This window comes from Lissotriton vulgaris, chromosome 7 (genome assembly GCF_964263255.1).
Source record: "Lissotriton vulgaris chromosome 7, aLisVul1.2, whole genome shotgun sequence".
Classification (NCBI taxonomy): domain Eukaryota; kingdom Metazoa; phylum Chordata; class Amphibia; order Caudata; family Salamandridae; genus Lissotriton; species Lissotriton vulgaris.
In genome coordinates, this window is record NC_141695.1 from 1127123432 (window position 1) to 1127195520 (window position 72089).

At 43.9% G+C, this 72089-nt stretch overlaps 1 protein-coding gene across 1 annotated transcript; it reads right to left on the reverse strand.

The window, feature by feature from the left end:
* Positions 1-18686: 18686 nt before the first annotated feature.
* Positions 18687-56517, reverse strand: MSX2 (msh homeobox 2). Its single transcript, XM_086931571.1, has 2 exons — positions 56048-56517; positions 18687-21712 (listed from the first exon to the last, which is right to left on the reverse strand). The coding sequence occupies exons 1-2, from the start codon at positions 56355-56357 to the stop codon at positions 21291-21293; spliced, it is 732 nt and encodes a 243-aa protein (XP_086787697.1). The 5' UTR covers positions 56358-56517; the 3' UTR covers positions 18687-21290.
* Between the last annotated feature and the right edge of the window lie 15572 nt (positions 56518-72089).

Consider the following 72089-nt stretch of genomic DNA (forward strand, 5'->3'; position numbering starts at 1 on the left):
AACTTAGATCAGCTACTGCTAATCTAATGACCATACCCAAGTTTCGACAGACCACCAAGGGTGGCAAATCCCTAGCAGTCTTAGGCGCCACGGCCTGGAATGCCCTTCCAGCTAAACTTAGAGCATCACCATCAGAAAAAATCTATAAAAAACTTCTAAAAACATGGATTTACAGATTATCTGATGCAAAATGTAAGACTCTAATCTAAGGACATCTAAAGCTCAGCTACCATCCCCAAATATTTCATCTTTGCAGTGAAATCAGCAGCGCCAAGATGCTCCATGGAGTGTATGTGCGCTATACAAAAACCAAAAAACATCAAACATCACGCACACTACTCCGCTTAGCGATTCCCAAGAGCAGCCTAGCGGCCGCGTTCTGCATCACCTGAAGACTATTCATAAAATATCCAGGGATGCCAATATACAGGGCATTAGCATAATTCAATCGAGACAGGACTAATGTCCGAATGACTGTCTCTTTGGCAGACCTAGGAAGAAGTGGGAGAAAACTCCTAAGTGTTTTAAGGAGGCCAAAACAGCTGCCTGATATTTTTTTCACCTGAACAGAAAAGGAGAGGTTGTCCTCAAACCACACTCCTTGATTTTTAGCGGATATCCCATTAGAAAATGGAAAGGGAAATCCAGGAGGCCAGATCATATTTCTGAAATCACGGGAAAAGTAGCCGTAGAGGAGGATCTCAGACTTGTCTTCTTTACACTTGAGTTGTGCCCTCGCAAGCCACCCAACAACCGAAGACAAGCACTTCTGTAAAGGCAATACTGAATCCTAGTCTTTTCCCCACGTGAAGAGGAGCTGGGTGTCATTAGTATATGCTATCACCTTAGCCCCCAACTCCTTGGCCAAAAAAACTAAAGGAGTAACATAGATATAAAAAGAAGGGGGCTTAGGGAAGACCCCTCTGGGACACCTATGGTTACCACCTGCGGAATAGAGACAGTCGGTGGCAGCCAGACCTGTTGTGCCCGCCCTTCCAGGTTGCACAAGCCAAAGCTAGCTTCCAAGAAAAGTAAGTAAGGAAATGGTCTGACCATGAAACTGGCAGAGGGTCCTCAGCCATGATGCTGAAATTAGAACATATAGGGTCAGGGATATGATCGCCCTGATTAGTCGGGCGAGTGACCCATTGCGACAGTTGGGCGAGCTGAAGGATACCCCCCAGCACAAGGGCGCCTTTCGAAGCCGCCTGGTCAAGGTGGATATTCAAATCCCCCCAAATCAGATATGGTGAAAAGCGAAGGGCCCTAGTGGTCAGAGCATCACCCCAAGACTGCAGGAAAGACCGAGCAGAGCCCGGAGGGCGATAGATCAGTGAGTCTCCTCACAAGAAATGGGGAGAGAACCTGATACTAAAGTCCAAAGCCTCCTAACACCCCAGGCATGAATATCGCCCCTGATAAGGTCCCATTTATCTCTAAATATGATCGCCACTACCCCAACCCTCCCCTCCAGGCGATCAGCCCTGGCAATTTTATATCCTGTGGGGATGGCCAGGGTAAAAAACGGGTCGGATGTTTAATCCAACCACATATCTGTGATATACAAGAGGTCGACCTGAAGGTCAGAGAGGAGTTCAAACACATTGCAGGTATGTTTTTTTAGAGAGCGCACATTAATCAATGTCGCTAAGATAGATTGCAGCTTATAGGGCTTGGGCAGAGAGCGTGGGGGTTGCAGGATGAGAGAGGTACTGGGCGTAGGCTAAACCCGCAGGCAGCACAGGTATTATCCTGGGCCGCCCGCAAGTCAAACTGGGAATGAGTGTGGCCAGTTGAGTGGCGAAGAGCCTCAAGTGCCTTCCTGGAATAGGACACACTCCCCCGGGCGTCGGTAAGCCAACGGGCCAAGTAACTGGCCATGGCTGCTTCCGGGACGCTGACGGGAGCAGATGGGTTTGCCTTAGGCGCGCCAGCGGCGCATCCGCGCAGCGTGCATATTTATAAGCCAGCAGCTGAAAAAAAGCTAGAGAGCGCACTGCATGAAAATAGTGTCTCTCAATGGCTGACTGGCAATGCAGGAAGTGAGCACAGCCACCCGAGAGAAAGATCAGTGCTCAATTCCCCACACACAATTGTTTTAAAAGTTTAAACATTCAGTTTCAATTAACAGCACAAAGATCACATCAATAGTTAAAATAGCGAACAGCTAGGAAATGTGCAAAGTCATCAGTACTAGTTTGAGTGCTACCGTAACAATGGGAGAACCCCTCAAGGCACGCGCGTCCACGCAGCGTGCATATTTATAAGCCGGCAGCCAGAAAAAGCTAGAGCGCGCACTGGTGAAAATGGCGTCTCTCAATGGCTGACCGGCAAAGCAGGAACATAAAATCGGGCTTTTTCCATAGAAGGCAGGCACTATTCTAGTGAACTCACAGCTCTGGGATGCTTCCGAGTCGCCATGCGCTATACAAAAACTCTTCTATTCTATTCTGGTTGTTGTCGAGTTTCTGCTTTGTTTTGCGCTTCACATCATTCCAGCACCTCTTGACCTCTTACATTGTCCTCCTCAGCACTCCGACTGCATTCACCTTGTCCACGATGAACTGCCATATTCCATTTTTTGTTGCCAATGACACAGTGGATGTGGCGAACAGTAGTTGATGGTGTTCTATCACCTCCGTTATCAGGATGCTCTTTTCCTGCTGACTGAACTGGGTCTTCCTCTTCTTCTTGTCCTTGCCCTTTCCTGACCCCAAGGTCCTAGGCTGGTCCCCCGGAGGGCTTGTGGAGTTCTGGTTGTCCTCTGTACTTGCTCCGGCTACCTCCATTGTTGTTTTGCTCTTGTTTGGGTTTTTTTCTGACTTTTATAGTGATTTTTCCCACCTGAGGTGTCTGAATCGCAGGCCTGGCGCAGCTTATTGCGGCTTTTTCTATCGCCGTTGGGCCCATTGCAACTTTTTTCACGCTGGGGTTTAGATTTTTCTCGCCGTCCCGGTGACTTTATCGCAGACATTTGACGCATTATCGGTATACTATCGCATGTTACTGCTGTGTTGTGAATAGGACGTTAACACAGAGTTATTTTCGATTGGCTGCGATATGATCACCAATTTTGGCGATGATTATCGCACATTCTTGTGAATATCCCCTCAGTGTGCTCAATCTGAACATTTCTAAAAGCAGCCATGATGAAGAAGGATATGATAGATACGGGCATGTATTTCTTAAGCAAAAATTAAAACAAACATGCTTAAAGTGCTCAGAGCTGTTGTGTGCATTGCTGCTGCTGGTATCACCTGATCTGGGGAAGATATGCTGTAGTACAGATGAGAAACCCTGAGCTTAAAGCGTTTGATGATGTGTTGTATTATTATTTTTTGGGTTTTATATTGCATGAGCTTGTCCCAAGGGTTTTAGAGCACTTTTGCATGAGCATCACATTACATTACAAAACGTCAAATTATTAAGTCTTGCCTGGTAAAGTGCATGTGCTGTTGTTTGCAAGATATTTTGTTAGCTTACCGTAGAGCCTGTCCACTGCTTACCATTGGTTTGCTTAATTGTCACTCTCATTTCCTTGCTTCTCTTTGGTCAGTTGTGTGTGTGTGTTGTGTAACAAAAGGGGGTTTTGGCAAGAGCACAGTAAGGCTGTGCCAGATACTCAATGAACAAAGAAGTTGCCAGTACTGTGCAATAATTTGTGCTTTTGACACGGTGTTGAGCAGAAATTTACTCAACCCAAAGACCACTGATTTAGTCTGAAAATTTTGTAAGAAGAGTGCGTTTATTTCATTTTATATTTATGTTTGCTTTTTCTTTTTACTTGCTTATAAAACAAAGTGTACCAATCAATTTGAACAAACAGTTAATTTGGATGACTGTTGACAAAGAACTCATCTAATGGTCAACATGTAAAGCATATTTGTTTTAACAGATTAATTCAATCCACAAAAACAGAAACCAAAGACAATAAGGTATCAATACCAAAAACATTGATTCAACAATACAACATGAAAAATGACGCTTTTAGACAACAATCAGACAATGGACAACATATAATAGTGATACAGTTAAGAACCTGTATTTTTAAATTCAAACCATTTGAACTGAGGCCTATTGCAGAAACTCTCTTTGGTCAGAGCATACCGGCTTCACTTCCTCTTCGTGTGCTTTTCTGTCCCCTGGATCATGTCCCAATAGTTGTTTCCTTCTACAGCTCGCCCTTTGAAGCAAATTGTTTCTTTTGGTTGAAGCACCCCATAAAAGTGTCATGTGTGAGCAGTCCCTCTCCGTCATGTGCTTCTACTCCTGTTTCAGTCTGTGTTGTTGCTTGACCCTCTGACCCTCCCATCCTTCTCTGTGTTGTCTCTTGATCCCAGCAGTCCCTCTACTTGTTATTGCTCTAAATCTCTTTAAACCTGCTCCATGTTCTTGTTTGCCTCCTCCTACCCTTCTGTTTTGTTGCTTCCCCCCTCCCAACACACACTGTCCCGTCGGCCCACACGTCCCTGTTGCTTGCTTCCCTCCCTCCGCATCATGAATTGTTGGTTACACACTCTTGACCCATCCTGCATTGTTGCAACCCCCCTCTTATCTCATCCTGCATTGTTTCTTGCTCCCTTCTGCCACATCCCACATTGCTGCGTGCCCCTCCCAACCTCCGCTCAATAAAAGAATGCATTGGCGAAAACAAGAGTTCTCGCCTACCCAAACCATTGACATTCTCAATGTTTCGAGCCATACTGCACTGCAGCACAGAGGCTGTGCAGCATTGGTGAAAGTTTTTAAAAAGTTGTATGAGGTGGGTCATCATAACACTTTTTAATTGCTGGTGGAAGGTTGAGGAGGTAGGTATCTATGCCCTCTGTGTTGCACACCTTCCGTCCGAGATGACTCCCATCACACCTTTCCGCCTGCAATTTTTTTTAAAAAGCTATGAGGCTGCCTGCTCTGACTGCATTGTAGCACTTTATAACAATCAATCAATCAATCAATCAGTGACACTTATAAAGCGCGCTACATACCCGTGGGGTCTCAAGGCGCTGCTACATACCCGTGGGGTCTCAAGGCGCTGCTACATACCCGTGGGGTCTCAAGGCGCTGGCCAGCAAAATTGAAATGGGACAAAGGCAGGGAAATTGAAAGCATGTTACGTTTCATAGATTGTAACCATCTCTAAAGATTTTTTTCATGCAAATGACTGAAAGTCCATATGGCGAGCTATAATTCGATTTGATTTGATTTTACCAATTGCGATGAGGCTAGGGAAAGTTAGCCAGAGGAAAGTAGGATAGGGAGGACAGATGTAAAGGCTAAGCATAGCTGGGCCAAACCGAGAGAGGGAGAGGCTTCCAGAAATCAATACACAAAAAAGCATGCGAGTGGTGCGCATGCACCAACGGCAAAAGTGAAAGCAGTTGCAGCGTCACGTCTGGCGAGTGGTGTGCGCGCACCTTGACGAGAGAGGAAAGCCAGATGGCGCCTCTGCTCGTATCTGTGCACATACACGCACGCTCCATACAAGCAGTGGCATAGCAAATAGGTCTCGCTTTTGGGACCGTATAAGTATTTAGTTATGCAGCACAATATCCTTGGTGCAACAACATCAACCGTTGCATGGCTATACACTTATAATGTCCCCAAGGCAAGACTTATTGGCTATGCCAATGTTTGTTTTTTGTTTACCTTCAGCAAAGCGTGTGTCAAGATGGCGAACATTTTCTCCGAGCTCCATGCAATGACTTACATGCCACGCTGTAAGTATACAAACAAGAGAATCCTCATTTACCAGTGAACACAAAGCAAATGTGGCCACTCCATGAGCACATCCACAGCTCCAAAAGATAAGAGACATGCCCACAAGCAGCAACATTCCTGCCCGGCCATAAAAGGTGTGAAAAAACAAGCTCATCAAACAGAAAAGCCCAAAGGTAAAAGGTCCAGAGAAAAACGCAAAGTGCAGGGGTTTGGAACGAGCTACGGATGTTGTATACATTTGCAATATAAATGATGTCGATCCTTTCTCAGCACCTTTCAGACATGAACATTTCTAGCACACTTGCAAAATTGAACTGGGACAAAGGCAGTGAAATTGAAAGCATGTTGCGTTTCCTAGATTGTAACCATCTCTAAAGATTTTTTTCATGCAAATGCCTGAAATTGCACATGGGGAGCTATGATTCGATTTCACCAATTGCGATGAGGCTGGGGAAAGGGAGTCAGAGGAAAGTTGTATAGGGAGGACAGATGTAAAGGCTGAGCATAGCTGGAAGAAGGGACACAAATGGCATGGGATGCGCAGAAGGGAGCACACAGACAGATAAGTGGGGAGTGCACAGAGGCGGAGGAAAGCAGGTGCATATGCACAGATTCAGAGAGAAGCGAGGCAGGCATGGAGGAAGTGCAGTTAAAAAAAATAAAACAAGCACACAAGTGGTGCTTGCATGCTTGCGTATGTGCGCAAGCCAGCAAAATTGAAATGGGACAAAGGCAGGGAAATTGAAAGCATGTTACGTTTCATAGATTGTAACCATCTCTAAAGATTTTTTTCATGCAAATGACTGAAAGTCCATATGGCGAGCTATAATTCGATTTGATTTGATTTTACCAATTGCGATGAGGCTAGGGAAAGTTAGCCAGAGGAAAGTAGGATAGGGAGGACAGATGTAAAGGCTAAGCATAGCTGGGCCAAACCGAGAGAGGGAGAGGCTTCCAGAAATCAATACACAAAAAAGCATGCGAGTGGTGCGCATGCACCAACGGCAAAAGTGAAAGCAGTTGCAGCGTCACGTCTGGCGAGTGGTGTGCGCGCACCTTGACGAGAGAGGAAAGCCAGATGGCGCCTCTGCTCGTATCTGTGCACATACACGCACGCTCCATACCACCGAAAAAGGTGTGGTTGGACTTTTAAAAGCCTACTCACTAAATGTCTCGCCAGGGTAGCGCATGCGCTGGATCAGGCGGAACCTAAAAAAGAACTTTCCCGCAAAATGCACAGCAGCAACACTGCTGTGCAACATTGCTAAAAATATTGACAAACGCCAATAGTTTGTACAGGCAGGGCCTTTTCGCTTTGCGGCTGCTTAGGTTTTCTTTGAGGTAAGGGAAGAGTAAATGACAAACAGAACCACAAATCATTGACACAACAATGGAATTTAAACCTGCTTCTTCAGCTTCACAGTCTGCTGCTCTGGCCATCAGACTACATCTCTTCCTCACCTCTTGTATGGGAAACTAGAACTATACTGCAATTGAGAGACAGTGAACAGAAGGCAGCATAGGTGAGTATTATTGACTGGAAGTACACATCATTGGACACTGGGAGTGAGGGAGAGTGAGGGGGAGAAAATGGTAGAAAAAGAGAGAAAGGAGGGTACAGAGAACTAGGTATAGGGAGAAACTGAGACAGAAATAGAGAAAAGGTCTACATTTGGGGTGTGTGAAATACAGGAAATGTACTTTTGCATAATTAAGTAAAATGTTCACAAAATCACTCAAAAAGAAATAAAATGCAAATCCATCATTTCACGCAGAAAAAGTGCAAAAACGAAAGCACTGTAAACAACAGCTACTCGTGTTTTATTTTTCTCATGGGTTTGTGATACATTTTTGCCAGAAATGAAGCAGGTGTTGTAAAGTGTTTCTGCAAATAGCACATAATGCGCAAAATGGCATAATAGCATAATCTCAAGAAATGTAAATATCCACACAGCATGAAAGTTATGAAATCACGCATATTATGCCAGCATGATTCAAATTTCACACAGTCCTAGAATAAATAGAACATTAGCTAGACTGAGAGGCAACATAGAAATGATAAATAGATACCTAATAGACACCTAGAGATTTTTAACTTTACTGGTCAAGAGGGGTTACTAAAAGTACAGTTTAATTGATAAATATGAGAATTCATGTGTGTTGTATCTTCTTGTGAGATTTTTTTTAATGGTATCTGCATAGTGGATGATGTAACAAGACAAAAGAATGCGGAGCTTAGGATGGAAGTAAATTTTCAAACTCTGCAAAGTCATTTGTGGTAATTCTGCATCCCTGCCAGTATGTATAAAGATGCTTAATAAAAGCAGAGGTCATCGTACCTACCATAACCCATGGTGAGCTGCATATATTCATTGTTGATGATACTTGCAGGTGGTGAACCCACATGTGTGGTCTGTATCCTGTGTTTCTAGCTGCATTGGGAAAACAAAACAAAATTAAATGGAAGTTCTAGCAAGGTCACCAGTGAAGTCAGCATCTGAAGGCATCCTGGGTGTGAGGCAAGCTGCTTCTATGTGTTTTCCTTTTCCAGGGAATTGTTGTGGAGATTTTGTTTTCCGTCGAAGGGTGCCAACTTGGTTGGTGTGCTAGTCCTCACTGGTGGACATACTGGAGGCATCTCGCTAGGCTTACGTAAATAGACCATTGCAGAAATCATAGTAGGTGGCCATATTGGATGTACCTTATTTTGGTATAAAATGGATGTGATTGCTTAGTGCTACTTACATCGCCTATGGTAATAGAGCCCACTGCTGAAATTGATGCTTTCTAGACATCAATTGCGGCCATCTTGGAGGTATGTCCACTGCTGAAAATATTTTCTTTATTCTTTCTGCACATTTGCTCTTTTGGCATGCGGTGAAATTGAATATTTTTTGGTTTTTGTGCCAATCCTTCTATTTTACGATGATCTGCTCTACGATCAGATTAATGGTGATCCTAGTGGTACATGGTTGCGTAGGGAGTAGTTTCATTTTACAGTGGCGTGCACACCTTGCATATTATTATTAAGCTATATTTTAATTTCACAATGACATGCACACAGCACTGAAATTTTGACTTACAGTGACGTGCACACCTTGCATCTCATTGTTTTGAATATGTTTTACAATATGTTCTCTACATCAAACTTATAGACTCATAAGTGATATGAATACTATGTGTAAACTACTTTAGAATTATATTCATGACCATTGTATGCTATTTCTGATATGTAGCTTATGAGCATTGTTGTGTTTTGAATTTTAGAATTGAGCAGGATTACTATTCACAATGCAGTAGAGCATTGTGCCTCAATTTGCTCCAATGCCTGGTACTTCTGGTACTGAGTGGGAACAATGGAAAGAAGGGTTTGAAGCCTATGAATGCTATTGAGGCTGATGTGTTCACACAGAAGAAGTATTATGCATTTTTGAGGACTTGCCTTGATTCTGAAGGTAGAAAGATTAAACATTCACATCATCATTTTCCTATGGGGATGGTGACATTGAAGATGAGTATGTATTGGCTCTAAAAATGTTGGACATTAGATTTAAACCTCACAAGAATGTAATCCTCAAAAGGCACAAGTTGTACAGGCATCATCAACTGCCTGGTGAATCAAGGACATTTTTGGTGTGTGCTCCATTATGGTTAGCTTCTACTTGTGAGTATAAGACTTTTAAAGAGTAATTAATAAGAGACCAAATTGTCGAGCATACCAACAATAAGAAAAATCAGGAGACACTGTTGACTATACCTAATCTAACGCTAGACAAAGCTGTGGAAGTTGTGGCTGGAATTGAGAGTACAACATCTTACTTAGCAGAAATGTCTATTTCTTTGCAAGGGTAAACCTCTCAAGACACGGTGGCAAATATCAAGGGAAAAGTGAAAAATAAGTTGGAAGTTTCTAAGAATCTCAAATAATAAAGATGTGGAACAAAAATCACTTGGGAAACTCTACATCATGTCCTACAAGTGACAAAGTTTGCATGAAATGTAAAAAGAAAGGATACGTTGCCAAGGTGTGCAACTCTGGCAAAGGTCAAAAAGCCAAACTTGACAGTGCAATTAGTCAAAATGACATAGTGCAGGAAGTTTCTGATTCCAGTGATGAGATGAATATGGGTCCTTCGGATGTTGAGTGTGCGAAAGAATATGCTCTGCTAGTGGGTTGCATTTCTTTAAAACAACTGTGTTGTTTAGTGAGTATTGGAGATTTTTATTTGGATGTAATGGCTGATTCTGGCTCCCTTTTTACTTTGATTGGAATGAATGATTGGAAAAAATTCAAAAACACCAACTTCAGAAATTTGAATGTTAAGCGAGTTACATATGAGGGAAACCCTATTGAGGTTTTGGGTGAATTTGATACCCAGGTGGCTTTCAAAGGTAGTAGTACTCCAGCCTCTGTATATGTGGAGGCATATGGGTTATCATTATTGGGATGGTTTGAGCAAAGGAATCTTGGTATAAAATTGAATCTCAATCCTGAACAAGTACTCCTTAAGAAGGAATGTAAGGGGCTATGAGCTGTGCAGATATGGGAATGGGAGATGAGATTTCCCAAGGTGTTAACTGATGTGGTAGGCAAGTTCAAGGGTTTTAAGCACAGAATACAACTTAAATCTGGAATGAAACCTGTTGTACATAAGCGGAGGAGGGTTCCCTTAGCAGTATGACCAGATTTACTCAACGGTTTATGTATCCTATCAAAAGTTCTGAATGGTAGTCTCTTGTTGTGCTAGCCCGGAAAGCTAATGGGAGTCTAAGGATGTGTGTAGACCTCAGAGATATGAACTTAAATGTTTGGTGGACAGGCATAAAAGGGGCAAGAATTTTTCTACTTTGGATATGGCATTGGCATATCAGCAGATTGTGTTGGATGAGGATTACCATCAAGTAACATAATTTTTTGCTCCTGAAAGGACATTTTGTTATAAAATAATGTTTGGCCTTGCTTCGGCCTCTGTGGTTTGTCAGCATTTAATGGATATGATGTTCAGAGATGTAGAAGAAATTATTTGTTTTCAAGATGATTTGTTGATCTATGCTGAAGACAGAGTATCTCTGAAAGAAGTATGAAAGAAGGTTGGCATTTGTTTTAGCTGCATTTGAGGAGAACGGCATTACATTGAAGGTGGAGAAGTGCAAATTTGTAGTGGCTAGTGTTGAGTATCTGGTTGTCCTAAAGTGGAGTTGAAGTGAAGGATAACTTGAAATATTCCCAATTGGGCAGAAAAAGCTCATAATATGTGGAGCCTACTCAAAAAAGGGGGGAAAGTTGTCTGGAGTACTGGGTGCACAGTGAAATTTAATACAACAAAGAAATTGTATTGCTAAGATTATACCTCTCAGACCTTTTGACACTAGAAATCCTAGTGTAGTGGTCATGGATGCCAGTCAGCATGGCTAAGGGGTTGTTTTGTTAGAGGAGGAATGGTAGAGAGGATGTTGTGACATTTGCCAGTCAGAGTTTTAGAGGCAGTGAGTCTTCTTAGTCAGTGGTGGAGCATGAGCGTTTACTGTGTTGGTGGGGCATAAATAATGTCCGCATTATTTGTGGAAAAACAACAATTTATGGACAGAATGCAGAACAATGTCATACATTCACCCCAGTACAGAGATCTGGGCCTAAATCCATTGTTTTTTTTGCGCTCAACACCACCCCAGTTCAGACATGGCCATATGGTAATCAGCCTTGACCCTGTGCCTCATGGGAACAGTCCAGCCCGAACTGCCAAGCCATGTCTTTCCTGGACCGGAATCAAGCATCCTAGGACTGGTTTCTGGCTATCAGCCGTCTTCAGCCAGGATAGCTTGACTCCAGTGGTGTGCAGAGCATGGGACTCACGTCTGAGCATACCCATCCCACTCGGGTGACAAATGCAAAAACAACAATTGATGGACAGAATGCAGAACAATGTCATACATTCACCCCAGTACAGAGATCTGGGCCTAAGTCCATCGTTTTTTTGCACTCCACACCACCCCAGTGGAGTCAAGCTATCCTGGCTGAAGACGGCTGATAGCCAGAAACCAGTCCTAGGATGCTTGATTACGGTCCAGGAAAGACATGGCTTGGCAGTTCGGGCTGGACTGTTCCCATGAGGCACAGGGTCAAGGCTGATTTGCATAAAGGCCCCAGCAGTGGCGGCTAAAGGCCAGGCACATATCCAGTGTGAATTGAGCGGGGATCACCTCTCCTCTATGCCCCTGCAGGGTAGTCCCGGCATGGAGCTTGCCCAAATGTCGCTATTAGAAACGATTCACCAGGAAATCATCGCCCATAGGGAGGAAATGCGCCAGGACAATCGTAAATCTCAGGCGGCAATGAGGAAGATGCAGGGCGTGGTCAGGAAGCTTTCGAAGGCCTGTGCAAAAAATTATATTTTTCTTTGTGGAACATGAAATGTAAGTGTTTTAACAACATTTTAATGATTTTAATTAACCATCAAATAAATAATATACATAAACCATTGTTCATTATCCACTAAATTTGGAATACCAAGAAGCCAATGTTATTTTATCGGTATAGGGCACAGTCTGCCACTAAGATGTCATTGTATCTGGACACCGTCGGCCTCACTCTACTAATGTTGCCTTTAGAGCGCTCCCCAACATCATAATTGTGACCCAGAGTGCTGATATGGGTGAGTTGGTGGTGTGCTTAAGCAAGGATCTGCATTTGATACTCACCTCAGTGTCCTATAGCTTCCATTGAAGAGCTCTTTCGAATGCCTAATTGTAGAGCTGAGTGCTTCCAGCCAATTACATGGACTCAAAGGCCCATCACAAAGGCCCCGTTTCAAAGCTCTTGATGTCTCCTCCTGACATCAGGTGATCAGGACATAGCTTCTGCTGCCATCAAATTACCTACCTCTAGCCACTGAATAATTCTGTCTCCCCTCGACATTTAAAAAGCAACCCAGAGAACTGCTCTTAAAACAAGGATTTACGATGGACCTCAGAAGAGGCAGGAATAATATCCTGAGGGTTGCCGGCTATGCGGACAATCACACTTTTCTACGAACATGTGAGGGGTCCAAGAACATCACCTCACCTTAAGGTACCCTGAAATCAGTCTATAACATCGAAACATGTCTTTAATCTTGGGACTAGCTTTACTCATTTTTCAGGCTCGTAAGGCAAGTGGTCCCAGCATTTCTGTGCTATCACTACAGGAAGTGGCAGAGGACCTTAGTTCTAGAAGTCAATTAGCCTTGGGTAGCACAGACATCTCTCCTTCGCTCATCGGGTTCTCCACTTTCCCAAATTGTTACCCTGTGCTTCATGCTCTATTCACAGAGAGTTCTATCTATTCTGCAGCACTAGTGTTCTGGTGCTTCCTGTTACAGTCAAACGTGTACCTCTGTATGTATTCTCCAAGGGTGGCAGCTCCTTTTTGTGATCTCTGCAGCGGCGGCTCCTCCGCTAAGGCGGAGGAGTGTCACCCCACTGCCTTGAAGCAGTAAAAGAAAGGAAAGAATAAAATGATAACGTAATGTTATTATCATTTTGATTTGTCCTCCTGCTGTGGCAGCTTTGCATGATAGGGCGAGGCTGCAGAGCGGGGGAGTAGTGATACAATACTCCTAAGTGCGCAATGACTGTTTGGCCGGCCCTCTTGGGGAGGTCAAACAGTCATGCACACTTTCCCTGTCCTCCTTTCAGGCTGCATTACTGCCTGCATGGAGAACATGCCCAAGCCCCTAGTCCCTGCCTGAACGCCGAACCACGGCACTCAGACCTCACAATGCTGTGTTGCAGCATTGTTATTGGTCAGGGGAGGCTGGGAGCTTGCTTCTGGTTTCATATCCAATGCGAGGAGAGACGAAGGAGAGACACGATGCTAAGGTACTTTTTTTTCTTTCTTCTTTTAAATATCCCTATACTACCTCCCACTAACTTCCCACCACTCCCAATCCATGCATGCTGCTACTGGGTCCCTGCAGTCCATTGTGTGTCTCCTTTCCACAGGATTGCAGTACTGCTCTGGTGATGCCTCAGTGAAGTGACGTTAGGTGCTTCCAGTCTGGGGTATTCTGTTGAGAACTGGGGACATCAAGACGGTTCTCAAAGGATGGTAGTTTTGATTTGATAATCCCACAGTTAAGTAGACTCTGGTTCTTCCAGTCTGGATTAATGCACTGCCTGCTGCTAGCCGGGGTAACGTGCAACAGACGTGACTCAGGCCTTACAAGCACCCACCAACCTAAAATTGTCCTTTCAACTATTGCCTTCACAGGTGCAACCATCCACATCGAACTGCCAACCCTCAAACTCATTTTAGGCACCAGACATATTGAATTTTAGAGGATTGTTTCTCACCAACTAGACTGCCATCCCTGTTCCACATTTATGACAACAGTCTTCTTGCATCCCTCATCAGGTTGGCTTTTAGAAATTAGGCAGACAACCTTGTGCCTTCAAGACATCAGGCTTCCTCAGAGAATTTGTCAAATTCTAGTCTGTTGATTATGCCATTTAGACTTTTCCTCCCCACCCCAGATCCCATCTCTTCCTTTATGGTAGATCCAGCATTAGCCACAGCCTTCTCACATGAACCATTCTCCCATACTCAGGTCCTCTCTCAAGAACATACAGGGGCCCTTTTGCAGTCTGCCAATTGCTTACCATTGGTTGGCTTAGCTGCCACTCTTATTTGCTTGATTTCTTTTGAATGGTTTGACTTGTTTCCGCCTGCCCCTGTGATTGTCCATCCCATGGAGCATAGCCATGTTACCTTCTCTTTAATTGGCTGGCTTCTATACTTCCTATGCTCACTTTCTGGGAAATTCTTTTTTTGTTTAAGCATGAACGTGTAGGTCAGTGACCCTCCAGGCCTTTACCTGTTACTCCCTTGTCAACAGCAGCACTGAGCTGCTCTTTACTTGACTAAGCACTATTAATAAAAAGATCTTAAATAAACAGGCAAGCCTTTATTTAAACGCTAATTGTAGTTAAAGAAAGGAAGTAAGTAGGTTGTCCTGCACTGCTTAACTTCAGGAGCACCTTCAGTTTTAAAGCCATCTTGCAGCAAAAGTGTGAAAATATGATAAGGGCTCTTCAATAATCAAAAAGTGTATTTCATTAACACGCAGATCAGATGACATCAGTGCATTGAGAAGCATTTTAATTTTAAGTGAAACTTTTCCAACATAAATTCAGAAACATTCATTCTTCCCCCACCCTGAGAACAATGCCAATAGTGAACTAAGAGGCAGGTCAGTTGTTATGTGCACTCTTTGGGTGGTCTGGGTGCCTTTTATACAGGTACAGCATTATAGTGTATTAAATCAAACACAGGAGAAGGTTTTGTACAGTGCAGATCCTGAAGTCATGCATTTTGAGGTTCTCTTGTATGTGATAATGAAGAAAAAGGAGGTATGATTAAATTAAACAATTGCCTAGGATCACACAATTTTGTAAAGTAGGGAAGCTGGGATTAAACCCAGGTTTTCTGGTTTCACATTGTGCAATTCAGCCACTAGATTTATATACTTCACTTCTGCTACACCAAGCATACTACCACAACCTCCCCTCAATCTCCCCTTCATGATTGCCACCATATTAGCATTAATGCTGCCGTTGGTCACATCACAAACCAAACTCTGTGGCCCATGGGAAAATGTTTGTGAGTACCCATGGTGTAGGTGTTTATCAGTTGTCTACCTCGTGTTCTTTTCTACCCTCTCCATGCTGCTTTCTGTCTCTCCTATGTGCTTCTCCTCCCTCTGCCTATGCTGTCTTGTTGCTCCCTCTCGCTCATAGGCTTCTCCCCTGTGCTTCACATTGATCTTTTTCACCTGACCTCTTTCACCTCATGTTGCTTCTCTACCACCCACCCTGTTGCTTTATCCTCATCCCTCCCCTAACTCTTCCCATGCCCACTCATCCGTAAAAAAAACATTTTAAAGCACTGCATTTCAAACGAGCATATTTATGCTTATGATTTTACCAATCCATCTTGGATCAGTAAATAATCATTTTAAAAAGCACGTCCTGTTGTAGGCGCAAGTATACCAATACACACTGAACCTCTTTGTGCCTTTGACATTTATGAACCATCTGCTGCTAGTACATTGAGAGTGTGGAGCTGTATGTAGCCTATAACCTCAAGACTATTACTAACTCAAAAGGCCCTTCTAAATTTCTTCTGCTTTGTCTTGCCGCCGTCTCCATTTGCCATGCGTGGAAATTCCATCCAGTCCAAGTAGACCAGAGGACCAACACAGCATATTAAAGCCCACTTTACCGCTCACAAGACTGAAAGTGCCCTGAAGAAGAATTGACATTGATCATGGACCTCTGCTAAGAACTAAACCTGGGTGGAGTCCGCAGAGTTTTACTCTGTGGAACTCTGAGAAGTGGCACATAAACATTGCCTTGCTCTGCTGAGTTCCGCCTGCGGCAGAGTCTGCTAAGTCACACTGCTCGCACTGATTTTCAGCACCAGGAGTCTGTCCCGCACTGTAAAATCAGCACGTACAGCGCTATGCGTTGCACCAGAGGGGGCTGCTGCTTGAGTAGACATTCTACTCAAGCTCCAGCTTCCTCAACACGAGCAGCATATTTCTCAATGAGAGTAGTTGCGACCGCTCGCGTTGAGAAATCTCACCAGGTGGAGCTCTAGCACATGATTTTTTTCTCAGAAGTGCTTGCCAACTTAACATTGACCAGCTGCTTTAGAGAAAAAACTCAGTTCCACGTCTCATCGCTGAGCTTTTCAGAATTCTGCGCTCCGCACGGAGCATGGAGTAGGCAAAACTCTGCATACTCTGCCGGCTGAGTGGAATTCTTTTTCCACCCCTATAGAGAACCCTCAAACATTTCAACAGAGATGAAGGCAGAATACCTTAGAGATTACCTTCTGAAAATGCATATGAGATGGTTGGTGATGGCACCCTCCCTGCAGCTCTGTGTCGTTTATTATTTTCACTACTCCTTTGACCTTGCTGAGTCGGCTGGTCCAGCACCCATTAAGCTAGCCATTCCACCAGATGCAGGGACCCCTTTTAGTCTACTGTAAGCCCTGTGCACTCATTATTATGCATTTATCCTTCGTGTTTATCTGAACACCCAAAGGTTGGTGCACATGATCCTGTGCTTAATTTGAGCTGGTGGTTTCTGGTGCTCCACGCAGCTACTTAATTGATTTCTGGTGCTCAGCATTAGCACTTAATTGTCAACACTGCACTTATGACAGATTGCCATATGGTGGCACTACTCATCTAATATAGAAATGAGCATAACAATGGGTGTTTATGAATACAATACACATTAAAAACTACTAATGTCTGCCTCCCAAGCCATTCCTTTAGCTTTGGGTACCTGGAATAATCTGAGCTGTCGCTCTTGCAGGCGAGAGAGATGGTTAGTAGTTCTTTTGGCAGAGGTGACAGGGGCGATAGGTGGTGGAAGCTACAGTGGCCTCCTGATCAGAGCCCTGGCACTCATTATTTTACAAATTAAGCATTGTGCACATTGTAAATCCACACACATGCACTCATAGATACTGTCCCTTTCCTTTGCAGGAACTATTAGCACTGTTGTTTCCAATGTGACTTCTTTGAGTTGTGCAGTTTAGATGTCGCCAACTTAATCAATATTGCAGTGATGTCACATAACACATTTTGGCAAGAAGATTTCTATCCCCCGTTTAACTACAGTGCCCGTTTAAAGGCTTTGCTACCATTAGCTGTTTTCAAAACGTTTGTTTCCACACAGAAGGAATTCTAAGCTTTGAGGCCAACACTGCACCCGTGTGATTTTCCCTGGAAAAATGTGGATAGGTCAAAATAGCCAAAATTTAGCAGGACAAAAATGCTTCATTGTTGAGGTAAGTACCAAAGTGGTCATGATATTCCTCAAAAACATGTACTAGGGGCTCTTTATCATACCACACAAACTCCAACCACTGCTAAATTGGATATTAAGGGGTGTGATAAATATTGCACCAATCACTAGGCAATTCATAACGTAAGTATTAACCACATCGATGCTAGTGTTATTTTCCTCCTGTGCTGACCTCTTGGTTTTCCCATTGTTCATGACGAGCTCAGCTCGTCATGAGTGTATGGAGGTGTACACCATGACGAGCTGAGCTCGTCATGAGCGTCCAAGGAGTTAACTACTGCCTTAACTGCTTATTGGCTTCTAGGTGAGATTATATGTTCTCATTGTGAGATTACCAGATCATTGCTTCAATACAGAAAACAGCCCTTACAATGAATCCTTCACTCTGCATGCAGTTACAACGCGGTCTTTACAACGACCACGTTGTAACGACGCATACCATGGGGGGAGAAGGTGTTGGATTTAAAATCCCTACTGTTGCACAGACTGGAGTTGGAATTGTAAATTACACTATTCCAACATCCAGCGCCCCCCTCCGCAAGTGGTTATTACAACTTGCGGGGTAATGGTATGCATTGTTACAACACAGCCGTTGTAACGGCCGCGTTGTAATTGTATGTGGGGTGAAGGCATGCGTAATAAGGAAGCATATTCCTTCAATACATTTGTCGATTTTGTTATGTACTTTCTAGTTCCTGGTTACTGCACTGTAAATTTCTTTTACCAGTATGACATATTATTGTTTTTTTTTTTTTTACTTACAGCTTTGGGTGGACATATCTACTTTATTTCATCTATGAATACTGTGTTATTGTACCTAGATCCACCCCACACACACCACTGAGTCCAGCCTTGGAGGATTAGGTAAGGACAACTTTCTGTTGCGGACTTTTTCTCTTAAGAGTTGCTTCCTAAGGACTCTCAGATTTCCTAGGATGAAAGGGCGCAGTGTCCCATGACTCAGGGCAAGACCCAGAGAACTTGACCTGAAAAATGTATAATGATTTTGTAAATGATAAAAAGCTAGTGAGATTCCCTTTGCACAAGATCCAGGAAAGATCCGTCTTTGGTTGGGGGGCGGCAGCAAATAATAACCACTTGACTCAACATTGAGGCACATAGACAAGATTTTAATTTAATTACAAACAACAGAGATATACGAAATAATAACTCTTCCATAAAATATATAACATTGTACAGGTGCCCCTTTCAAAGGGACTGTAAAATAGAGGGGACAATAGACGTGGCAGGTTTTGATAAACTGGTCCACCCCGACCATACAGTTCTTGCATTTGTCATTTTTTGACAACATGATTGGACACACATTCAAGATTAAGTTCCCCAACAATAGGGGGGAAAAAATCCAAACTATTATTTCTTTGAATACTTTATTGAGGAGAAACAGTGAGAGAAATCGGACTATTTTGGCACACTTGGCAACAAGTTACTCACAGACGTCCATAGAACGCACCATAAATTAGACACAGATTATTTCAGAAAATTCATCCTTCTTGGCTCTTCCACCCTTTCCCCTTCTTTTTGCGTACCTGCTTTTTCTTACTTTCTTTTCTTCTATTTTCATTATGACTTTTTTCATCTCCCTATTCTCCTCCCTGCCTTGTCATCTGTAGGCCTGTCTCTCCGTATTTTCATCTCTTTTCTGACTCTCGTTTTACCAAAGATGAACATCTCTATGTCAAACATGTTTCATTTCCTCCCTCCTTGCGCTCTCACACTAAGGGGCATACTTACAAGCCCCTATCGCCACCACAATGTCACTTTCAGTGACGTTGTGGTGGCGATAGGGACATCGACTTATTTACAATGCAGTGTTAAGCCATTTAACATGGCCTAACTACGCCTTGTAAATAAGGCAACCTTTGAGGCTGTACTTATTGTGAAAGGGGCGGGCGTTCCACCGCAACACCCATTGAGTTTGACGCTGCCCCCTATTTACATGGGCAGCGTAAATACGGGGCAGTGCCAAAATTAAGACCAGGGAGAACCTGGTCTTAAACAGGAGAAACATGAAGAAATGCTTTACTTCTCCTCGCTTTTGCTGTTTCCATGTGTGCTGCCTTGTGCACACATAGAAACAGCAAATTGCATGTGATTGTTTATGTGCAGGAAGGCTTCCTGCACATAAACTATCATTTTTTTTAAATGCTGTTTTGCAACTTCTATGTGTGCTCATTAAGCAGCACACATAGACGTTACAAAACAGCATTCAAAGATTGTTTATGTGCAAGAAGGGGGTCCTTCCTGCACATAAACAATCATCCCCTCAACACAGGCACACTTGCACTATGGTGAAAGGGTGCCTGCGTTGGCGCTAGGCAGCTAAAGTTAGCGCCAGCGCAGGGGGAAACACAGGGCTGCACCATATTCTAGTAAAGATGGTGCAGCCACGTGTTTCTAAAGTGACCAAGAGTCGTTAGTTTTCTTGGCTTAACGACACACTTTGCCACTTTATTGTAAATATGCCCCAAAGTTTCTCATCCTTCTCACTTCTATTAAAACACGCATATCTCTCACGCTTTTTTGTCTACCTCTCACGTTCTCGGTGTCTTTCTCTCTCACTCATCGACACCCTGTCTGACTTTACCATTATAGAACTCTAAATGACAAGCTTCTTTCGTGTACAAGTGAGTCAACTATTAAACACCCAAATAGATATAGCTGTGAAAATAATGTTATTTCTTTTTACAAGTACTGTTTTCCTGGTTCTTTGTCGCCTACTTGTGAAAAACGGGATTTCAATGCATAAAAAAAGGGGAAGAATCTAATAATGGATAGAAATTCAAGTTATTTATATTCGTTTTAAATAGAGCACATACCTTATTACTCTGAAATGTTATGTAAATCCCATGTCCTATGAACTTGATCTCTCAACCATTACCCATCAAACAGCCGCCCACTAAATCTTTATGATTAGTATCATTTATTTAAATAATTTTATTTTGTCATTAGAGATGCAGACGAGAACTCGTTTGACGGTATAACATGGCGACTGTGTAGAGCCATACAGGTGCTTTAATAATAAAAAAAGCTACATCCGGAATAAAGTTTTTGAAAATGGGGCTCGTCCTCACATAAGCGCAAAGGCCTTTCGGACAGGGTTCCTCGTCCCACCGTGCCATTCGAACAAGATTCTGGGTGGAGCACTGGAAGTTGGGAACCAGTCCTCCATTTTGCCTCCTGTTGTCAACAGCCCTTGTTGCAATACCCCCTGTTATGCCTCTCAAGTTTTTGGGCCTTGCTTCGAAAAACAAAACAGAGGGGCATTTTCCCACCATATATGCAGAAATGTCTTGCCTTCAAATGTCTTCTCTGCAGGGTTTTTTCTTTTCTAATTTTGGTCGGCACTTTGTATTTTTGTCTTGGAAGCAATGAAATGGGTCAGCTACGACATACATAGTTTTGTTTTCATTCCCTGATGTTGTTTCTTGTACTGCTTGAGGTGTGCCCCCATCCACTGTTCAAGGAGACTATCCAGGCAGTGACTGGGGCGTCTCCTTTCGGTCTTTCCACTCTTGTTCGCGGAAGAACCACGACAGCAATGTGACATTCTACCCCAGGCCACAGATGTCCATTTTCTTGAAACATGACTGAAAAATGGACAGTATTTTTTGGCTGCACTTTGAAAGAAAGACAATCTATTCGTCAATAAGTTCGCAGCTGTTCATGTCTTTTTTTTGCTCTTATCATTCTTCCTATGATAAGTGGTACATGCTGTACCCTACAGGTGTGGCGTAGAGTCCGACAGGTGAAAGGGGGAGCATTGGTCTGTGGAAGGGGTAGGAGGAGCCGTACAAGGATGCGTGTAGAGGAGAATTCATGGGGAAAGGCAAACTGAAGCCAGGAGGCAGGATGGGCTTGGCGGCCATTTTGAGCTTCTCCAGTTCTGCTTCCTGCAGTCTCTTGGCTTTGGCGCGGCGGTTTTGGAACCAGATCTTTACCTGGGTCTCCGTGAGGGCCAACGAGCTGGAGAACTCAGCTCGCTCCGCAATGGACAGGTACTGTTTCTGTCGGAACTTGCGCTCAAGTGCCAATAGCTGGGAGGTGGTGAAAGGGGTCCGTGGTTTCCTATTGGTTTTGTGCTTCCTCAGGGTGCATGTGGAAGGGCTCAGGTGTCCTGCAAAGTAATTTAAAAGAGACTGTTAGATAGTAAACTTAACATGGAAGTATAAACCTCCTTGACTCTTGACAATATGTTTACAATTATCCACACAGACTGAAACACTTCTGACAATTTAATTCACAATTCTTCTTATATAATTCGTCGTGTGCTTTTTAGAATAGTCTCATGTATTCACTGGCTTTTTTAGAAGAAGGCGGCATTGCACACAACATGTATTGATTTTTTATTGTAACCCCTTAATCAAATTTCATTCTAGTGCTCGAACTCTTTTTGCTAATAAGTATTCATTATAAAGAGCATCATTTTAAATTCACCTAGAACCGGTGAACTGCGAGCAACACATATCATCGTGGACTTAAATATAATCCATAATTATATTAATTATTCAGATAAGTATGTGACTAAGCCACCTTGATTGTTTCTCCAGTAAATCCCAATTCCAACCTTAAATCACAAATAGTGCTCACATTGGTCTTTCTTTACATGAGGATCAGTAGCCACAACTTTCCACCGTCTCAAAACACTGTTGCCAAGCAGCTTATCACATCACTCCATATTCTGGCCACATGCTACCTTTGCCTCATTCCTCATGGCCGCTCTCCGTCCCGGAACCATCACGCATCACCAGTGGTATATTCGAGCAGACACTCCATGTCAGTCTCCCTATAACCACTGTCTGACTGCCCCACGCATGAGGTAGACTTCACTAGGCAACACGTTTGTGACAGCCATCTTGTAATACCTCACGGTCTGAACACACTCTACTGCCCACGGATACTTCCTTTGCCAAACTCCGCTGTCCAAACCCATTAGATCCAAACATCATCTCTTGCTTCATTCCCTCCCTCAGCACATGCCTTTCTCTCAAGATCTTCACCACAGCAACTTCTCATCACACCTCTCTACTGGTACCCCCTATCAAAATGCCTGTCATTCATCACAACTCTCTCTCCATGCCCTCACACACCCTCTCATACTCCTGTAACAAATCACAAACTGCTAGGCCCCACACCTTCCTGTGATTACACCATTCATTGAAAGGGCGCATCACAATAATTCCAATGGTCTTATGTATCTGGAGAGCAGCAATGAAACAAACAGTTACGCATGTCTGCACCCTGTAAGACTTGGCTTTGTGAACCCCAGTCTTAGACTGGTGTTCACGTTTTAACTGGTGCTATGGAAATATAGTTATTTATCCAGCTGTGGATGACATAAAAGTTCAACTTCTAAACTGAAGTGATTCTAAACTAAATTATGTGATTTCTCCATGCGCAAAGCCCAGATGGTGTTAGTATTTTTTATTATATCATTTTTACACATGCTATCACAAAATGTACCACATTATGCCCCATAGCTTGCCTTTTCTTGCTGATTTCAGTCAATTCTGCCACATAATTTGATCATCCCCTGCTGCATAAATTCAGTTGCCCTGGGCATAGAAAGGTTGCAGTAAGTTTGAGCTGGAGTATTGAAAGGAACTGGCTGGATGGGACGAGGCCAAGCTGGCATATGGAGAGAGAGAGAGAGATCAGGGGGCGTCATAGCACAAAGACAGCTATGTAAAAGGTAGGAGCTATTACAAAAAGGTATAGGGAAGAAGAAGGACAGGGAGAAATGAGGTAGTGGCTATGACATAGTCGCAGTGAGAGGGTATTGTGACAATGCTTTGCCTACATGGAGTAGTACTGAACTTTAGTGGTAGTATATCTCAGGTGAGGCACGGAACAACAAGAAACGGAAGGGTATTTTAATACACTCCCTTACTGAAATGTGGGCCCAATAGTCACAGCTACCCTCTCTTTGTGGCAAGAGGGTACTGGCTCCAATAATGGGGCCAGGAGACAACAGGAGACGACAATCTTACCATGCCAACCAGAACAGGCCAAGCCGCCCAGCCACACTGGTTCACACGTGGAAACTCCAGCCAGTCAACCTATGGACACCCAGGAAGGAACCAAGGGAAATGGGGAAAAGGGCAACCAGGGCCTCTAAATACTAGCCCACATCAGCTGTGGGGTTCTCCAAGCCACCAAGCCAGTTCCAATTCTATTGTCTAAGAAATGTCCATCCACCACAGAGTACCTGCTTCAGTAACTGAATGACACTTTGAGGGAACTAAGGACTCAAAATGTGAATATAGGCTTCACGCAATCACAGTGAGTGCAGCAAAGCATGAAAAGATAGACAAACTCTTCGCTGTAATAAAAGTGAGTGAAATTACTGAATTGTTGAATGAAGGTGCAATCCATAGTTTCCACATCGAAGACTATTCCATACATTCCACGTTCAGCATGAATCTACCTTTGGAACTGTGAAAACAGGTATTTCCCTAGAAATTGTGGCTATTCTGACACAATAGTGTGCATAATGATGTATGTATGTATGTATGTATGTATGTATGTATGTGGCATTTGTAGCGCCCAAACCTAGCCATAAGGCATCAGAGAGCTGTCTTGGTTCATAATGCCCAAGTGTCTTGGAACAGTATCTGCGGGCTTATGCCGCACTGTGATATAGTGTTCTTTAAAAAAGGTCTGTCTTCAGCTCTTTGCTAAACTGGAGCAGAGATGAAAGTCTTGATGGATAAGGGGGGTCCTTCCAGAATATACAGCTCATATCTCAGACATTGGGCATGTTTTTAATATTTGTGGCTCAGACAAGCCGAGATGTGCACCATTAACTTCAAAAATAAGACCGGCATTGTTGTACATATGTCAATATTTTAGAAGCAGCACCAGTACTAAAGGTTGGCAGATAGTCTTAATTTTCTCACACACTTTTATAGTGCGGCAATGATAATTCGTCGGCTAAGGTATCCCACGCAAAACTTGGCTTTTCGCTCTTAGAAGTGACATTTGGCAGCAACTACAACGTTTGCAACTGTGTTCATGCTTTAGCCCATTTGCATGCTTTTGATTTTGTTCACTGCAGGTGACTCGTTTTTTTATATATATCTATAAAGAAACAAATAGCGAAAACATTAATTTAATGCTGAGCCAGTGTTTTCATAGATTTTTTCTCAGTTGCAAAATTATTTTACTGTTTCAACGATTTACTTAACTCCGAAGAGGTGGAAAAGGAATCAACAACAGTGACTCAGCATCACTATATGATGATTCAGTATTAATGTTTGTTGCTTTCTTTACCTGTCTCATGCATTAAGAAAGACAACAAAGAATCAACAAAACAGCAGAAATGCCAACCATATCCTTTGGAATAAACACTGCCACCTTTCTTAAATTAAAGCTGGTTGAGTTTTGCATATAAAAAAGCATTGGTTTTGTTTTTTGGTAAAGTAAATTCACCGCACTGTTAAATCGAGAAGCTTCTATGGTGCAACGCATTTTATTCGATGCAAGGATGCCGAACCATGAAGACGCCTTGTTGGCCTCTGAGATGCTGATTTCAATTGTCAGCAGCCCCGTGCAGATCACAGGGAGCATTATTTATAAGCGGTAGGTAGAGGCACTGGAACAACGTGATTTTAAGGACACTGTTTTTTTTCCACCAGGATGTGAATTTGCCGAGCGACTTTCGGATTTTACCCTCCAAAATATGTTTCTGGCTGCAAAAGATGTTCTGAAAAAAATGTACTTGTCAGCTTTTAGTTGTTGATTGTTGTATTGAGGTGTTAAATCAGAGGCGGTTTTACCCAAATCGTATTTTTTTTATAAACTTAGGATCCATCTTAAATCAGAAATGAGAAAATATGACACATGTCAAAACTGCCACATAATACGGTCAGCCAAAGCAGCATAATTCCAGTGGTCTTGTTCTTACATCTAACTTATTTTTTTATTTTAGAAACTTATAAAGCGCAGGACTCACCCCCGAGGGGGTCCAAACAGGCAGTGCTAGGGCTACAGAAACTTAAACGACAAAGAATATTGTTTTCAGGAGTATCCTGAAGCGCAAGTGATCCTCACAGCTGCGCAAAGTAAGGTGTAAGGAGTTACACAGCAACGGAGCCCTATAAGATATCACTTTGCCACCATAACGCGATTTCTTCACACGGGGACTAGTGAAAAGAGATTTCATGCATGTGCGTAAATCTCTCTTAGGCTTGTAAGGAATACGTTTCTGCGCTAAATAGCTAGGTACTTTGCCGTTTAAGGCTTTGTGGACTGTACGCATACTTTGAATATAATTCTCCAGCAGATGGGCAGCTAGTGGAATTACTGTAGGAGGGGAAGAGAGGCCGTTCTAGAAGGCATATATGTAACCAAACGTGCCACCGTGTTTTATACAACCTGTAGTCTAGCAAACATTCGTTGGCAGGGTTCAAAAGCCCATTGCAATAGTCCAGGCGACACACCACCAGTGCCTACACTGAGGTTTGGCGTAAAGCCAGTGGAAGGAGAGAGAAGACTCTGAGTACCAAGCGTAACATATAGAAGCAAGTCCCGATGGTTGCCCACACTTGGTCCTCCATAGACAATGTCTGTTCTAAGTAAACACCCAAGCTTTTTACCACCGTCTTAGGGATGGGGCAGTCCCCAAGTCCGCTGGCCACCAATCCTTGGACCAAAATCTCTTGGCATTACCAAACAACATAATCACCATCTTATCAGCATTCAGCTGGTGGTAGCTGTCCGTTGTCCACGTGGCAATAGCTTTCATGCCCTCTTATACCTATACCCCGAACTTCAAAGAATCTCTGGACATCATAGGGTCATATCTGTATGAAACAACTAGTGTTTTGAGATCCCTGCATGTCTTACAGTCTTTGTTTTCCAAAGGGCCTTCTTTTGAGACTTGCTCTTGGCTGAGCAGAGACAAGAGCATGTGTTTGCCCCTTACCCACGGGAAGCAGAGGAACAGATAGGATTTATGTGGACCATTAATTGACACTGTGGCCAAATAACAGACACCGTGGAATCATTTGGGGCCATCAGTTGTTCCAGTTTCTTTCATTTGACTACATCTCCTGCATTTTTGCCTGTGCTGTAAGCGTTTGGAATTAATACTTTTACCTATATTGTGCTATTATTTATTTCAATTCCCTGTACCTTAATCAGAGTTGAAGGCGTTATGGTATCAATTCTTGTGAATGAATGGGGGTCAAAGGCCATGTGATGTCACTTCCAATGATCTGAAGATCAAATATGATGATGGTGAATAATGCGACTGGAGTAGGAACTCATTTCCTCCATCATTCATAGACTTCACACATCACAGTATCCCACATTCCGCCAGGGCTTTAGGGTTATTATGAGTGCCTTCCTCACTTGAGAAGATGTATTTTAGTATATATCCACCAGAGCCCTCACTCTGCAATTCCCTCTTCTGGTATCTTTCACTGACAAAGGCAGTCTTCTCCCATCATCTGTCTCTTCATGATAGCCATTCCATCTGAATATTCATGACTTTTCTAGAATTCTGAACTTCAATTAAGCATTTCCGTTATTCAATCTGTCCCTTCCCATAATGTGTCCGTCCATACATATGTCCCATTATCCAAAGCATACCAATATCTGTCCTACAAAACTTCAACCCTCTTTCTGAATTAACCAGTCATGGAATGCACAATATAAGCACAAATAAACAGACTGTGTGTTCCCACAGTCCTTACTGGATATATCAAAACTGTAAACAGAGACGAAGCATCATTTTTTTAAAAATCTCTGATGGTGTCTCCCTTAACATGTGCTGGAGATATGTATTGGGTTCAATTCGACTACCCCAGCCTCATACATTCACACTGGAAAACAAACCGTGCATTTGGCATTGAAATCGAAACTTCCATCTTGATGTATGAAGTTGGCCATATGTGAGCTTCAGGTACTGGTGTTCACAGAGACATGTATGATTCATAGCTATATCAAAGGAAAGAAACGTGTTGGCTGGAGAAACTTTGTTATGAATAGAACATACAATTTCAAGACTTAAAAGTAACGATGGCTAAGGAACTCTCTGTTTACTGCTCTACCATGGGATAAGAACATTGAAACATGTGTAGTGTTGATTTATTCTTACTACGAGTCAATGGGATTGACTCTACAACAACAGCTGTAGTTTGAAGCTTTTGGGAGGGGGAATGCAGTTCCAGATCTTCGATGGTGATGCGCCTAGACTAACAAAAATTCCTCCGAAAGGATGTGAGTGTGCGATTTTTCATTTGCTTCATCCTTTTTCTGTGCCGATTCGCTCTCACCGTCTGTAGTTTCCCCCTCTTTCCATTATTTTGAGGATGCATTCCCTTCCTATATCGCACCCCTCCCATAGTGTTCTCCTCCAAGTATCCGTCCACTCTGAGTATCCATCAACCCAAGATCCCATCCTTTCCAATCTCTTCTAGTCCCATTATGTGTCATCTGCGGTTACCTATCCTTTCCCCGTATGCACCCGCTCCTAGGGTTCTTCCTCTCACTGTCTATTCTCACTCTTAGTTATCATCAGCTCAAATTATCTGCCTCCAATTAGTATCTCTCCACTACCAGTATTCACCTTAATCTACATTGCCCCCTCCTAGTATCTGTGTGTTCAAGTGTGCTTCCACATTCAACGTCATTTCACAGCAGCTGTTGACTAGCAGTACCATGGCGCGTTCATTGTGTCCAGGTACCCATCCACTCCCAGCACACACCCCGGACCAGTATGCTCCAATCCGCCACTAATATCCTCCCTTGCTCACCTCCATCCCTTACTAGATTCTGTGCTCTCCTAATATGCCCTCTATTTCCACAAAGTCCTTCCCCCCTCCCGCCCCAGTATCAATCCCCTTGCAGTATCTATTTCTTCACAGTATCTATTCCCTCACTGTATCCATTTCGTCACTGTATCTATCCCTCACTCTATTTCTCTTAAATAACAATATGTGCAAATAAAGTGGCAAAAGGCAACCAAATGTACAAAATTGAAAAGTGTACAACCTTTGTACACTTTCCATAAATCTTTGCAATGTTTACAAGAAAGAAATGTGCATTTTCGCACACCATTAGGTACAAATAAACCCTGCTCCTGCTGCAATATTCAAAAACGTGAAATCTACCATTTGTATTTATGTGATTGAAGTATTTTGAACAGAAACACTGTACGCCGTGCAATTCATGGTTCCACAGAGCGGCACAGAGGGTGAATGGTGCTGCATGAGAACTTACAGTGACAGATCATTGCATATAATATTTCAGATATTGCATTGACAGCCATATACTTTTGGTTCATATCTGGAATATGTGCTGATGTATACATTATGAATGGATAAAGTTTCAAACTTAACTTCGAAGCATATAGTATGCAATGTTGCTGAGATTCAAAACTTAAGTTAAAACAAACTTGACAGAGTTTGTTTTCTCAGAACAAAATCAATTTTTTTAGAACTTTACACAAAAACATTTTCTGATAAGAAGTCACCTGAAAAGAAAATCTTTATCCTACAAAACTATATTTAGAACCCATATTGCGCCTCCTTTTTTGAGTCTCACCTACATACTGGCTTAGCTGTCTATTGTTGAAAGCACTATTGAGTACAACACTATATTTAGAGGTGGGTTATGGCTCTACCCGTTACTTATCAATGATAGTTTTCTAGTTACTCTCCTTGTCTTTCTTCTTATTTTGATGGATCTCCTTTCTCTGCTTCTGCAAGTCAATCCCTTGGATCATGGTTACTGACCTTCAGCTGAGGCCGTCTTCCAAAGGTTTTACTGACCGTCAGCTGAGGCGGTCTTCCAAAAGTGTTACTGACCTTCAGCTGAGGTGGTCTTCCAAAGGTGTTACTGACCTTCAGCTGAGGTGGTCTTCCAAATGTGTTACTGACCTTCCGCTAAGGTGATCTTCCAAAGGTGTTACTGGCCTTCCGCTGAGGTGGTCTTCCAAAGGTGTTACTGACCTTCTGCTGAGGTGGTCTTCCAAAGGTGTTACTGACCTTCCGCTAAGGTGATCTTCCAAAGGTGTTACTGACCTTCCGCTGAGGTGGTCTTCCAAAGGTGTTACTGACCTTCTGCTGAGGTGGTCTTCCAAAGGTGTTACTGACCTTCTGCGGAGGTGGTCTTCCAAAGGTGTTACTGACCTTCCGCTAAGGTGATCTTCCAAAGGTGTTACTGACCTTCAGCTGAGGCGGTCTTCCAAAGGTTTTACTGACCGTCAGCTGAGGCGGTCTTCCAAAAGTGTTACTGACCTTCAGCTGAGGTGGTCTTCCAAAGGTGTTACTGACCTTCCGCTGAGGTGGTCTTCCAAAGGTGTTACTGACCTTCCGCTGAGGTGGTCTTCCAAAGGTGTTACTGACCTTCCGCTGAGGTGGTCTTCCAAAGGTGTTACTGACCTTCCGCTAAGGTGATCTTCCAAAGGTGTTACTGACCTTCAGCTGAGGCGGTCTTCCAAACGTTTTACTGACCATCAGCTGAGGCGGTCTTCCAAAAGTGTTACTGACCTTCAGCTGAGGTGGTCTTCCAAAGGTGTTACTGACCTTCAGCTGAGGTGGTCTTCCAAATGTGTTACTCACCTTCCGCTGAGGTGATCTTCCAAAGGTGTTACTGACCTTCCGCTAAGGTGATCTTCCAAAGGTGTTACTGACCTTCCGCTAAGGTGATCTTCCAAAGGTGTTACTGACCTTCCGCTAAGGTGATAATTCCTTCAGGATAAGTCCTGCAAAGTTTTTTGCTTCAACATCAAGCAGAGCAATAAGACGGTAACTGTTTGGATGGTTATTGTTCCCATGTTTGTAAATAGGACTTATGATGGACCCATGCTATGAGTCAGGAAGCGTCAAAGTGGAGTTTATGTTGGTAAATATTGGGGCCAAAGATGCACTCCAAAAATCTCCATCTGATTTGTACAGCATAGGTGGAATTCCATTTGGCCCGGGCGCTCCATTTGGTCTCCCTTTTTTTATTTGCCGAGCGATGTCTGCCGGAGTAATTTTCCGCTAAGGTGATCTTTCAAAGGTGTTATTGACCTTCCGCTAAGGTGATCTTCCAAAGGTGTTTCTGACCTTCCGTTAAGGTGATCTTCCAAAGGTGTTACTGACCTTCCGCTGAGGTGGTCTTCCAAAGGTGTTACTGACCTTCAGCTGAGGCGGTCTTCCAAAGGTTTTACTGACCGTCAGCTGAGATGGTCTTCCAAAAGTGTTACTGACCTTCCACTGAGGTGGTCTTCCAAAGGTGTTAATGACCTTCAGCTAAGGCGGTCTTCCAAAGGTGTTCCTGACCGTCAGCTGAGGTGGTCTTCCATACCATACTTGTAGGGTGATTCTGGAGAGAAGGACTAATCAAACAGACGTTCCAGCCACTTATTTCACCACTAGGGGTGGGAGACATTGTGCAGGGCTTTCTTTCTTAGTATGCGGAATTCCTACAAGAATTTAAGGCTTTTTGAGGGAAATGTAAGGGCTGCCATTCAAGTAAAAATTAGGACTTTCCTATTGCTCATCAGAGGTCTATTCTCACAATAGGATTGCGATTATAAAGTATTTTGCATACAATTCCCTTGCGAAGATCCACTGTCCGGTTCTTGTAAATCCCACACTGGACATTGCTAGCAGAAAGCAGATGGCACATGCAGAAATCCTGTTAATCCCATTTCTGCCCCAATCAGCTCTCCCCAGAGAGACAGATAACCAAGCAATCGGAGTAAGGAAATAGGAAATTACGCAAAATAGGGGCAGCCCAAAAATATGGATCTACACAAGAAGATTAGCTTGTACAACACAAATTGCACACAGCTCTATTTACCACTTGGAAGTGAATTAAATTACTTTCCCAATTCTTGCTCACTAACACGGGAAGGAAAGTGTGGCTGTTGTTACTATATGTTAACAGCTGGCAGGCATCTGAGGTACTGTGGTGTTCCGATACTGGTAGCACTAAGGAAATGTTCAGGATTTTATTTTTTGTTTCACATCAGTTGTAAGTTACATCTGTGTGAAGATTTTTCTCCCCAGCTAAGTTTTGTTTATATATATTTTTTATGTTCCTGGTTTCCCTTTGCCTTAGCCTCTGCAAAGATTTTCTGTGCAAGGGGAGGCCATTTTTACTCATATCAAACCCATCCATGATGGACAGTACATGCACATTATTATCTTCTCTGCAAGGTACCCATTCTCAAAGTATATTGTGGCAGGAGTATCAATGTATTCTGTGGCAGGAGTATGCAAGTATACTGTGGCAGGAGTATGCAAGTATACTGTGGCAGGAGTATGCAAGTATAATGTGGCAGGAGTACGCAAGCATACTGTAGCAGGAGTATGCAAGTATACTGTAGCAGGAGTATGCAAGTATACTGTAGCAGGATTATGCAAGTATACTGTGGCAGGAGAATAAACATATACTGAGGCGGGAGTATAAATGTATACTGTGGCAGGAGTGTATAAGTATACTGTGGCAGAAGTATAAACGTATACTGTGGCAGAAGTATAGACATATACTCTGGCAGAAGTATGCAAATATACTGTGGCAGGAGTATAAACGTATACTGAGGTAAATATACCTTTTGCAATCTCAACTACAGCAAAAGCTGCCAATTTTTCATGCTAATGTGAGAAAGCATAAGACTCTGCAAACTTTAGGAAGTTTTCCAAAGAACTGTGCAAAGGTTGCAACCACTTTTCAAATATCCAATATCTATAAATAAACAGTTTCGTTACAATATTTGTAAAAGGGAGCACTGGACTAGCGATTGACATAGGATTCACTGAAAAGGCATTAAAATTAATATTTTCTGCAAAATATTTCAAATAAGGGAGTTATTAATTGAGAAGACATCTGTAGAAATCCCAAAGTTAGTCCATTTTTAAAAAATCTGTAGCTTCGCTTTTAGGTGACTTGACAATATATGTTACTAAAAAAAAAAACAGAGCAGCGGGACCTTAAGTTTTAAAGCATCACATCTTTGTGGACAGGAGATTCATATGGTTTAAGAAATCACACATTAAGACGTTATATCCAGAACATTTCGCAAAATAAGGTGAAACACTTGGAAGCGATTCGTTTCATTGCTTTATCTACTGACCATCATATGTTTTGAGCATATTCAATTGTTTCAAGGTGCAGAAAGTTCTGCCCATTTGCTTCGCGGTATGCTGTTTATGCCCCAGCCAATGGTACTTATTTTATCGACTCTATAATATCACCATTCGGTGACATTATCGCGGATCATAGCAGCAGGCACAGAAGAGAACAAGCTATCCTGGTAGTAGGGACGCTGGATTCTCCACCGAGCCTCGCACTGTCAGCACATACACAGGAGGCACCTGAGCTGCAGCGAGACTGGATGATCGCGTTCTTTTAACAACACCTGGGAGTTTTGCTCTTTTTATTAAGTGTTTCGCGTCTGTTTCTTACGTTTTTGTAATATTACAAGAGTATGTAGGAAGTGAGACAGATGTTCTTTAACCAATGCCGTCACAGAATGCTTTCTTTTTGGTCCGCTGACCCATGATGTTAGTCAGTCCAGCAGACAAAGCGGCCTGGCCTCTCCAGCAGCGAGTGTCTGGGGCAGCTCAAAACACCTCAATATTGAAGAACATGCGCCATGTTCCTCATAAAATAAAATGGAAGGAGGCGCACTTGGGACGTAATATGGAACGTGGAAATGACAACACACCCACCAAAGTAGCTCGGGTCCCCGATCTGTTTCCGGTGGCCCAGCCCTTGCCTAAAAAATACATGTGAGATGTGGGACCTCTAGTCACATTCTGGAGAGGGGGGGGGGCATTTTTTTTTTGGGAGTTACGCAGCAGACGCCCACCGCGCTCTCGTAAGGCCCCGTCATTTTCTGTTGACGACATTCCCTCGGCAAATAACAGATTAGCTCAGCACTTTTACAATCCAATTGCGGGATGCACTGCGGGTCTCTGTGTTGTATTTTAATATTATAATAATAATAGTATAATTTTTGTTATTTCCAGGATAGTTTAAATATTTAAAAAGATGCTTTGAGGCCTCGGGAGGGGTGGGAAGAACCGCGCGAGGGAGCGGAGTAGAAGTCTTAAGCCCAATGCCTTCCATACATTTTCCGATCTAAAGTTTCCATTGTTTACGAGGCTCTTTCGAACGCAGCCCATACATAAGAGAAAACTATTTATGCGGCAAGTCCGCAACGCTACGAAGCGCGTAACTGTGGCAGAAGCGCTATATAAATAGGTCGTATTGATAATATTGAAAGCAGAATCGTGATCGATATTAAGTGTAACAGTATCGCAATACTCGAATAGCTGAAGGCATCTCATTACTATTTCCAGAACTGGTACATTATCGAGCATGTAATTATGCGTTGTCTTCCTGGCTGCCTTTTCTTTACCTTTGCTCGCGTTTCTTTCTTGTATTTTATTGTTTCCGTGCGGCCTGTTACAGCAATGTCCAACACGGGTTTTCTCGGAGATCAGACAACCATTTTCAGAAATAGAAAGGTGCAAAATATCTACGGAGACGTCTGGGTGGCTATATATTGTGCTTAATGCAGTCGGATTGGCTGTCTCCAGTCCTGCCTGTCTTCTGCTCTCTCAGTGTTTGCAGATAAAGGGTTTGGGACCCTCGGGATAAAGGGATTTGTCCAGGGTCACACACTTTCTAGAAGTGCGAAAGTTTGAATTAGAGCCGGTCCCATGATGGGCGGTTTAAGCATTTGCTCCATAGCTGTGGTGAACCGAGCTCCTCTGCTTGAAGGAATCTGTGTGTGTGGTTTGAACAGGGAGTGCCATCTGTTTACCACGCGCACACATACATTTTTAATGCGCCTTCCGATACGTCAACTTAACACGTGTCGTGGTTAACCGGCTGCTTCAGCCTCCAACCCCAGGCAAAGCCAGCTGGAGTAACTGTCACCGAGATGCTTCGCTTTCTCTTTCGGAAAACAGAGAGGTAACAGATGCAGAATCCTATAGTGCTTAGAGGTCGTCATAGAAGCACTTTCGGGCTTGGGCAAGCTGCACTACAACACAACAGTGTTTCAGGACGGCACTCTTTGCAGATGAGCGGATTGAGAAAGTGAGATCAGATTTGGACACAGGTGAATTTACAGAGACCACTTAGTGCCTCGCTGAACTTGCACGGCTGGCTTTAGCGCTACATAAAATATGCGCACAAAGGCGCCCCATTAAGCCCAGTTCACTTTCTTACATTCTGATACTTGCATTTTTTCCATTATGAATACAGGAAAGAGTGGCCGAAGGGAAGGAAAAGACTGGGCGAGCTCCTCGCATTTACAGGGGACAGCTCCATAGATCTGCACAGGACACAATAATCCCCCTCTTTATCTCCACCCATGCCCAGTGCTGCAGTCTACGGACCATTCTGCTGGCATCTGCTCCATTTAATAAACATAATATAATAATTAAAACGCTGGTGAGATGTTCCGTTTCACAATCCCACACCATTCTGTAGAAATAGGGACATGGCATCATTATATGCGCAGATTTGAATTTTAAAATGTAAACACAAGATTTGTTTGGGGAGATGTGAGAAAGTTAAAATAGGCACGCGTTTATGTTACGTAATCAAGCCCCACAAATTTGGCGTGTGGAGATTGTGTTCTGTACCACTAAATTGTTCCACATGTGTGGATACCTTTATTTCCAATCAAAGGGAAACAGATAGCTGTATTACAATCCACTTTGTTTAATAAAAAAAAATGTAAAAGTTAAATCCAAATAGTCTGGTCCAATAACGTAGCGAGGCAGGGTTTAGTGACGTCTTTACACCACTCGACCGGGGGTTATAGCGCCGCTTGGCTGATCATTAGCTAGGATGCTACACGTGTAAACCTCTCCCCTGCAATTGAAACCTGCCCGCGGCACACTCTGACCACACCAAAGCAAACTCAGCCTTTCATCTTTCAGAGACTCGGAACAAGGAGACATTTTGATGAACCAAGGCTTCTTTGCTGAGCAGTCAGATCACTAACCTCTTTTAGCAGGCGCTATATGAAAACGTTGGTGTTATTACATGGCTAAGAAAATAAACACTCGGATAGTTTCATTGAGCTGTTCGGGTAATTTAACATTTATATAATTGCCCGCGTCACGTCAATGAACGTGGGGCGCACACTCCCTCTCGGCATAACTCTTCATGCACTGCTTATATCTAATAATGTCGCAATGTTGTGAAACAGAGATATCACGTTTATCACACTCGCAACCTTGTTTGTGCCTCAGTGGTGTGTCCTCGTCATTATGGAAGCGGAGAGCCTGCGTGCGTTTGAGGCGATAGTCTAGAGTTTAATGGGCACACGCTGTTCATCCAACGTGTTTAGCGGCAAGCATATCATCTTGCACCGTCAGGGCGCTTCTTGACATACAGAATTGTTTGCGCTGACGCAACGATTCAGGGAGGGAACCACAGAGATGCACGGACCACGGCCTGAAGGGGTTAAAGGGAACGGAGTCCGGAGCAGGGACCGGCAGTCTGTCGATGACAGGTTCTGTCTGCAGCTCCCGCCTCTGGGAGCCGAGCCTGCGTCCCAGCAGCGCTCAGCAGCCTCCCCCAGAGGCCCGGCCTCTGCTCGCGCCCGTCAGCAGGCCTAGAGCGAAGGTGGAGGGGACAGAGGGTCAGGGGGTGCCCCCCAAGCAAACACACATGCACTTTCGCGTGCTGGCTATTCCCCATGCACCCCTGATGCAAGGTTTAGTGGGCTGGGACTCCGGAGTTCTGGATGCGTGGATTTAAAATTGAAATGCAAACGAGTCGTTTGAAAAAGCAGGCCACGTCCTTTGATTTTCCCAATGAAAATGCTTGCATTTCAAAATGTACATGTATTGCAATTAATACCGTCAGCAGAACACGTGTGCGTTCTGGGTCCAGGAAAGGTCAAGACAGGGGAGGGCCCCAAGGCCATGTAGAAGAGTGCTCCAGGTGCGCGGTCTCTGCCAGGAGAGTCCCTGCCTTTCTCTCTATGAATCTCTCTCTCTCTCTCTAAATCTCTCTCTCTCTCTCTCTCTCTCTCTCTCTCTCTCTCTCTCTTTCTCAAAATCTCTCTCTCTCGCTATCTGAGACAATGTTGAAATGGCTAACCCTTGGTTTGAGTTTTACACAGACAGCACCACTACCGCCCCCACCATGGCACCAAAACCAGGCTCTACCACTGGCTCCAATCATAGGGGGTCCCAAACTGCGACCTGTTTAGCTGATATTTATTAGAACGGTCGTTTTGCACCCCCTGTAAATGGACATTTGAAGATGCAACCTCCTGCTGCATAGGTTTCGTCACGAACTGCAGTCAGTTGGGTGGAACATTTCTCACAGAGGTGGGTGAGCAAAGGAGAGCTAGAGCCAGGCGTGAGACAGATGCCAGGCTCCGGCTTAGGCCAGGGTCCTCTTGGAACCTCGACCCGAACATGAGCCAAGTTATAAGGGAGATGATGTGGCCTAGTGGCTGCAGCTGCCGAACATGTAACATGGGGAGCTAAGTTTGAATCCAGGCCTCGGCTGAGCATCCTGTGAATCCTAATATTGCTCCCTGTGGGGGAAAAAAGTGCAACATATTCTGTGCTAATCAGAGGTGCTCTTATGTCTGTGGACAAGGTTGGCGCTATGTAAAACCGCCCCCCAAAAAAGGTGGATTCATCCTGTCATCAACGCTCAAATCAAATCCTCCAATAATTAAGGACACGCACGGCATTGCCCTTTGATGTCAGAAAGAGATACCATCTAGTGGCAGAATGTTAAGAGGGAGTAACTGGATAATCAGGGATCAGTCCTGGCTTCCCTTCTTGACACATTGTGTGATTCTGCAAGTGCTTTATTTAACCGAGACTCCTTTTTTTGTTCTTTATCGCATATGAGATCACCTTCAAATACAGGAGCCAAGGATGTCACTGTACAAAACCTTGCCTGTATTGGTTTCCCAGCCTATAATGCTGCTTCATCTGTAAGCAGGATCTAGGTCGACTATAGGGTCCACGTGACAAATGACTTGCCTCTTAGTTCACTAATGGCATTGCCATCCGGGCAGAGAAGGGATGGGGCAGGAATGATCTTCAGTTCGAAATGCTTTCTTTTAATTGAATCTTTGCAATGAAGTGATATCATCTGATGTTCTATGTGAAATGAAACCTGTGTGCATTTTAAATATACTTTTTTGAATTTTGAAAACTTGTTATCATATTCTAACGTGATGTTTGTTACATAACAAATATTTTCAAGACTGATTGTGCACAGGCCTTTAGAGCCGCCCATTTGCTTGACTTGGCTCTCCTTAATCTGTTAACTTTCTCATTTTTAATTGCACATTCCTGGTTTGAGAATACAAATAGTGGAAATAGTACATCTAGCCCTGGTGCAGGAAAGTACATTTCAAGTATGACTTATTTTTATTTACTTTTTCTATTTTGTATTATTTGTTGTTTGGCCTTGGCAGATACTTCATGTATGTTTTTTGTTACGGGCGCAGGCATGTTTTTGGAACACTCCTCTATTAAGAAGTCGGACAAGTACAGCAGAACTAGAGTTAAAATAAGGCATTAAATCAGTTCTGAAACATGTGCCAAATGACTCCGTTTTCTATTTGTGTACTACCCTTAATTCTCAAAAAAACTGCAGACATTACGCATGCGAGATGCGCAGTCACGTACAAAATGCTTGTGAGTTACCTAAGTAGTCTAAGGTGCTAGAAAATGATGTAGCACACACCCTAGTTATAAGTATTGGAAGACATTTTTTTTGCTCCAAAACAAGTCGAATGCAGAAAAAGTTAGACAATTAGTATAAGCATAATGTAAAACGGAAAACCAGATTTTCTGGTTCCTATAACAGAGATCAACATTTTTGTTAGGCTATATTTTTGAGCCAAAGTTCTTGCAGTTTTTTGTGTTTTTTAAGTCTAGGTTTTCACCGGGACAATAGTATACATTGTGAAAATTTAGCAATATCATGAGAGCGCCAGCTTCCCCTTCAATAGTTACAGTTTTGGGATCTGGGATGGGAGGTAGTGAAAAGAAATATGCTTGTATTTTTCTGCAAGAAGTGAACACTATTTTTCACAGGTATGGTATTACTTGTTTCAGTTATTTACAATTAAAGGTAATGAACATTTTATGCAAATGCACAGGTTGGTACTTGTTCTCTTTGGATGAATATCTAAGGTGATTGGTTAGGAGCCGGAGTGTGGGGGGAACCCATATATGGTCCTGAGGACAATATATGCCCAAGTAATCCCCACAGCCATCAGGATTGCATCAATGCAGCTCCAATTTAGGAAAGATTTGAAGACTCACCTCCTTCAGTAACACTGCATCACAATGCACCAACCATACACGACCCAGCTTCCTTTCCTATTACTTGACGATAAGTTTGCCTTTGACCATATACAGCGCTCTGCTGCATTTTGGTCAGATTTGTGGTTTAGAAATACCATATAAATACATATATGAAGGAATCGGCTCATGCTTTCGCCCCTTTGAGGTAGATGAAAGGAGGGCCATTAAGTTGTGAAATAACAACTCCAGACTTATAAGGGCCATCCCTTCAGCTGGTTACAGGTCACGATGGTGATGCAAAGCCAGGCCTGGTGTTCCTGCCTCCATCACAAAGGCTGCTGGGACTTATAGCGTCACATCCTAAGTATGGAAAAACCTGGTAGAATACATATTTTACTTGAAAACCTGAGTCTGGCTAAAAAAAATATCCTTCTGAAATGGGGCATGTTGACAACTGCACAGCGAGAGACAATTCAATTAGTTGTCGGTACTTTTTAAGTAGCCTTTAAACTAATGTTTGATGCTTAGTGGCTGTTATTTCATAACATGTTAGGACATGGTTGTATTTAATTAAGAACTAGACCCCAGTGGGCCATAATTAAGGCAGCTTTGCCCCTGTACGTGGTATTATTTCTGTAAAGGAGAGGGGTGCCGTCTGCGGCGTCCCCCGCAGTCTCTGAAGCTAGATCAGCCCTGCTCGGGGTTTCCAGTCTCTCTCTCTAACAGTGGATAGCATGTGTTATTTATGATATAAATCAGCCGCAGACTGCGTCCTGCACCTCCTTGCCAGTTTGGCGTTGAGCACCATGCCTAGTGATGTCTGTAGAAAACGTTCCCCCAAACCAACATATGCAGCACCCCTACATATATACCTACTCCCTGCTGACGAGAGGCAACAACCTCGAAACACGTGTCCAGGGATGGCCAACGCGACTTGATTTTTTTGCTCAAGACCCTGGCAGAAGCGTACCCGCTGATGCTAACTACATGGACCACATTGCTTTGGGGCAACACGCTGATAGGACAAGCAGTGTGCGACCAATTGGACTTTCATTTATATTCAAGCTCTCTCGAGCTGGTGGGGCTGACGAGCCGGGTTACGCACCTGCGTGCCACGAGTGGTACCGAACCTGATGATATTTTCTGGCAGCCTATGCAGCACCCCTACATATATACCTACTCCCTGCTGACGAGAGGCAACAACCTCGAAACACGTGTCCAGGGATGGCCAACGCGACTTGATTTTTTTGCTCAAGACCCTGGCAGAAGCGTACCCGCTGATGCTAACTACATGGACCACATTGCTTTGGGGCAACACGCTGATAGGACAAGCAGTGTGCGACCAATTGGACTTTCATTTATATTCAAGCTCTCTCGAGCTGGTGGGGCTGACGAGCCGGGTTACGCACCTGCGTGCCACGAGTGGTACCGAACCTGATGATATTTTCTGGCAGCCTATGCAGCACCCCTACATATATACCTACTCCCTGCTGACGAGAGGCAACAACCTCGAAACACGTGTCCAGGGATGGCCAACGCGACTTGATTTTTTTGCTCAAGACCCTGGCAGAAGCGTACCCGCTGATGCTAACTACATGGACCACATTGCTTTGGGGCAACACGCTGATAGGACAAGCAGTGTGCGACCAATTGGACTTTCATTTATATTCAAGCTCTCTCGAGCTGGTGGGGCTGACGAGCCGGGTTACGCACCTGCGTGCCACGAGTGGTACCGAACCTGATGATATTTTCTGGCAGCCTATGCAGCACCCCTACATATATACCTACTCCCTGCTGACGAGAGGCAACAACCTCGAAACACGTGTCCAGGGATGGCCAACGCGACTTGATTTTTTTGCTCAAGACCCTGGCAGAAGCGTACCCGCTGATGCTAACTACATGGACCACATTGCTTTGGGGCAACACGCTGATAGGACAAGCAGTGTGCGACCAATTGGACTTTCATTTATATTCAAGCTCTCTCGAGCTGGTGGGGCTGACGAGCCGGGTTACGCACCTGCGTGCCACGAGTGGTACCGAACCTGATGATATTTTCTGGCAGCCTATGCAGCACCCCTACATATATACCTACTCCCTGCTGACGAGAGGCAACAACCTCGAAACACGTGTCCAGGGATGGCCAACGCGACTTGATTTTTTTGCTCAAGACCCTGGCAGAAGCGTACCCGCTGATGCTAACTACATGGACCACATTGCTTTGGGGCAACACGCTGATAGGACAAGCAGTGTGCAACCAATTGGACTTCCCCCAAACCAACATGGCGGCCTCGTGTAACAGTACCCGCGGTGCCTCCCGCGTTTTCTTCTTGCACTCCGCTAGGGTCTCTGCTCTTACTGATGACACTGCCCCCCCCCCCCCTTCTCTCACGGTTTCTCTTCCATCTCCCTCCTCTGTGTGTTACTCTTGCCCCTGCATAGCTGCCCTGGTCATTCTGCTCCCTGCGTTTGAAGATGATGACGTTTATGTTGTTGGCTTCTTATTACACGTGAATGCTCTCTGTAAGGGATGCTTCTCATCTCAATTGTTGTTGTTTCTGTCCAGTGTACCGACTGCTCTTATGGTAGGGTAGCTCTTTATACAAATGCGAAATAGATAAATAAACTCACAACATCTACAGAGCAGCCTAGTGGATAATATCATGTGTGGTACATTCAGAGAGAAACATAACATTGAACTCTAGGACTTTGACTTATACTTTTTGGCATAGTGAGTTTTGGGCTTTAAAAAGTGCCAACCAGGGCCGGACTGGCCTTAGTTGGCACTGGGCCTTTTTCTGGTGGGCCGGTTGTGTTACAGGGGGCCGGTTTGTTCTACAGGGGGCCGGTTTGTTCTACAGGGGGCCGGTTTGTTCTACAGGGGGTCGGTTGTGCAGCAGTGCTGCAATATCGGCCCCCTGTAGCATTGCGTTGTTAGCACCCCCTCCCCTCCTCGGGCCGGTCAGGCAGCAATCGCCAGGGCTGGTGCTGTTCCCAGTCCTGCCCTGGTGCCAACTGCTAGTGACCAAAAAGCCAGCACTAGGTGAGGTGACCCTGCAGCTGCCTACCTGTGAACACAAGAAGGGATGCAACCAATGAAGGGCCACCGCAGGCATGGACCCTCTGTGATCACACCTTCATGTTCTGTCAAATATGCTTTGACCAAACAACACATTCTATATTTGAATGTGGCATAACATAAAACCTGCACTGTCATAGGCACTCAATCACCTCACCTGTTCCTCTCTCTTCCATTGGTTGACTCTCCTTAAAGCACCAGCAGCAGAGGATGAAACATTCATTTGTAGAATGACCTCATTCTCACGAATTATGTTTTTCAACCAATGGAAAGTCTAGAAAGGACTTCCGTCCGACTTTCTTCTCATCGACATTCTCATGTGTGTAAACCAACCCCAAACACTTTGTGCAATCAATTGTCCTTTGTTAGGTGGACAAAGCACTGCATGCAAGCCTCACCGCCCTCCTAGGCATATATGCCTTTAAAACAAACGGAAGACCCAGTGGCATAGCTAGACATTTTGCTCCCCTTGGTGGTCCCTGTGTTTGCCGCCCGTGACGGTCGCAGGTAAGAGCGGGGTGCTTGGGGTTCCGGCTGTTGCTGCCTCACATGAGCCACAGGTAACAGCGGGGGTGGGGGGGAGGCTGCCGACCACAAAACGTGTGCTCCCCCATGCTACCTCACTGGCAAATACAGATTTACTTAAACCCCTACAACTAACAAAACTTATAAATATATTCACCTACTTGTTGCAAATAAATGGCATCGCACAATGTTTAATTACATTATTTTAACTGCCATGTTCTTTTAACAAAAGAAAAAAAGATATGCATGTTACTTTTCTTGACTGTGCCCTGACTTATGAGAGGCGAAGCCTGGAGTGGGTCAGGATGCTCCTCCCACAACAGCGGTAATAAATGGCATATTACACTCTGTGCATCTGCATATATGGTATAATGCCACATCATTTTTTCATGAACATTTGTTTTAGTTAAAAAAATGTAACGCTCTTTCCCACAATTATTTCTATGGTGCAAAGGTCGCATTCTTTGCTAGTACTGCAGTATAGTGAACCTGGCATAGGAACCAGACTGCACTACCAATAACTTTGCACAATGACCAGCTCTTGTACCAGTCTGGAAACCTCTTCAATGTGAGCCAAAATCACTGAAGAACTTCAGCCCCACTCACCCTGCTGGAGGTCAATGCTTTCTTTTAAAACAAACGTTTATGACCCCCCCCCCACCCCCCCCTCATGTCACGTGCAGATGCACAGGGTGTAATATGCTATGTATTACCATTGTTGAGGGAGGAGTGGTTCATCTCGACTCAGTCCGGGACTGCTTCTTGAGAGTGAGGTCCACCCTATACAGGGCCGGCTTTAGGGCAGTGCTCGCTTCTTGAGAGTCAGTCCCCCCCTACACAGGGCGGGCTTTAGGGAAGTGCGACCGGTGCCGCCGCACTGGACGCGGACCTGGAGTGGGTGGCGTTGACCTCAGGTGGGGGGCGCTGTGTTTGACTTACAATTTAAAAACAGCTGATGCAGAGTAACCTGTGCGTCCAGATTTTAGGCAGCAATAAAAATGTCAAGATAACTCTTGCGCTTAATATTCCTGCTGGAGAGAGAGAGTTCGGAGTTTTGCCTAGTGGCAGTTTTGAGTCACCATAAAGTAACGTAGAGTGTTAATATGTCTGCTGCAAACAACATATCTGTATTCAAAGTGGATAGCTGAGTGGATTAGTAAAGACAACCCTTTACCAGCGCTTTAAAACAAATGAAATGTATTTAAGAGAGGAGCTATGGAGAAATGAGGGGCGTTTTTGCCAGGTGGTAGTGAGGAAATCTGAGGAGGAAGTCATGAAAGGAGGGGGGGGGGGATAAAATAGATTATTGCTTCAGGCATTACCAGCACTAAAGTCGTCCCTGACCCTCACACACTCAACTCTGCTGAAGCAGCTTATACGAAAGTAACCCACACTGTTAGAAACGTGTGACAATACACACCCTGTCTCGCTGGTCCATTACACACCCTGTCTCGCTGGTCCATTACACACCCTGTCTCGCTGGTCCATTACACACCCTGTCTCGCTGGTCCCGGGATACTTGTTTCTAGTCCAGTCCAGACCTCGCCTGGCAGTTCGGTCTGGACTGTTCCCATTAGGTACAGGGTCAAGACGGAGTGGCATTTGGCTGGGTCCAAACTGGAATGGCATGGTGAACAAAAATCGATGGATTTAGGCCCAGATCTCTGTAGTGGGGTGAATGTAGGACATTGTTCGGCATTCTGACCATCAATTGTTCTTTTTGCAGGGTGTGGTGCCTGCACACAGATCGCTGCAGCAGATGCATGAACCTACCGAACAATTCACTTAAGATAACATGAATCATTTTTACTGCCCATTCGCCCTGTCAGAGGCTCATTGTTGCAGCCTTTAAAAGGTGCAATTATTTCTGAATGAAAGGAGGCTGCTTTGTCTGCGCAGAATGCTTTCTTCTATGAGACTCTGGAAGGCGAAGGGGAGTTTTGCAACCACCGCGACAGCAAACGCCAGTGCACACAAAATGAGCAGTGGGTGTAGAAAATGTAGATTGGGTTTAAAACGTGTTCGGCGGCTGGTTATAAATTAGATTGGCGTCAGGGCAACGCTCGGGGTTGGGTTAAATTAGATCAGGGTGAGGGGAGGGGGCGGGGCTCCAGACCAGCAGGGAGGGCAATTATTGTTTTTCCCTTTACCATAAAGAATTACGAATTCCCTTAAAATGGATGACTTCGCGTTGACAAATTTCGGGCAGGATGTGGTTCCTGTCTGTACTTTAAATCACTCCCAGCAGCGCTCTCCGCCTCGGCTTTTATTACCTCGGACGGTGCCAGCCCAGTTACAATCTGCTCTAATTGAAGGAAAACAGAGAACTGGGAGGCTCAGGAAGGGGGGGGGGGGGGGGGGGCACTCAATGTGTACTTTGCACCAGCGGAACACCGAAACCTCCTAAATTCGCACCAAATAGGAATAGAAATTTAAACTAAGGTCTGTGCATTCGTGAAATTGTCAAGAAGTGCTGGCAGTGTGCCACTGTGATCCTCTGCAAGTTTATCGGCGGAAATGTGGGGTGATGTTTAAAATGTGGGGGGCAAAGGGTCCCAGAGAGTCTGAAGACGCTGGGGGGGGGGGGGGGGGGGCGCTCGCCACTAAAGGCAGAAGTCTTCGCGTGGAGAGGGCCAAAGCACGGGAACTGGTCCCCCATTGTGGTCGCGAAGTGTAAAGACAGCAATAATGTTGATGCTTGCATCTCCCCGACATTCCAGGGCCCCAGTGCCACTGCACCTGTTGCACTACTAGAAGCCGTGTCCCATCCCGTTAAATAGCATATGGATGAGACTCTGGAACAATCAAGCTAGCATCTTTAATGAAGTTTATTTAACAGTTTTCAGCACGTGGTTCAGATTGCCAGTCAGAATGGTCGCCTTTTGTCGTTTTCTGTTAACTTCTACCCCTACCGGCCGGGGAGAGGTGGTGTGTCCGCCCAGAGTGGAGGATTGTGGGGCAAGAATGAGACCCGCTCCTGAGGGAGATTGTGGGGCGTCGGTTTCATAAATCCACGCTGGATTCGGAGCAGAAACACCCCACGGGTCCGTCCTTAGGGTGTTCAACTGTCGTGCAATCAACACATAACGCGCACATTACACAGGCATGGTGATTTAAAGCGCCGTGAGGTTTGAGGAATACCGGAAGGCGCCGTCCTACTCCTCGAGGAAACCGAAATAGAAAAAATAAATGTATGGCAAGATGAAATAGTTTAGTACAGTTAAAAGGGCAATAGCCCCACAAGGAACACACTGCGTTCTAAAAGTGGCAGGGATCGGCAAGTTTATGCCAAAAAACGCGCTGGGAATTGTCAGAATTATGTGTTAGTTTGTTTTATGAAAAGGGCCGTGTGGTTAATGCCTTTCCATTTTGGAGTCTCTGTAGCCACTTGTATACTATGAGTAATATAGATGGAAGCATGCATGTGTGAATAAATACATAACAATACGCAAAGTGTGCACGGTTGTAAAGGGCTGTAACAGCGAGACGGTGTACCTTGGACGAGTGTTAGAGATGCGCGTGTTTTAAATTAGTGAGAGAAGTTGTGGCCGAGCGCCCAAGTGTCACCAGCGGGCACAGGAGACCCACACTTCAGTTACACGTGCGCCCTCCCTACCTGCATCGTGTGATCCTCTGCAGATCAGTGCTCTATCTCTGTCTTGACCCCATCGAGATTGGAAGCCACAGGAAAAGCTTTGCCCTAGCACTGGGAGTGTGTGTTTAATTAATAGGACTAGGCCAGGTAAAGACATACACCCCCCTGGAGAGGGCAAACCGCAGTCCAGTCCCCGCGTCCTGTCCTTTGCCCACAGCTGTGAGTGCCCCGAACCCGAGTTCAGTCGAGGAATGAACGCCCGGTTCCACCTGGAGGGGCCGCTGTTACTGAGAGGCTTCCTGCCTCGAACTGCGGCGCTCTGGTTACTTCTAAGCGCTGGAAATAACCGGCGTTACGGTTACTCAAGATAATTTGCCGACCTCAGAAGGATGGCCTGCCCTTGACATCCGATGTCAGCAGCGAGTGTTCAACTTAAGCCACCTCGTACTGTGGTTGTGTCTGTGAGGTAGTTCCGCCGTTCTGAGTCCAAGCATTCACTAAAGAAGTCGTTAAATGTCAGGTCTCGTTTTTAACCCGAAGTTAATTTGAAGTGGAACATTACTTTTCGCATAGTGGCATGGGTATTCACGGGAAGGGGTACCGGAAGGTCTGTGATGGGCAACTCGCGCTTACAGAAATGCAGGGTTTGCAAAAAAAACTGTCTCCGTTTCATTTTATAAAATTGCCTACGTTTATTGACACTGTTAGAAAAAAATGGGCAGAGGGCCTGCACACATCTGCAGCTAAACCGACGAATGTAATATTAACATTCCTTGTTTCTTAAAAAGAAAAAGGCTGCACTGAACAGACGTGGGCAGTGATAGGGGTGATGGGCAGGTTAATTCCCCATAAGAGGATTTCTTCCCAAATGTAAGCCATTTTCTAAATGTCCCTGTAATGCAGACTTTATTAATGGGATTAGTGTAACGCTCACAAGCTGCCCATTGTGTCTGCCTTAATTACACGTTGTGCAGTTTGCAAACAGTGCTCAGGGTCACCAACGTTTGAGCCTGTGCAGTGACAGAGGGAGCTGGGAGGCCGCAAAAAGAGGTGCAAATGCGGCCCATATAGGACACTGCGATATTCCCCGCTCATCTGATATCAGACATATCGCATACCGTGATATTGTTTCATTATTTATTACATACTGGACGTGGCCTCTGAGATCGACAATGTCTCTAATACAACCAAAGGCCTCCGGGTTCTGCACTAGTGATCGTTATATGTATGTTTTATATGGAAACAGCGTCATGGAAATAGTGCGTTTATCAAACGTGCGTGTAGAGAGAGCGGCATTGTTCATTTATTACACATGTAAGCTCAGGAAACCTTGTTCGTTTATTACATACGTACACAACCCTGCAATGTTATATGTTTGTGTTCTTTTTACAATATTCTGCTTTATTGTTTTAGTTTTTTTATCGCCCGAACACACACAGTTATTACCTAGCAGTATAGTTAATGTAATGCAAACACGCGCGCGACCCTGGAGCACTGCATCTATTAAACACACAGACACGCAGGATCCAGTAATAGTGTTCATTTATTGCACATGCAGACACAAACACGAGCACACCAGCGCGGCACACACAGGCAAGACCATAGAATATCGCTCATTTGAATTAATCTATTACACACACACACAGGACGCAGCAAACGAGTTTGTGCATTACACACACATACGCACCAGCATGGAATGCTGTCCATGTTACACTTGCAGGGTCCTACAACACACCATTGGGACCCCACGGTACACGGACTTCTTGCACAGAACTGGCACCCAATGGTACACACACTGCCTACACAACACTTGGGCCCACAGTACCTGCACTGCAGCGAGCAGCACACTTGTGATTACTGTGGTGGGATGCGGGTGTGACAGGAGGAAGTGGTCCCCTGTTGCACACAGATGTGCAAAGCGACAGCCAGATGCGCTGCTGTAGGTGTGATGAACAATGCCTCTTGGGCCACAGCGCACATTCTGAATGAATACTCCCACCTGCTCACACCAAGCAGAGGCCCTTCAAAGCTCAACGTGTCGGGCAGTTTTAAAACGAACCATACAATGGAGACATGTAGATGGAAGCGCCTAGCGGTACCATGGCACAGTAATCGAAGCACTCTTAGAACGTCCATACTGATAGCATATTTACAAGTGCTGGTTTGAGCCTTAGAGCAAACGCTGACACGAAATGAGCTGCGAGCGCAGCCCTCCTATGACGTCAGTATGTCAAATCACGCGTTACATATAAAGCAGAGAGTGCCACGAAGCCTATCAAGCACTAGAACACGTGCGCATGCCCTGTTGTGATAGTTGATGATGTATTTGTTTTTAAAGAAGCCTCCGACGGGAAATATTTCCGAGAGTTTGAATTGCTCGGTAGGATGACAACACCTTGTAAAGGATGTTTCTCCTTTTAATTGAGTGATATTTTTATTTGAATCAGTATATATGCCCGTCATTGTCTGAACATGTATTTAATATGTTGTTGTTTTTTTAAAGTGGAAATGATTCACTTATTGATTTGAAGTCACTGTAATAAAATATTAAACGTTTAGTTCGTCTGTCCCGGTCGTTAACACGACTTTTAAAACAAATTCTGAGGTATTGAGAGCGGAATCCCAATTGGCTTCGTGAGAATATTCGAAATAAATATGACATAAAAGAAAGCGAATGTGAAACGAAATGACATGTTTCTAGCAAGCTTTTTACCCAGAAAACACAAGGGAAAGTCGCTGCAAGTCATAGGCCATGGTTAACAGATAACACTACAGTCTAAGAAAGGGCTATATACACATATGTATGTGTATATAAAATTATATATATATATATATATATATATATATATATATACACACACACACACACCTGTGAGTGCGTATAAGCGTATTATACATATATGTGTGTGTGTGTATATATATACATACACACACACACACACACACACAATTTCCAGTGTTGCCCTTCCTGTAGTTCCCTTTACAGGACTACGAGGTCTTTTTTTTACACACCTCAGATAACAGCCTTATATAAGGAATCACAAATTGTGTCTGTGTGTGCGTGAGGAGGTTTTGAGCAAGTGTATGTGCGTGCGTCTTCGTAAGTTTGCATTAGCGGGTGCATACCAGGTGGCTGCTTTTATTTTCGTGGTTAACTGAAAATGTAAATATCTGATGTAAATTTAAAGTGCCTTCGGATGTTATTGTTAAGAAAAGAAACGGTAACACTTAAACACCTTAACTCTGACACCATTGGGTCACTGTATCAGACAAGTTTATTTTAGTGTTTCCCATTGGTCAGCAGATCTATAGGCCGGCCGCACCCAGATGGACTGTTGCTGTGACTGCTATCCTAAAGGCAGGGGCTTCTGAGCGGTTTGAAAACTTCTCACATTGGGAGGGAAGAAGCCTGTTCATATAGCACATGGCGCCATGTGCGCCTTGTACACACTTGGTGTGTTCAGCTATATATTGCACAATAGCAATAACATGTTTTTTTGTTTTTCTGCGATTGCCAAGGCCTCAGGCAGCGCTTAATAAATGTCAGTGGTGTGTTTTATTTAAGTACGTCCGTGGACCCACTCAGAACAGTAGGGTCCAACTTCGAAAATATATATCGTCTTCTTATATGAGCCAGCAGTTGTTGTGTCTATTTAAGCAGATATCCTTAAATTGTAAAATCCTCTTTCAGGGAGGTGAACGACTGCTGCCTGCAGGGTCATAAGAACTGACGTAATCCCTGCTGCACAAGCCAGCACCGTGTGTCCTTGGGCAGTTCTGCTCATCCCTCTGCCTCCCACTTTATCTGACAATATTAGGATGACCCAGAGGTCATTCTATGATACACCTGCACTGTTAAAAAAAAAAACATGGGGTGAAACTATCGGAGGCAAAACATGCATGTGATGTTCAACAAGGGTGCATGAAAGGGAATGCTGTGGTTATGGAAACACACGGACTAGTGAGAAAAGCAAAGTCGCGACGCGTGCATCCACGTGCGCCCCGGGCGGGGCTACCTGTGGCGTGTGGGAAACACGGGGTGCATCAAAGACCTTCTACAGGCACGGTTTTGGGGAGGGGGAGTGGTAAGCATTGGTGCCACAGTCAAAGAATAGAAGAAGTTCATGGGAGCACCCCTGGTGGACTTTAACCCCCCCCCCACACACACACACACCACCACCCACACAGGGAGATGGCGGTGGGGCCCGAGTGCAACACCCACACGGCTAGCCGGATCTGCAGCCAGAGCTACGGTTCATTACCTTCGCACGTCACCTTAAAAAAACAGCAGTTTTATTTTTCGGGGAAATGTGTATTTATTTTACATCATAACGTTACCTTGTACCAAATACGCACAATCCTTGTGCTGCTTCGCATATGAATATAACATTCCTAAGAGTCAAGAAAATAACGTCCAAAGATTCAGTCAGAAACGTATTCAACTCCTCACCAACTAACCTCCGGAAAGGGGGAATTGTTTTAATTCTAAATTAATAGTTGATGTTAATGTTTTAATTCAGGCGCCTAGATAAGCGCCTAGGGGTTCGGGGCCAGAATTAGCGCTCCATCTCACCTGCCTGCATGCTATGACCAGTTGTATAGCGCCTTCTACCATCAGTAAAGCATCGCTTCTATGTTTTTTAATCCCTGGGCCCAGGTTTTGGGGGTCATGTTAGAGTAATATACATTGCTATATTAGATCGCAAGTACAGTAATAGTGTCCATTTAAGGTCCTGTTCAGCCCTGACTTTCCAACCAGGTCTGTACCTTCTGCTCACTTCACCCCTCACACCTTCGCGCAACTCTTCCACCTTGTTTCTGCATTGCTGGCGCAGGCGTTCACTTCGAGGTCAGAGGGGTCGCGGTGCAGTGCCATAGCACAAAATAATGCCCCCTCCCACACACACAATGCAAAGAGGGCCCCCTGAATCTCCAATATCTCACAGGCTTTCATTGGCCTTGGGTTGAAAGGGATCCCCTTGAAGGGTTGGGGGTCCCCTGGAGGCTTGTGGCCCCACGTGCAACTCCTCTGTCGTGGGGGTCACGTAATACACCCCAGAGTCTGAACAACTTCGGTGCGCGTGCCAATACTTTGCATCAGTTTTTTCTCAGTGCAGAAAAGTTGAAATTCCTAATAACGCTGTATAGGCCAAAGGACGGTGTTGGTGAGCGGGGGGGGGGGGGGGTGTACAGTGGGCGGGGGTGCCGAAATTTCCAACGTTTAGGGCTTCTGTCAAATTCACTAGATATATTTACTGAAGAGCAAGACTCTGCAGCTACGTTCAACCTCCAAAGGATGGTCCCATAAACATTTCGCTTAATAACAGGACATGAAACGGTTCATGATGTGTTTTCTTGCCCCTGCCGCCTGGGAGGCCCCTTCAGCACCGCCTCGGCTGCCCTTGAGGCTACTGGGCGGCTGCTGCTCGTTCCTCCACGCTGGTTCTTTTCTGCTACGTGACTTTCCCTCGTCTGCTCTGGGTAGTTAAACTATGCAGGATTGTTTTACTGACTGGAACTGAGCCGTAATCCTGTTGACATTAATATGTGTCATCGGATCTGTCCCGTGTGCATAATATGATTTTAATACATCGCCGGCACGCGATATCTGGCCGGCCGGACTTCCAGGGTTCGAAGCCGGGTTCAACTCGTGCGTTCTGGAAAAAAAGGGGCCTTGTTGACAACCTCAAATAGCGGCTCGTGGTACATTTTACATTAATGTGGGCACGCGCCTAATTTGTAACTAAAATAAACAAGTGCGATGTAATGTATTGCGCAACTATTCTGATTAGTGCCGTAGCGCCCACATACCCATGCAAAGTCCTGTGTGGGCGCTAAAGTTCACTTTCCTTTGTCCATCGGGGAAGAATGGAAAGCTGAGCAGTTGCGGAAAAGACCGAAACCTGCGACCACCAATTTTCACACGGGATTAACCCTGTGGTGTCCCCAGGGGGGTGCCCAGGAGCCGACAGGCTGAAGAACCGAGCGCCCTTTTGGTCTGTGCCTAGTGCAGCGCTAGTCCTCCATGATATTGGTGGTTTCTCGACCTGCTTTACTGATTTCGGCGCTAGGACGCACGTCTACCGTTTACGCTCTTTATAACAGAAAGGAAAGTTACATTAAATGCAAACACTCCTTCTGCGGCACACCAAACGCAAATGTCACTCGGGGGCGTCCTTCAATTCCCATAAAGAGATACAATCGCCACACAGAGATTGCTATTGCTGGCTTCATTCGGCCTGTATTAAATGACAGGCAATTCAGCGCATGGGTTACATAAACATTTTGGAAGTACCATATATTATTGATAACAATGCTATAAGTGTGTGTGGACATATAATACTCCAATAAAAAATATACAAGGCTGTGTTTTTTTGCAAACTCTGCCTGCTTTACAGCTAGAACGCAAATTGACATGAAATGTATAGGTTTGTGATACGAAGGTAAAATAGACTTCGTTGCACGAACTTTTTCGGCTAACGTAAAGATTGGTTGCTTTAACGTATTAAACGAACATGCCTGGAGTTTTATGACATGAAATGTGCCTGGTCGCACTAAGCACCGACACTAAACACAACGCCATAAAAAAGACAGTGATACCCAGCGGAGATAGAAAGAACCACAACGGTAAATGTGACAACCGCTAAAAAGTCAAGGCGGCAACAGCCAGGAGACCTCTTACTGGCGTCACACAGTAGTAATAAGCAAAATGTCAGGATTTTTTTTTTAATCGGAGCTTTTCAAAGCAACAGCTGTTTATATGTGACATAAAGCGCTTTATACTGAAATAAAGAAATTAACGCAGAGTTATACTGAAATAAAGAAATCAACGTACAATGCAGACAGAAAATGGAGTCGAGAAGTATCTGACCATCAACCCCACCTCACGGGAGGAAAACAGAGCGCTTTATCCCTGCAGGAAGCGCGGATATAGGCGGTTCGGGGGACCGTTTTACACGCGCAAAACCCAGGGAACAGTCAGCTCACTGAGATGAACGCTCGGCATTGAAATATGCGGAGATCTGGAGCGCGAGAGACAAGGCCTACACAGACATCCATCCTTCGGAAGCGGGCACACCGAGAACAATAACTCGGGTTACAGTAAAACCTGCTTCTTGCCGCGCTTAGAAGCGCAGGAGGGCGTTGTAAAGCGCTATATATCAATAGAGTATGCCTTTATGTAACAATAAACCAGGCCGGGTTATTCGTGCAATTGCCACTGATGTGGATGGCGATAGGTAAGACTATGAATGCAAAAAACACCCCCGAGCCAGGGGCAAAAGGACCAATAATGCAACAACCCCAAACCAGAGAAGGCGGCAGGGACGCCTCTGTCACTAAGCAATACTTAAATGACGTCCTCGAGGCCAGCCTATACGTTCGGCGAGAGCCAGGTGAAATGTGCAACTATATTAGTGCAACAGTTTCCGGTGTGGTATAGATCGGTTCATTTAACAGGAAGATTCATTCGATAATGCAATCTGCAGGTTACCCAGAAAGTCGAAAGTATAAATCGGCCTTTTCCGACTTGAAGTTGTTATTTTGTAATGGACGCGGCGCCAGGAGCCAATATTGAGAGTGAATAACTTTAAATTCAGGAACTGATAGAGCGGTTTATGAACTTGAGGCACCCCTCTCATTATGGGCCATCCCCAGTGTATATAGAGACATAAACCGGTTTAAGGTGCAAAGGAGATTGAGCCAACATGAAGAGTAAATAACTTTAAACTCAGGGACAGGTGGAGCGGTTTATGAACTGCTAGGGCCCCTCTCATTATGGGGCATCTTTCAGTGTATAAAGTGAGACGAACCGTTTTAAGGTGTTATTGAGACCAAGCTAAAACTAAGTGTATATAACTTTGAGCTTCGGGACAGATGGGGCGGTTTATGACCTGGCGACGCCCCTCTCATTCTGAAGCATCTCCAGTGTGAACAGTGACATGAACCGGCTTAAGGCTGCAGGGAAGTGAGCAGACATTAAGAGTTAAGGTCTCTAAACTCGGGGTCAGAGTGCGCGGTTTATAAACTGACGTCGCCCCAGCCATTCTAGAGCGTCTCCGCGGTATAAACAGGGAGGTGAACCGGCTTAAGGTGTTATGCGGGGCGCTGGTAACTGCTGGCAGCAAGGGGTGAAGCGAGTGGTCTGAGGATACCACGATCCACCCTGTGGTAGGGGCTGATGGGACCCTCCGGGGGCTGCAGACATCCCGGAAGCGAAGTGGGCCTGTTTCTGAATACATCTCTGTGCAGCATGGCGCCGGGGACGCCGCCGTCTCTGCAGTGCAGGGCACGCGGAAATGCTGCCGTTCATAAAGCGACTCTTGCCAGCCACCCATGACTGGAGGCGAATTACACGAGGCGCTCGTCTGTCATATGAATGTGCAGTTGTGCTCATTATATTGTGTAACCCCAAAGTACAGGGGGCCGTTTAAAATACTTTGTATAAGTCAAAACTCGTTTTAGCAAATTATAAAGTAAATACCAGGCGTTGCAGTTGTATGTTCGTGCAATCTTTGACCACCTCGGAAGGGTGGAAGACTAAATTCTCTCTCTTGAGTTGCAGGTGACTCCAGCGTCAATTTCCACCGCGTCGCTAGTTCACAGCGTTGCCTGGTTGTGTCCTAAGTGGAATATAAACTGCGGCGTACCTAAGAGCAACGCAATAAATACAATATTTTCTATAAATTGATCACCGGTGCACAGGCCTTATGTACTTCTTTAGTTATGGAAAAACGACTTGTGATATGAAAGTTTCATAGTTTTAATGAGGTTTGGTTCGGACATTAGGGATTAATACAAAAGAACCACTCCCAAACTCAGAAAGTGAAAGCGGCCACATTTACAGAGACATTCTAAGAGGCACGAGGACATCTGTCTATACATATACTTATAACTATTGTAGATTATAAAGCGCTGCCTTCTGCCCTATGATGAACAAGGCTACCGTTGGCTTACATGGGAGGATGGGGGGGGGGGGAGACCTCGCAAACGACGAGTGGGGGTAATATACTAGTCGCTGTAAGTCAGAGAGGCCGAAATACAGAGTTCGCCACGCGCCAAGTACTCGGAGCACAAGTCAGCCTGGTACTGGAGACATCTCTCCCATTCAATACACACTGTGCACTTTACATGTTGGCGTCCATGCCTTGCGATGCGGCAGTGCGGCATAGCTCGCAGGCATGACACGACACCCAATCCAGTGCATAATTTGTGCCGGCTCTTACAGGTGGTGTCCCGCGCCTCTCATTTTTGGAGTCCGCGGCTTATTTTTTCCTTCATCGGTATTTGAGAGAGCTGCAGAAAAGGGAGAAAGGAGGAGACGAGAAAGATAGGAAAATGCGGCGAAGGGAAACGCAGGGGCGTGGGGGGGGGGGGGGGGGGGGGTGCACTGCAAGAGTGAGATGAAGGGAAGAGTAGGGTGGTGCAAGAAAGGCATAGAGTGTAATCAAGACCAGGGGGGCTGGTGTTTAGAAACTCTGGCATTCTGCAGCGCTGCCAGCGGGCTCCTACGAAAAGCTTGAGACCTCTTCACATAATAATACGATTATCTCCTTAATATACTCTTTGTGCAGCAGGGGGTGATAGTAGTATGTAATCCTTCTGATGGGGCACACAGGGGAGACCTGTGCGCTGGAGAATGCTGCATCAGCGGCGGGTGATGGGAGCACGCGCCAGTCGACACCTTAAATATGCGATGCATTTTACCCGTGCAAATATGTCAGGCTATAGCGCAGCTCATGTGACATTGAAGTTCACAGATGCAATTCGCAGGATGGATCCCTTAATTGCAGCAGATAAAACCGATCCCATTGCGTGATTGTACTCTGTGTATTGCAGGGGACTGGAGGGGCTATCAGCTTTTTTTTATCACAGTCCCGGGTGCATGAAGTAGAGCATACATTATACATAGTGCATAAAAAAAGATAGCTCTGCTGCCATCAAGGCTGGTGGGAGCAGCCCCCCTCTTTCCCCAGTTGTACTTCTGCACCCCTCAGTACTCACTTGGCGGCGGAGAGTATCGGCCCCCGTCCTTGGCCCAGGCCCCCCCGTCCTCAGAGTTCTCCGACTTGACCGAGGCGGTGTCCATGGAGGCCGAGCCCCCCAGGGGGCTGGGGCTGTCCCGTGCCCCTCTGAAGGTGGGGGGCGGGGGCGCCACCCGCGGGGAGCACCTGGTGTCCGCCATCAGCGCCTCCACCGAGAAGGGTAAGCTGGAGACCCGCACCTTGTCCGCGCTGGGGGTGGCCGGCACCGGGCTGCCCTCCTCGTCCGAAGACAAGTCCTCCTTTCCCGTCGAAGACCGCGCCATCATCATCCTCGCTGCTGCTAGGGGGAGGAAGAGTCCCGCAATCCTTCCAGGACTCCCCGGAAACCGCTCTCCGTCCCCGCAGCCACCAGAAAACAGCCCCAAACTGCAGCGCTCAGCTCTGTCACCCCCGGCTCCTCCGACAACACTCCCTCAAACTTTCTTCCTCTCATTTGTTTTGTTTTTGATTTTTTTCATTTTGTCTCCGAAGGGCCAGCCAATCCCGGCTGCTGACGAAACTCCAGGGCTCACGCCATTGGCTGACAGCCTCCTGCCCGGTTCCCTTCAAGGTTCTGTAAAAAAAATCAATTAGGGGTTAATTACATAGACTGCAGAACGCTGCACCGTGTCATTAGCCGGACCCTGGAGGGCTGCGATCACAGGCGCATTGAAAAGCCACTCGAGCAATTACGGCTGATTATACGAAGAGGAAGCTCAAGTAACCTTGGCTCTCTTTCTTCTCTCTCGCTGCTGCCACCCCGGGCCCTCCGCCCTGCTGCGCAGTCTCCCCGCCTGTCTACATGTAAACAGTTAACAGATCACCTGAGCTTTCATCTGAGACACTTACACAGGAAAACAATTGTTCGCAGCTTTTGAAGTCTGCGGCTCGCTTGGATGCGAGCTCGTTTCAAGCAGTGGTGGTGGTGTTTATGGTGCGACTTCGGCTTCTGTATTCCCCCCTTCCCTGGGGGTTAAAGGGAAGTCTCGGTTTAATTTGACGAGCTCCGAAGAGCTCGGGCCTGAGTCACGTCACTAGTGCGAAGGAATCCGAGAAAAGGGAAATACAACTCTTACATTGCCGAAGGTGTATTCGGATATATTTATATAACTTTAATTTTTCGGGGTACTTGAGTAGTTGCAGGTAAAAAAAAATGAATATTTGCTCGCTGATACTGCCTACGCATGTGTATAATGCGTCAAGCTCGTGACATTTCGTATCCACTTCCTGGAAGTGGATTCCTGTGGAAGGAGACGTTATACCCTTTTAAGGCACGCCAAGTAAACCCTCGCTTCCTGTAGCCTGTGCTTTAATGGCCGCAGTCTTACAGAAGCGTATGTTTCCTCCATGTCAGGTATTCAGGAAAGCTGGGTGGCTGCCTATTTCTGGTTGTCATGTCTCAGTCAGTCAGACACACTGGGTTGACCTCTACTACTTCATATCCACATGCATGCTTTTAGGCTATTAGACAAGGCGTGAGGTTTGCAGGGAATTCTGGGTTATAAATCTTAGTGGGCACCGTGTAAGTCACACCACCCCGAGCTCATCTGGATGTGAAGTTTTTCAGAAATTGCTAGGTTTAGTAAATGTCCCTGCGTTGTGGCTGGGCCCAGTTCCAGTTAGCATAATTACAACCATCGTCAAACTGAATACATTTTCAAATCGACATTGTTATGTCTTTACATTGCGTTGTGGGGCTTTTCTTGCCCCGCTGATAGTCCCACCCACACAAATGGGATACCAGTAGTTACATGAGAAGCCAGGGTGATAAGAATTGCATGAATCCCTGCAAATTCTGGACCTTATCCCCACAGAAATGTGATGAAAACGTGTGAATTTAGCCACAGTGTGAGGTTTGCAGGGAATGCTGTGCAAGACAACACAATGATCCTAGCAAATCGCACAACCCTAAAGTTCACTGGCTGACTAGATTTCCAAAAAGGCTGGACTTAGTAGGTTTCACAGAGTGGTGGAAAAGTCCAGAACCTAATATCGCATCTACCCACATCCCCGAAAAGGGTACATTTTCAAGGTGAAATTTTGAAGTCTTTACATTGTATTTTGGGGCTTTTCCTGTTGCACCTAATAGTCCTAACCACACAAGTGTGGTAGCATGTTTATTGGTAGAATTATGTGAAGGCTTGGTAACAGGAAATTTGTTGATAACTGTAGATTCTACAAATGTTCCTTACAGAAATCTGATAAAAATGTTTGAGGGTAAGAAAACCTGGTGGATCAATGCACGCCACACCATCTTGGACTCCACCTGGTTTCTACGTTTCAGAAATGTCTGAATTTAATAGATTTTCCTAAACGGTGGCCAAGCTGGGGCCAACATACCACACATACATCACCAGAGTGGGTACATTTGCAAAGCTTTTTGCAAACATTTTGATGTTTCCACATTGCATTTTGGGGCCTTTCCTGTTGTAGGTGTTAGTCCCAGCCACGCATGTGGTGTACCAGGCTGACAATAGCAACTTAGGTACCATATACAATACTCTTCTTGACAAACGTTTGACTGCAGAAGGTGTCCCCTGCCGCTGAGACCACTGGGTCAATACTCCCTTAATTAGGGTGGTTAAAACCAACAATTTGGTTCAAGGTAAGACTTATTCTAGCCTATTTGCAAATTTTCCTATTCCAATTCCCGTCCTCTTGCACACATTATTAAGCATTTATCCCTTAGTATAGTGTGAGGAGAATAAGAAGGACCTGATCCTGATGAATGCACCAGACCTATTAGTGCCTGTTTAATAGCAGGCAGAAACATGTTGATACCAGGCAAAAAGTTTGCATTGCAAAGGCTCTGGAGCACACTGTTTTTACTAATTCGGCAGAGACATTTTAGTGAAGTAGCTGTACTATTACTTGTTGTCCCTCATGCATTTTAACTTATTAAGTTCAAAGCACCTCAATGACACAGAGACATACACATCTCCTCAAACTAGTTCCCGGAAAAGTCCACTGCGTCTACCTCTGGGAACCTTGATGAAGTCAGGCTGATGATGAAGCATGGCACTTTGGTGGTGAGGGCCTTTTTAGGGAATGCTCCAACTAGGATCTAACTATTCCATGGGCACCATATTTAAGTGTTAGGGGAACCCAGTCCCTTCTCTGTATTAATGACCTAGTACTTTGTGTTACAATACATTCAGTACAAGCCATTTTCATGGTTTAGAAACCATGATTTTGAATGTGTTAAACACTCTTCATGCTCGATCATCCCAGTAAAAGCTTATTTCTGTCCTTTAAAACATGTGATGTCACTGATTATGTCTGCAAAGTTCTTAAGAAATCAGTAATAAAAATGCACAAATCCAAGAAAGCTTTGACTTTCTCAGACAATAGTTAGAGAAGGCCATTCCAAAATAGCTATTTTATTTAGATCCATAAAGACGGAAGCATTCAGCCTAAATCCAGGATACCTATTTTTCCCATGCAAATGTACATTCATCAGGTTTAAAAGACAACTGAGTTTGCTGGAGTCTTGATAACACCAATCTCACATACCATTCATGTTACTGAAGTTAAGAGCCTTAGAAAACACAAACATATCATCCAGGTAGAAAATAAACCTGATTAAAGACATCTGAATATATTCAATCCATAAGTATTAAACAATGGCAGAAACATTTCACTGCTCAAATTCGTTACACAGTATTAAAAATGCCCTCGGAAATCCAGTTTAGTGAAGATTTGTGCTGATTGAACTGACTCTAGAATGTCTATTATGAAAGGTAAACTATAGTGACTCTTGAGCACAATTTGATTAAACCCTCTATAATCTATGCAAGGTTGGAGATCTTGATCTTTCTTTGATACAAATAACAAAAGGCCCCAGAAGAACATCACACAATTAGCCCACTGTGCAGATTTTCTTGTAAGTAAGCCTTCAGAATATCCATCACTGTTTCGATAAACGATAAAGGAGGCCAAAAGAGCACCAGCACCGGGGTCAGTGTGTATGGCATAATCTTAATCCGTATGGAAAGTGAACAGACTTTGGGCTTGGCAAAAACTGGAGCTAAAGTGTGGTACTAAAGTGGCACTGAATAAAGATTAGCCAAACTAAATTTGAGGTGGAATCTTATGTCTCCTCACTTTGGACCAATAACTTCCTGAAGCATAATACTAGTTACAACAAAACTGTGAAGACAAATATATTATTCTTTTGAATTAATTGACAAAGAGATTATGCCTCTTCAACCAAGGTATTCCAAATATTACAGCATAGTCAGAAAATGCAATATTGTCAAAGGAATGCCCTTCACTATGATGTGCAAAAGAGACCTTTCAAATCAAATCTGAAGTTAATGGTGAATCATCTACAGTTTGAATCACGTCCAAAGCACTTTTAGCTCTCTAAGAACCATCTTTCTTAGGGGCCCAATCCAGATTAATGAATATTCGACAGGCACCCATACAAGGCAATTCAGACGCATTAATAACATCACATTCTTTTGTTCTCGCAGTGATTGCTAAATGAAACAAATTATTGCCAACATTACTCACAGAGGATCAAATACACGGATAACAATACCCTCTTTTTCATATGAATGATTGGATTATTCCTCCATTTTGTCTGAGGCCATTTGGAGTAAATACTAGGCCCAGAACAACCATAATAAAAACATATGTCAGCCTCACAACAGATTTAGTTTTCTTTCTTTATAAAGTGCCCCTCATCACCCCAACTTGCATTGGTTCTTCCTAAAGCAACAAGTCCACTGGAACATCTGGTTAATTTAAAGAAGAGACTCTACTGAAATTAGAATACTTTGTTAAAACTTTCTTCTTCTTTCTTTTCTTCTTGCCTGCAGTCGATATTCAGGTAACAGCATTAAATCTATGAGTTCAGAAAATGAAACGGGGCATAGGCAAATTCACCAACTCGTTCTTAAGCTTTTTTTTAAGCCTCTTTTCAAAAATGTCATTTGAGGTCTATCAGCCCAAGTAGTTTCAGCCGCTAATTGACAAATTCGTACACAACCAGAAGAAAATCCAACTGAAATCTCTCAGCAACTGTAACACCTCGACAGTGATCTATGCGATTGTTTGCCCCTGCGATCTCATTTATGTTGGACAAACCCAACAGAAAATCAAGCAACGGGTCTTACAACATATGAGCCGCATCAGATGTGAGGTGGCTGGGGCTCCCCTAGTCGACCACTTCCGATCTGCACAACATCCACCTGCTAGTCTAAAATGGCTAGTAATTGAGAAAATTAACCTTGGCCCCAGGGGTGGGAACATATCCAACATACTTAACATAAGGGAACTAAAATGGATGTTCTACTTTGATTCTATAAATTCAGGTCTCAACGAACATGATAGTTCTTTCTCGCAACTTGCCACCTTAGCTTAATATATACTACCAATGTCTATATGAGATTAAAGGACTACCTGAATATAACCATCCCATGTGGTATATAAGCTAACTGCAACTGCCTATACCGTCATGTGACAGGTACGCAGTACATTCTTCATGGGTTATTATCTTATGCCGGATAACCTACTGACTGGCATACTATCTTTGTTGATTCTAATACGATGTGTACCTTTCTATCATTGAATGGTGGATATATACTGCTTTACCATCATGGGATAGGTACGCAGTTTTGTAACAATAATAATGATACCATCCTATTTCATTATGTATTTATTTTAACCATTATTTACATTGATCACCGTTTTTGAGACTGCTATATCAATATTACAATTGCGTTCCCAATAGGAGGACAGTAGTGCAGTTATGTACCATTTATGACCCTTTGACGATGATACCAATTTCACCCATTGGTGGTAATAACGATTCGTCTAACTTCACGATTTTGAACCCCCGCTGGGGTTGCCTTGTCTAAATCGCCTATTCACTAATGAGTTTCTATGTACCCTCCAAATTACCAAATGCGCAGAACCTCTGACTACGCTACTCGATTACATTACCATGGTAACGGATGACTCCCATAGTCTTTTTTCACTGGCTATCCCACGTGATACCGTTACTATAACGACCTGAGTATCAGGAAGTTCTCTGCCCGCGAGGAACCTGAGTCAGACGCCGAGCGTAAAGCCGACCGGTAAGCCTACAAACCCTCCGGTTGTCTCGATACCCTGTTTCATCCTCCCGCGCCAACATAATAACTTAATAACTTGACACTTCATTGTGTTCCCCTTGCTCCATAGATATCGCATTTGATCTAATCAGCATCCCTGCTTCAATTACTTACCAGCGGACTTTCAAGCCAATCGGTAAGTTCCGCCTTGGTTTTGATTCTTAATCAAGCTTTGATAATACAGGGTCCAATCCTAAGTGGTGTTTCTCCTTTTGATATATGGTTCGAGTGGTTCTTCGTCCAGCACTATGACCTTTCAAGGAACCCGAACTTTACCTTAGTAAGTCGTCTGGCATTTCCTCTACCGAGTTTTTGTTGATTCAATTAGATAATTCAATTCTAATAAGTATAATTATGATTTTTCTTAGGGTTGTGAACTAATATCATGGACCTTTCTTTGGAATAACTCCATCCCCCAATCGGATGTACTCAGGTACGTCTATTTACCCTACCCACCTAGTGAAGGCGGAATATGTTTCCAACTTAGAATTAATTAAATAATCCTTTCTAATACTAGGTTGGCTGCCCCTATTTTACCGCCCGTCCTGAAGAAGACCCGAGCGCAAGGAATTTGAATTAATCCTGCTTCCCAGGGTCGAAACGTCGACACCCATCCCTACCCTCCAACAGCCCTACTCAACCCACCAATTTTGCATAAACTGGACATTGGGGCATGTGTTGTTTGAAATTATGACATTGAGTAACCGTCTATTTTGTTTACTACTGAGTATTTGAATTCTCGTTATTACTACCTGATCAATATCACGTTTTTATTGTCACCTATCCTTCCCCCCACTATACCTCCACTATATCACTCCCCCTCCACCCCCAGGGGCACCAATACCGTTACAATTGTGTATGCTTTTTTGAATGTACAATAATGCACCTTTTCCTATAATGTGATTAAAACATTATAGAGGCATTGTCTCTTTGTTGACTAGCTTTATTCTAAATACTTTATGTAATTACATGCTCTTGTTCACTGGGACCCCTTATTCTTAACGTTAGCTACCCAGGTCCCAGCGACTTTTGGGTTAACCCTGTTCTTACTTAACGTACTTCGTGCAGACGCTGTCTGCGAGGTTTTTCTTCCTTGAATTAAATTCTACATGATAGGGTATTCATATAACTATGGTTGAACGTGAATTATTATCATACTCTGAAGATTATATTGACAAACTTCTTGAGGATCCTAGCAACAATTTTTTGACAACTGATGTGCCAACTTTAGACTTCAGTCTGAAGGACAAGATTCAACGGCTAGAACGCCTTGAAAAGAAATTAATCCGTACCCGCTGGCACGGACACCTGCTCACCAAATACCTTAAGGAGAACATCATCCCGATTGGCCTACAGATAAAAATCGAACCTGCCATTTTTGTTGAAGTTCCCAAATTCAGGGAAGGGTTTAGTCACATATCGAACAATTGCTCTCGCCACTGGATGGTGCTTGGGATAGAGACAGCTGCCCAACAGATCCAGGTACTGACCAGTGAAATTAAATCACTCCGTGCAGAGATCGCCGCAGATGCTAATCTGGAAGGAGCAAAAGAAACACTAAATAATCTGGAAGCCACTCTAAAGGATTTTGACCTCACCACTCAGAATCGAAAATTAGAGAAACTCGCCAGAGACATAAGATTATACGATAAAAAGAAAACCTACCCCTACCTTCAAGACGATTACTACAAACAGGACCAACAAGGCAGATTTACTAACAGAGGGCGAGGAAGTTTCCGCCGCAGAAGGAACTACACAACCTTCTCTGACTCCTCATACAGTTCCGAAGGTGAACAGGAATTCGCTGGCCCTAATCGCCAATACAACTACCCTGACTACAGCTACCAGTCACCACAGTACCAACCTTTTTTAGGTCAGCGACCCGCACCATGGCGCCCCCCGAGAGGCAGAGGGAATTTCTCCAACAGAGGTCAATCCCGTGGATAGAATCAGAGCAACACCAACTGGGACACCGGACGAGGCCAAACATCCAAACAGGTTCATTTTCAGCAGGAGCAGCACGGGGAGAGAACGACTCGGAACAAAACTTACCGCTGGTAATACAGACATCTACCATGAACCCTGTGGTGAACATTTCTGACTACATCCTGAACGAACAAGAAACACGTGCATTAAGCAAAGGACTGTCATACGTCCCAACCAACAAACCTGACTCATTCACAGTTCGGACTGAACTGTTTAAATTTTTCCGGAAAGTTAGACTGAAATACTTTTTTAGAAACGCAGGGCCATACAAAAATCCATCTTGTACTGGCTTGAGGACTTCTTCCACGTTTGTTCCACCGTCCTGCACCATGACCAATAAAATTCTGGCATACGAGGCAGTTGTATGGAGGGATGTAAACTCAACTTTAATGAATCATACCTATACCAGGTACAATACTAGTAAGACTGAAAAGGATGCTCTCCAGTCACTGGCTAACAACACTGAGGTTGTGATCAAACCGGCGGATAAAGGTGGTGCCATTGTGATTCAGGATACCCAAAAATACGAGTCTGAGATTCAACGACAACTGATGGATGGCGTCAGCTTTCAGAAACTACGCTCGGATCCCTCACAAGCAATAGCACGTGAAGTCCTGGAAATCACACAACTTGGATTGGAACTCGGATTTCTATCTAAACATGAATTTGATTATCTCAACCAGCCTCACCCACGTTTAACCACGATATATATACTCTCCCTAAAATACATAAGGACATGGCCAATCCCCCTGGACGTCTGATTGTATCGGGTTGTGGCTCGATTCTAGAACCACTAGGAAGGTATATTGACTTTTTCTTAAAACCATTGGCGGAGGCTACCCAGACATATCTAAGGGACACTCCACAAACCATAAACCTAGTCGAAAAGTTACCCTTTGACCCGACGCAGCAATTATTGGTTACCTGTGACGTAGTATCTCTGTATACTTCCATCCCTCAAGAGGAAGCTTTAGCAGTCATCATGAGATACCTGGAATCTAGACCAGCACCCCTGCGTGTGCCATCTGAATTCATTATATCCCTACTTCGGGTCGCTATGACAAAGAACTTTTTTACCTTTAAAAATGACTTTTTTCTTCAAACTCAGGGTGTGGCAATGGGGGCTCCTTTTGCCCCGGATGTAGCCATTCTTTATATGGCAGCCTTTGAAGCAAACAACATACTAAATACCAACAATCCTTTCCATAACCATCTTAACATCTGGGTTCGTTACATAGACGACATTTTAATAATTTGGAACGGTGATTCTACCACCCTGAACGAGTTTCACCAATGGCTGAACCAGCAATCACCTCACCTGCAATTCACCATACAATCTAATAATCAAAGTATAGACTTTCTGGATATCACCATTTACCATCATCAGGGCCAACTTCAAACCACTTTGTACAGAAAACCGGCGGAGAGGAATTCCCTACTTCAATACAGTAGTCACCACCCTCGGGCCCTCCGTGATAACCTCCCATTCGGTCAGTTTTTGCGTGTCCGAAGAAACTGTTCCTCTAAAGAACATTACTTTCAACAGTCTGAAGAATTAGCTGAACGTCTAATAGCCCGTGGCTACCCAAAAAGACTGGTGACTAAAGCTAAGAAACGTGCATGGTTCTACCCTCGGGAGGAACTCCTAAAGACTAAAGATCCAATTGACAATCAACAGGATAGGATTGTATGTGTGACGACCTTCTCTACCAAGAGCAACCTAATTAAGAAGATTGTTAATCATCACTGGCAACTGGTTGCAGACGACATACAGCATCCCGACACCCCACTACATGCCTTCAAAAAATCCAGAAGTGTGAAAGACTATGTAGTACGCTCGCTCCTTCCGACCAAGGAAGATCCCACCATCAGATCTCTGTGGAATCTCCAGCCGATCATTGGCCATTTCAAATGCGGCCATTGTAAAGCCTGTGATAGCTGTATACAAACTAAAGAATTCGTACACAACCAGAAGAAAATCCAACTGAAATCTCTCAGCAACTGTAACACCTCGACAGTGATCTATGCGATTGTTTGCCCCTGCGATCTCATTTATGTTGGACAAACCCAACAGAAAATCAAGCAACGGGTCTTACAACATATGAGCCGCATCAGATGTGAGGTGGCTGGTGCTCCTCTAGTCGACCACTTCCGATCTGCACAACATCCACCTGCTAGTCTAAAATGGCTAGTAATTGAGAAAATTAACCTTGGCCCCAGGGGTGGGAACATATCCAACATACTTAACATAAGGGAACTAAAATGGATGTTCTACTTTGATTCTATAAATTCAGGTCTCAACGAACATGATAGTTCTTTCTCGCAACTTGCCACCTTAGCTTAATATATACTACCAATGTCTATATGAGATTAAAGGACTACCTGAATATAACCATCCCATGTGGTATATAAGCTAACTGCAACTGCCTATACCGTCATGTGACAGGTACGCAGTACATTCTTCATGGGTTATTATCTTATGCCGGATAACCTACTGACTGGCATACTATCTTTGTTGATTCTAATACGATGTGTACCTTTCTATCATTGAATGGTGGATATATACTGCTTTACCATCATGGGATAGGTACGCAGTTTTGTAACAATAATAATGATACCATCCTATTTCATTATGTATTTATTTTAACCATTATTTACATTGATCACCGTTTTTGAGACTGCTATATCAATATTACAATTGCGTTCCCAATAGGAGGACAGTAGTGCAGTTATGTACCATTTATGACCCTTTGACGATGATTCCAATTTCACCCATTGGTGGTAATAACGATTCGTCTAACTTCGCGATTTTGAACCCCCGCTGGGGTTGCCTTGTCTAAATCGCCTATTCACTAATGAGTTTCTATGTACCCTCCAAATTACCAAATGCGCAGAACCTCTGACTACGCTACTCGATTACATTACCATGGTAACGGATGACTCCCATAGTCTTTTTTCACTGGCTATCCCAAGTGATACCGTTACTATAACGACCTGAGTATCAGGAAGTTCTCTGCCCGCGAGGAACCTGAGTCAGACGCCGAGCGTAAAGCCGACCGGTAAGCCTACAAACCCTCCGGTTGTCTCGATACCCTGTTTCATCCTCCCGCGCCAACATAATAACTTAATAACTTGACACTTCATTGTGTTCCCCTTGCTCCATAGATATCGCATTTGATCTAATCAGCATCCCTGCTTCAATTACTTACCAGCGGACTTTCAAGCCAATCGGTAAGTTCCGCCTTGGTTTTGATTCTTAATCAAGCTTTGATAATACAGGGTCCAATCCTAAGTGGTGTTTCTCCTTTTGATAGATGGTTCGAGTGGTTCTTCGTCCAGCACTATGACCTTTCAAGGAACCCGAACTTTACCTTAGTAAGTCGTCTGGCATTTCCTCTACCGAGTTTTTGTTGATTCAATTAGATAATTCAATTCTAATAAGTATAATTATGATTTTTCTTAGGGTTGTGAACTAATATCATGGACCTTTCTTTGGAATAACTCCATCCCCCAATCGGATGTACTCAGGTACGTCTATTTACCCTACCCACCTAGTGAAGGCGGAATATGTTTCCAACTTAGAATTAATTAAATAATCCTTTCTAATACTAGGTTGGCTGCCCCTATTTTACCGCCCGTCCTGAAGAAGACCCGAGCGCAAGGAATTTGAATTAATCCTGCTTCCCAGGGTCGAAACGTCGACACCCATCCCTACCCTCCAACAGCCCTACTCAACCCACCAATTTTGCATAAACTGGACATTGGGGCATGTGTTGTTTGAAATTATGACATTGAGTAACCGTCTATTTTGTTTACTACTGAGTATTTGAATTCTCGTTATTACTACCTGATCAATATCACGTTTTTATTGTCACCTATCCTTCCCCCCACTATACCTCCACTATATCACTCCCCCTCCACCCCCAGGGGTACCAATACCGTTACAATTGTGTATGCTTTTTTGAATGTACAATAATGCACCTTTTCCTATAATGTGATTAAAACATTATAGAGGCATTGTCTCTTTGTTGACTAGCTTTATTCTAAATACTTTATGTAATTACATGCTCTTGTTCACTGGGACCCCTTATTCTTAACGTAAAATTGACAAATTGAGTCATGTAACTCAAAACATCTATTCTACTGCGCTGAATATCACATAATGCTGCTTCAGTGGGATGATCCAAATCAGGACATTGAAAAATCTTCTTAAATGCAACTACGGAGGTATCAAAGTCTCCAAACAGGCTTTTCAGGTCTAGAGGTTCTGACCATGTCAAGGCTGATCCTGTAAGGCAACCAATCAAGCATTCCTCATGTACCCATTCTTGACTGAACTGGGCAGGACAGAAAGCAAAACGTACCATAACAGAATCCAAAAATTCTGTTAACTTTAACACTGCACTTTAATATCAGTGTCTGACTTAGCACTAAACTTTTAACACATGGTTAATGAAACTCTTATGCTGTGTCCTGCGAGAAAAGTAATAGCAAAAGCAATACTATGGCCATTGCAATCTGTCAAAGGCAGAAATGTTGTAAAGATCTGCCAACTTTAGTTCTTGATGGCCGGAATTAAGGGTGACTACTCCCATTATCATGATGCCATCTGCCCTTAATACTACACATCAAGTGCCTCCTTGAGAAGGCCCTATCTTGGAGGATAAAGCTCTGAGTGCAAAATTCCTTAATTGACTTAAGATGAAGATTAATGCATAAGTAGATAAGCAAGGTAGGCCTACTCCCATAGAATATATTAAAGATAGGGTCTTCAAATGAAACCAAACAGGAAATAATGTTAAAATAAATAACATTATTAAGATGATTCAAAATTATAAATACTTTGAATATAATGCAAAAAAATCCCAAAAGAAAACATATCTAACATTCCATTTAAATATATTTTAATGACCTTTTTAAATTTTAAGTTGATGTAACATTAATTTCATTAAAATATAAATACATTACTTTTAATAATTCCATACATCGTATTTAATAATAATTAATAGATAATATCTTTGTTTTTATTAATCTTAGGTGGTATTTTTGTAAGTGGAAACATCCCAAAAATAGTTTATATTAATTTCTTTCATTGTTTCATCAATTAAATATTCAATTAAAAATTAAGTACATATTGATTAACCATTTTTTAACGTATTCTACATTTAAAACAAGTGTAGAAAATTAATTTACATGAATATTTAACAAAATAAATTGTAATATTTTTTTCCAAGATTAATAAACTCTTTTTCTTTCATTTTACTACAGGGAGAAGTCCACCAACGGGGTGGGGATCACCCTCTGGTAAAGAGTAATGAAATTGTAAAATGTTTATTAATGATTAAAATATTAATAAATATATGTTTATGTTAAATATTAATGTAACATATTTTTAAATACTTATTTTAAATGTATAACAAACTAAAACAGTTATATCACTGTTCACTTAATTGTTAATTAAATATTTAATTATTTTACCTATATTGAATATTTTTTTAATGTATTTAAAAAAAATCCCATCTGAAGTAAAATGTTTGTATTTACTTATGCATTAAAATAACAGAAACCTATATATAGAATTAATTGATTTAATATTTTTAAATAAAGCTACATGTATTTTTAAATTAAAAAAGTTCTTAAAATATGTTAGCATTAAATTATATTTATTTTTAAAATGTGTAGACTTTTTAATGTTCACTTTATATATTTTTAGAAATGTGAAATATATTATTTTAATTTAATGTTATTTCCCTTGGGGTTCTATTTACGTTTCTGCCTCCATTATTTTCTATTTTCTGGCAGGATCATTGGTTGGCCATGTGGGGTGCTGGACTTACTACTGATCATTTTTTAGCTGTAGTAACGTTTCCTCATAAAATTAGCTGAACTCCCTGTTTCAGGGGGTGGAGACATGTAAGTCTACACTTTTAAATAACTTTGCACTCGTATATGGTGATTAACCAAAAGTACTTAAGTTACTCATAAGTGTAAAATTAAACTTACATTTGTAAATTACTCATAGGTATAATTTACCTTGGTGGATAGCCTCCATGGTATAGACGAGGTGTACCTAAAGACCACATTTTATATCTCTTGTCTAAGGTCGAATCCCAAATACCACTGCTGCTCACTTTTCTTGAAAGTCACGGAGCAACCCTTTGGTTGACTGTGACAGCAGAAACGTCAATGCATTCTAAACTGAAAGGACATCCAGATATGTGCTGAGTGTAGTATGGATGTGTCTCTGATGTCATAAGAATCTAAGCGAATTCATCAGTTCTATGTTAAGCCGCTCTTGAAGAGGCATTCCATTTAACAAGTATTGGCGAAGCCAATAGATTTGGTATAGGCAAGGTGTTGTAATGATTAATTAAAAAAAAATTAATTGCACATGTACCACAAAACGAAAAAGAAAAGAAATGCCATCTCTTAAATATGGCCGACCCCGACCTACACTTGTATTAAACATATTAGATTTACAAGTGATTCTACAATGTGACTGTTTTAATTGTGATGTTTCCTAAATACCACACCTTCCATCTGCTTCATGCATTTTCTTAGTATTATTGTTTGTTAGAGAGACAAAAATACATGACAAAGTAAGGACTCAAATCGCAGTTACAATGTAACTTAAACTCTGAAACAGTTAAACACTTAGCAGCGACTTAAAAAGCAGCTGGGAAATAAACCCCCATTTAACTGCGTCTTCGAAGTGCAGGCAAAATAAATAGCCAGTATTTAATGCTAAGAGAAATAAACAAGCACACATTGAACCAGTTTTGTGACTTAAGAGAAAGGAACTACTTTTAGGTGGATGTGAAAACAACATATACAGACGTTGTGCGTTCACACAAGTAAAGAGAGTCAGTGGGTACAGTGGGCTGCCAGTTGCGCGATGCTATGCCAAGCGCGAGCATCAAGGAGCGCGCTGTTAGGACACGGCCCCCGGCCCCCGCCTCTACCTCGCTAATCTCATTGGTGGCCGGTCAGCCCCAAGGGGCGACCGGCCACTTAGCACTTCCAGGGCAATGAGGTGACGCACTTCCGGTGGGGCAGAGGGCGGAGAATGGGGACCTATTTAGGTTCATGGAGCAGGTACCCCGGTCTCTTTCTCCTCTGCTGCACCGGATCAGTTGCGGGTCCCAGAAGCGTCTCCCTCTTCCCTCCCTGCTTCTAGTTTAAACTTCATATCCTCGTGTGGAGTGGGAGGTTGGCGGTCTTTCGCTTTCTGTGATCCTGCGTAGCAGAGTCTGGACCTCGTGGGAGTAGGCAAGGACGAGCGTGATCGAGGCGTCAGCGTTGGGAGACGTCCATGTCGCCAGGTGAGGTGGGGGGTGCGCTTTGGGGGCCTCTGGGCAGCCATAGGGAAGGGTTGGAATTGTTGCGGGCTAGTGGCCTGTCCTAAGCTTGTGGTTTACGGCTGCCAACGGAGCCCCTGGGGGCGTGCTGCTCACCTCCCTATCAACGCGTGTCGGGTGCAGCGAGGGATCGGCACAAGGGGATAGGGCAGGGGCGGTGTCGGTACCCATGGTAGAACATGATCCCTGTAGTTTGTTCGGCTCCTGTTTCCGAATACCATGAAGCAAATTTGAACATTTCCGGTTTGCGTTTTTTATCAGATTTAGTTTGCCCCGTTTCTTTAGTGTGAATGTAGTGACCAACGTCTATTAATTACAATCAAAGTTTAGGAGAGAGTTCATTGCAACATCGTGGGTGACGATCGTGAACTATGGAATGCATGATTGAGTATAGCATGTGAAATATAAACAGGAACGACAGGAATTACCTAACAATTTTTACACTCCTTGTGCTGCATGTGGAGTGCTTGCGCAGTGAATATTTTAGATGGCATGCTTGCAGGAATAGGCGGTGTGGCCGGTGGGCCTTGCAGTCTTCACCACTTGTTTAAGGGTCTTT

Bases quoted from the DNA above. Each gene is read 5' to 3' on its own strand.
- MSX2 (XM_086931571.1), bottom strand. From the start codon at position 56,357: ATGATGATGGCGCGGTCTTCGACGGGAAAGGAGGACTTGTCTTCGGAC. The intron at 21,713-56,047 runs GTGAGTACTGAG...ATTACTTTGCAG, and splicing joins CCGATACTCTCCGCCGCCAA to GACACCTGAGCCCTTCCACA.